This window comes from Rhea pennata, chromosome 26 (assembly GCF_028389875.1).
Source record: "Rhea pennata isolate bPtePen1 chromosome 26, bPtePen1.pri, whole genome shotgun sequence".
NCBI lineage: Eukaryota > Metazoa > Chordata > Aves > Rheiformes > Rheidae > Rhea > Rhea pennata.
Window position 1 is genome coordinate 2,784,142 of NC_084688.1, and position 54,803 is coordinate 2,838,944.

The 54,803-nt window shown below is 45.8% G+C and overlaps 5 protein-coding genes across 7 annotated transcripts; 2 read left to right on the forward strand and 3 right to left on the reverse strand.

Moving 5' to 3' along the window:
* Nucleotides 1-2,001: 2,001 nt before the first annotated feature.
* Nucleotides 2,002-14,791, reverse strand: CALCOCO2 (calcium binding and coiled-coil domain 2). Of its 2 annotated transcripts, XM_062595851.1 has the most exons (13): nt 14,704-14,791; nt 11,623-11,811; nt 10,905-11,007; nt 10,366-10,499; nt 9,522-9,647; nt 9,152-9,279; nt 8,549-8,639; nt 7,594-7,716; nt 6,779-6,862; nt 5,662-5,757; nt 4,843-4,984; nt 4,121-4,158; nt 2,002-3,622 (listed from the first exon to the last, which is right to left on the reverse strand). In XM_062595851.1, exons 2-13 carry the CDS (start codon nt 11,800-11,802, stop codon nt 3,446-3,448), a joined length of 1,422 nt encoding a protein of 473 aa, XP_062451835.1. In that variant the 5' UTR covers nt 11,803-11,811; nt 14,704-14,791; the 3' UTR covers nt 2,002-3,445. The 2 variants fall into 2 exon arrangements, with proteins under 2 accessions (XP_062451835.1, XP_062451836.1); XM_062595852.1 differs by lacking the exon at nt 6,779-6,862.
* Nucleotides 14,792-15,374: 583 nt separating this feature from the next.
* Nucleotides 15,375-17,811, forward strand: ATP5MC1 (ATP synthase membrane subunit c locus 1). 2 transcript variants are annotated; one of them, XM_062595676.1, is made up of 5 exons: nt 15,375-15,409; nt 15,788-15,836; nt 16,469-16,546; nt 16,825-17,000; nt 17,587-17,811. In XM_062595676.1, the coding sequence occupies exons 2-5, from the start codon at nt 15,798-15,800 to the stop codon at nt 17,699-17,701; spliced, it is 408 nt and encodes a 135-aa protein (XP_062451660.1). In that variant the 5' UTR covers nt 15,375-15,409; nt 15,788-15,797; the 3' UTR covers nt 17,702-17,811. The 2 variants fall into 2 exon arrangements, with proteins under 2 accessions (XP_062451660.1, XP_062451659.1); XM_062595675.1 differs by having other exon boundaries at nt 15,398-15,487.
* Nucleotides 17,812-20,285: 2,474 nt separating this feature from the next.
* Nucleotides 20,286-32,210, forward strand: UBE2Z (ubiquitin conjugating enzyme E2 Z). Its single transcript, XM_062595735.1, has 7 exons — nt 20,286-20,650; nt 22,326-22,398; nt 24,213-24,400; nt 26,329-26,440; nt 27,036-27,148; nt 27,675-27,765; nt 29,683-32,210. Exons 1-7 carry the CDS (start codon nt 20,286-20,288, stop codon nt 29,851-29,853), a joined length of 1,113 nt encoding a protein of 370 aa, XP_062451719.1. The 3' UTR covers nt 29,854-32,210.
* Nucleotides 32,211-32,490: 280 nt separating this feature from the next.
* Nucleotides 32,491-36,788, reverse strand: SNF8 (SNF8 subunit of ESCRT-II). Its single transcript, XM_062595736.1, has 8 exons — nt 36,695-36,788; nt 36,245-36,295; nt 35,497-35,635; nt 34,901-35,005; nt 34,113-34,185; nt 33,495-33,636; nt 33,208-33,282; nt 32,491-32,732 (listed from the first exon to the last, which is right to left on the reverse strand). Exons 1-8 carry the CDS (start codon nt 36,746-36,748, stop codon nt 32,595-32,597), a joined length of 777 nt encoding a protein of 258 aa, XP_062451720.1. The 5' UTR covers nt 36,749-36,788; the 3' UTR covers nt 32,491-32,594.
* Nucleotides 36,789-38,719: 1,931 nt separating this feature from the next.
* Nucleotides 38,720-43,538, reverse strand: GIP (gastric inhibitory polypeptide). The gene is made up of 4 exons (XM_062595357.1): nt 43,465-43,538; nt 42,274-42,420; nt 41,822-41,953; nt 38,720-38,816 (listed from the first exon to the last, which is right to left on the reverse strand). The coding sequence occupies exons 1-4, from the start codon at nt 43,536-43,538 to the stop codon at nt 38,720-38,722; spliced, it is 450 nt and encodes a 149-aa protein (XP_062451341.1).
* Nucleotides 43,539-54,803: the final 11,265 nt, after the last annotated feature.

The window sequence follows — 54,803 nt, forward strand, 5'->3', positions numbered from 1 at the left end:
CCGGGATTTGTAACTGCATCCTTCATGACCTGTGTCTTTCTTCTGCACTGAAAATAGCTTTTCCCAGGGAAAACAATGGTGGTTCTGTGGAAAGAACTGAGATCAGGCAATATATGATGCCCTCTGTGACCACAGTTAGGATTTGCAGCATGCCTTTGCAGCTAAGAGATATTACCTTCTATTTTGCATTTTACATATAAAGAGATATACCTGTTAATTGGAAAATGATTCCCTATGGACAAATTTACTCAGACTATTCTGTGTGTGAATGGCATAGAAAAAGCCCATGGGAAGAACCGACTTCTTGGGAAAGAAAGGTAAATGGTCTACCAAAAAGCAAAGAAAAATCAGGCAAAGAAAAGAGAGTTCTCTTAGGCTGAACAGGTTTGCTTGGATGGGGAAATAGAAAATGCAACACTGCATCAGAGCAGCATGGAAACCCAACAGGACCACTTCCTAACCTGGAATGAACTGATAAGCCCTGTAAAGGTTTAAAAAGATGGTGGACTTCTGTCTCCAGGCATTTGGCCCGCAAACTATAACATCCTCCTTTTAAATACATTTCTAATAGATGGCCATTCAGATTCTACATGGTTTCTGATATAAACTATGCCAAACCCCTTCAAAATTTTCTTTCCCATTTCTTACCCAATACATACCGGATCTTATCCAAAGCATAGCTATATCTAATTATCAGCCATTTGAGCTACTTCTGTATTAAACCATAAACTTGAGATAGGATTGAAATCTCTTGTGATTCCAAGGGCTAAATGCAGCAGTAACATAAATAGTGCTGTAAATTACAGGCAAAATGAAAACTTTGTCAGAAAATATATGATGTAATTTGTGCTTAGGGATAAATTGGTCCCTGGCTGCCCACGACAGGGAAGATATGACCTGCATCAGGCCAGAGTATATGCCTGGGAGCCTGAATCTGTGTCATTATTACAGAACACAAATGATACAACTTAAAATACTTTAAAAAGTCAGCATCGTGATGAGATTTATTGTGGTCTAACCCCCCCTGCCGGTCACCCACTAGCTGCCTCTGTCACAGGGCCTGTGCCTCAAAATAGGCCTCAAAGAGATTTGTAGAAATGATGGGAGCAGGCAAGCGGAAAATGATAGGTGCCAGCGTAAAAGCGATGGTGAGGCAATTCCGGCGCACTGACACCAGGCACTCATAGCTCAAGGCATAGATGGGATCGTGACATAACTCTAACCCCAAGTGGCCGGGTTTGGGTTTATGATATGAGCTGTTGAAGCCAGTGCTAGTAACAGAGCAGAAAGGAAACAGGTCTATTAATTCTGATACTGGGTCAACTACCAGAGTTTTAAATAACATTGCTTGGGTGTCTTTCCACATTCGATCGGCTTCTGTAAAAAACACTTAAATTTTTCCTGAGGAAATGAATATTCAATTAAAAAAAAGAAAGCTTCATTTTGATGGAATCTTCAGTTGTGAAAATTGCAATAAAAACATTTCAGGAATGTCGAGCTATACCATGGTAATCAATAATGTCAAAACATTTTGATTGCACAATACCAAATATTTTTTAAAAAGTTTTAATGTCCAGGGTATTTTTTCAAGTGTTGAAAAACAGAATGTTCCTATGACAGAACAGAAATTCAAATGTTTTAGTCAGCCATAGGTTTTTGGATCAGTACTGCTTGGAACTGATAGGACAAATACGGCCCATACAGCTCATTTTACTTTCCTGGTTTGTTCTTGTTACTGCATACTATCCTTTGACCTTCTTGATATATTTCCATGCTGTGAGGAGCCATTAGCATCAAGCACTTAAATACGTGCTTTCTGTTAAACAGAAGTAGTCCCACTAACTATAGGAATACCATGTTACATGCTAAGTGTTCAGAGGTGTGCTTAAGGACTTTGTTGGACAGAAGCTTCAGAAAGTAATTGAAAGTTTGCAGATAGCTCCCTTATGACCCCATCAACTCTTTTGATTTATTTCTTTAAGAATGGACAGACAGACATACTGAACGATTTTCTCAGTATAGCTTTATTTTCGTTTGCTCTTATTTTCTGTTACAGATTTTTTAAAATAGTGCTTACCAGTATAGTACAGAAATAGTCTATTTAAACCTAGATTGATAAAAAAGTTTATGCATGTAAAATCAAAACAGTAAACATTTTGAAGTCTCTGTTATTCTTGATACTAAAACTCTATAGAAACTTGTTAGGATTCCCTATTCCTTTGGCTATTCAGCAGTAAACACACAGCTTAATACAGGTAGATAATAAAACTATACCCTTTCATGTTTGTCATAAATTGCAAGCCCCAAAGCAGAAATAAAAATAGCAACTGAATGATCTGTGAACAAAGCACTGTAATATCCCAAGGCACTTAATAGATTGAATCAAAATGTTTTGTTTTGAGAAAAGGTTCTTCTTGTTAAATCAAGAAGGCTTAGAAAAATAAAAGAGAAATAATCCAGATTCATCATGTCCTCTAAAGGAAGATGTCCAGTTTCTGATCAAGAGGCCTTACACGCTCTGCTCTGTCAGGACAATTCAGCTCCTGCTTTCCTATGGGCTCCATACCATAGTGGCCTTCCCAGTTGCAGACATTTCACTGGGTTTCCTCATTATGAGATGGATGTTCTCTAATGAGTCTAACAAGTGTTAGACTGACTGCACAAGCACAGATTGACTGTTCACTGTACTGTTACTATTCACTGTAAATCTGGTCATATGGAGAAGAGAAACAACAATTTATGTGCCATGCTCTACAACAAGCTATGCTGCCTGCTTTGCTAGAAGGATGGGCACTGCTAGACCTTTACCTCTGCAAACAGATAATGAGTCTTGTTACAAATATACAACTTTCACTTCTTTCAGGACTGAGGGTGAAAGAAGAGAGGAAAATTGATTTTTATTTAGTTATTTTTATTCATTAGCAATTAATTCTGCATTCCAGAAGATGAGCAGACTGAAAATCTGATCTTAAAGGATTATACAATGTTTCTGGTCTTTGGTTAGTAATCACAGTGCTATATCAAAGAATAAAACCGTTATAATAGAGGTGTATCAACCAAGTACAGAAAACCGCTGCACTACATCTCTTTCCTTGGCCCAACCTGGATGAACGGTTACACGGACTGTTCTGAAGTACTGATACCACATTCAGCTAAATTAATAATTACAGGAATTGTAACCAATTAACAAGTACATATACTTGATTCAAGACAGAAGACTTAAGTTGATGATGCTGATTCAATTTCAGGATATGGATGTCTGACCCAATTTAAGTGTTGGGTCACGTGCTGCATGGAACAGAAAGCTCAGAATTACAGTACTAGTGGCATATTCAGTCTTGTCTGGGTGATTCTATTAGCACGAATCAAGCCTATAGAATGATTCTGGTCTATTTTATACTGCGGACTTTGCCACCTATTCTACACAGCAGATGAGAATTCAGAATTATTCCAGGACATGGCAATAAATATGATCTTCAAACACCTGCTTATTGGACTTTTCAAAAGTCTCATTGCAGAGTGGACACTCCAGAAGGTGGCTCTGCACATGCGCCTCATACTGACTTGTATCAATATCTTCAGGAAATACCTCGTCACACATGGGGCATTTCCTTATAGAAGCCTGAATGCAAATAAGGACAGTTAAAACATTACATTAGTATTCAAAAAAGGAAGAAAAAGAAAGGTTTAATAGTCAGAAATCATCAGTTCTACTCAAGTCTTTCTGATTTCTAATACTCTGAAGTTTCAAATGTCTCCAGGCTTCTTTGACTATCACTTTCAAGTCAAGAACTTCTGAGATGCACTCTTAACTTTCCATCCTACATAGCACATGTTCACGTCTCCAGTATGAAATAAGGTATCTAGCAGCTGCCTGCTGCATGGTCTGACATTAGATGCTGCCAAAGGTTGGTACTTGAAGATTAAGGTTAACAATTTCCTTTCTCTTCATTAATAGAAATAACTGTTATTAATTTTACAGGTTAGGTATACATGGCTCCGTTTTGTTGTCCACTGTTGTACCAGGACTAGAATAGTATGTGGACAATTGGCTACAGAGCTTAACTTGGAGCTTCTCATTTCAAACCACAAATTCCTGTCCATAAAGTACATTACTTACTACATCTGCAGCTCTTGCCTCTAGGTTTGCTCCTGAAGCTGGAAAAAAAGAGAAATTAATGTGCTGGTGACTGAAAAACAATGTAATGTGCTGATAACTAGTAATTCTTGAAACATGAGGATGTGGCTCTTGATCTAGACCTCTATATTTAGGACTATGGAAACTGGACATAAGCCACAGAACTAGCTGTCTCACAGCTGAATAAACTAGCTAATAGGTGTGTCTCTTGGCAGAAAATGAGCAGACAGCTGATCACTCAAGTCAACTTTAACACCTGGCAGTATTTTGCAGCTGTCAAGTCATTTGCACATATACAAAGCTGCACTGAGGTGCTGCTAAGAATTTATTTTCTACAAGCATTCAATCTGAGAGGGAAGATAAGTTGATGAGACTCTTATTGCCACGTACTTGTGGTCCCTCTGATGACAAGAGAGGACAAAGTTCCTCCTCTTAGAAGTTATGCAAAAGCATAGAAGTATTTTCCTGCACATACAAACTCTATTGTGGTAGCCAGAAGAAGGTCAAAACAGTAGAGAAAAAAACGTATCATCAGTATGTGCAGGTGGAAATTATTTTTGTAAGTCCAAATCCATTAATTCTTCAGTTACTTCTGATTCTAACCCAGTTCTCCCACTAAGGTTCACTTTCTTAGAGGTAAGGATAGGAGTAGATTTGATTTTAGATGGACTTGTACTTTCGGACAGAATGCCAAGTAACCTTACCATAGTAGGGATTTCCAAACACAAGACTTCCCATTGCAGGAGGTGAAATTTGGTGTTGAGATGTTGAAACAGCAGAGGAGGAAGAAACGTCTGCAGTCTGTGAGAGACGTCTCAAGAGGGCATAATTCTCTTCCTTTAGTTCCTGCACAGAGACAGAAAGTCAGAAAGAATTTCCAGAAGCTCTGGGGCCCATTTCAGACAGAAGTCATAATCTGCACTAATATAGATCCTCTTGTACCAGAATCAGAATAGCTCTATAGCTCCTTTTAGGTAGATCAGTATTTGTCCTGTCTGGTGGAATAAGAAGGTGAGGTAAGGAAGTGAAAAGATCTATACTGTGGCCTGTTGGGAAGGCAGACAAGATAAGCACAATAGAGTAATGTATTTTAAAAGATAAAACACGATCCTGAAGTCCTGTAGAAAATAGCAGAGTAAGGAACAAAAATGAGAATCACTGTTTAGATTGAATGAAAAGACTATATTCATTTAAACAAATAAGTCCATTCACTTCAGAGGTGTCAGAGTTAACATAAGGAGTTTTTGAAAAACTTGCTAATATGGACTGGAAAAAAGGTGCAAGTTTTTGGACTCTTCCTTTTAGGCTGTGCAGGGGTAGTAGCAACAATACACTGAGTCTAAGCACAGTCATTTGTACATGCACATGAACAGCAGAGCAGCCTGGGTTTAGGTGATGGTCCATGTGCAGGCACAATTAGTGATCCATCTGGTAGCAGGGTTAATGGAACCGAATAACAGACTGAGAGATTTATATCATATTCAATTCAGGAGAAGGACAAGGGAGCTGTGCCAAATTCTCACCTGATTTTCCTTATCAGTTTCATTCTTTTTTGCCTGCAAAATCTGAAACAAATGTTTCTTCTCCTCAAGTTCTTTCATTAAGTCGTGGTTTTGGTGCTGTGAAGGAACAGTGTTATTTGGTGAATAGTGGGAAATCAGCAAACAAAAAACTATGAGAGCTTTCAGCACGGTTGACATATATTAGCTGCCCTGCTGCATTCATTACCAACAAATAAACCTTCACTTTCAATATGAGTCTTATCATTTCATAATTTGTAGCCTGGGATATCTCCGTATCAACATTCACTTAAGTTCTGTATTTTCATTACGGTATGAGAGATGATATGTGACCCCTAAAGGAGATGGTCGTACAAATGGAGATATTGAAGGAAAGGAACAATTAAAGCTGAAAAATGCACCCGGACAGGTGAGAGCTCTCAGACTGCCGGGTTTCCTGGGACTGTGAGACTTGCATTGACTGTGGATTGCTAGTACATCCTTAGGAATTAATCTTGTAGTTGACTCTTGAATTAAATCAGTAAATTAGATAAGCTAGAATACTTAAGGATTCTGCAGTCAAAGTATCACTCTAGGAATCCCAAACATTTGGCATCACAGCAGAGGTAATCACATCATCTATTTTAGGCATCTGATTTTCAATGCCAGAGCCAGAGCATTGCCTCCAACAGCTTCCTGAATAGCACATACAGACAGAAGCACCTTTAGAAGGTGACTCAGGGCAGCAGACTAAAGATGATGTGAATGGCCTCAGCCACTGCAAATCATGGTTCCTTCAGCAGAAAGAAATGCTACTCTTTTGTTCTTTTATATCCTTCACATTCCTTCAGTGAGTGATTTTCAACACTGGAGTTGTGGATTACTTATAAGAGGTCTGCAGAAGTTACTTAAGAAAAGTAAACCTCCTGTCCATAAGCTTAAGTTTCTGATATAGTCACCTGCAACATCACTGGGAAACTAGGAAGCTTCTGCAAATTGTAAAAGGTTGGCTGTCAGTGCTTTAAGCAAATGTTAACTCTCCTGCACTGGTAATGGCAGTTTATGTACAACACAGCAGAGCTTTGTGCTCAATGCCTTTGGGCCCGTCTTCCCCAGCTGCAGCCACAGAAATGCCAGGCACCTGCTCATTCTGTAGAAAATGTGACAGGCTGGCCTCTGTCTCCTTCAAGTTCTCCAGGGCACGTTCAAGCTCCTTGCGCTCCCTCTGCACAGAATCCCAGATTTGCACAGGCAGAGATGCAAAGGTAATATCAAAGAAAAGAGGTATCAGAAATGTGGGTCAGGGCACCAGACTGTAGAACAGAAACTTCGAACTGTTTATAGCTTGTTTTGGTCAGAACATTTTTTATTGGTCTGATTTTTTTACTGATTAATAAATGCCAAATCTTAGATATTAAAGATGAGAAAGGGACAGAAACGTAAATAGAGAGAAGACTAAGAAGCCTGCTATCTCACACCTGTTACAAGTCAGCTTCCTGTTGGAGGTAAAATTAATGGCATATGGACTGGGGCAGATTTAGAATAACTTATTGGATTTACACATAAGTTCCAGTCTTGGAACAATTTTGGTAGTGACTGCACTAATTTGCAGTCAACTAAATACCTGAGCTATTTTGTATCACTCCAGGGATGAACATCCCTGGAATTGATTCTAGAGAGATGAAGGCAGAAATTGAATTTTCTTGCTTCAGAGAATCAGAATTACAAAATCTAGTAATACAGGTGTTTCTTCCAAACCTAAAACGTATTTGTGTACTATAAGAACCTGTCAGGCTGTGTGTCCACACAATCATACACCAACGTCACCATGGAGAGTCCTCTTTCTCTGTGTGACCTTCCATAAGGTTGAGCAATATTTATACCTGCTCATTGCCAAGGACACCTCTAAGTGTCGCTGCCCTGGCTTCCCCAAGCACCAAGACACTCGGGCTTTACCTGTTCAGCTACAGTGATGTGCAACTGGCGATTCTCTTCCTTCAAACTTTCAAGCTGCTCGGTCTTGTCAAGGTCCAGGCGAGCCAAGTTTTCCACTTCTTTCTCGTAATTCAACACCTGAGACTAAGGAGAAAGAAGAATGTACAGAAAGTTTATTTTTTTTAAAAAAAGTGATGAGTGAGAATAACAGGTGCTTTTTTGCTGCACAAAACACAGCATAGCAAAGCTCCATGAGCCATGGCTGCTCTTTTTTTTTTTTTTTTTTTGCTAACTTTTTTCCATCAAAAACATTGTAGAAACTTGGACTAGTTACAGGGGGATATACTGAATCTGACATATTCATCAGAACACAGTATTCATTCATATATTCTTTGAAGAGCTTTCTGAATTTCAAAATGACACTTCTAATCTGGGAAGTCAGAGAAAGAAGAGGAGAATAAAGACTCTATGGGCAGATAGATACCATACTGTTCTGGGTCTCCCAGGTCCCAGGCCTAGCAACCAAGCTATTTTCAGTCTACCTTCTCCCTTCAGATACCTTCCCGCAAGACGTCTTGTTTTCACCCAAGTATTTTACATGATTTTAGAACGTTTTTCAAAACAGAACTGTTTTCTGACCCATCGTTTTATGTACCTGTTCCTTAGCTAGCAGGAGGTAAACAACAGTCTTATCTTGGTGAGTTTAACCTTTATGCAACAGGGATGTGTTTAGGGAATAAACAAAAGAATCCTTATAATTTCTCTTGGCACATCCCTCCCTACCTTCCCTTCTAAGATAAGCTTTCTTGAGGTTTCCTGGTTTCATGTGAACCTCTTCCTAAAGGCCCTAAGTAACCAGGACAAGAATTCAGACACTACATATTTGTTTGAGACTGTTCAGTTCTCTATCAGAGACAAACTGAGACCCTCAGATACAATTCACAAAAGCAGAGGCAGGCAACCGTATGTTTTCTACCTGCAGCTGATCCAGGTGATCCAGGGCTGTTTTCAGTCTGGTTTCCAGGCGTTCCTTTTCAGAGGTCACATTCTGAATTTGCTCTTTGAGTCTACTCAGAACAAATCAAAATAACCGTATTTTTAACAACCCATGTTCCCAATATCACACTTTGGTAGGCAAAACTAGCAGTCTACATTTCCAGACCTAATAAAAAGCTCAGGTTATCCTCACTGAGACTGAAATGAAGTAAACCTTATTTGTGTGAATGCTGGGGGGCTTCCAAAGTCTTGTTTGCTTGTGCAAAATTAACTGAGGCCTTGTGAATCCTGGAAGAGCTCCACAGCCTAGGGTCGCCTACGCAAGCTTACAGAGAAACCCAAGCACCTGCAACTCTTGGATTCATTCCAAGAGTCAGTTTTGTTCAGTTGTTGCCACTTTTTCTGAGGTTTGGTTCATCTGAATGTAAATCCAAGCCCTAGAGAGTTGCTCACACTCTTGCTCGGGAGCTTAGCGCTAGCACACCCGTAGACACACAGCCCCTGGCTTTCGTGAACACTAAACATACAAAGGCAAGGTGCTTACACAAACTCCTGTTTTGAGGTATGCTGTAAATACACTTACTGGTGCAGTTCTGTCTCTCTGCAGCTATCCTTCTCCTTGAGATGTTTGTTTTCTTTTTTCAGGGAATTCAGCTCCAGCTCCAATTTCTCTGTGTTGCTCTTTAGAGACTCAAAACCATTCTGCAGCTCCTGAAAATCAAAATCAGATCAATGAGAGTTAAGTGGAACCCAAGCAAACATCCTGCTCTGGAACTGCAAAACCTCTCTGATGCAAGACTTCTAGGCAGCCCATCTGAAGGAGGAAAATCTCTCCTTTGCATCTCTCCCTTTAATTTTCACCTGGAAATGTACAATGGAGCAAGGCCTGACTCAGTCTGTTTTTGTCTTTCAGACTTAAAGCCTCTGACTTAATATATTAAACTTTTTTGTACCTTTTTCTTCTTGAGTTGTTCCTGCAGATCCATATTCTGCTTCTGGAGACTTGTATAGCTTGCTTTCAGCTCCTCATTTTCTTTAAGCAAATTTTTGTTTTGTAGTTCAATCTCTTCTACTTCTCCCTGGCAAGCAACAGAGTTGTTCAGTCATAATGGAAGCGGTGAAAAGCTACGTTCCAAATAGCCCAGCATGAAGAGCTTGCAAAAGACAACACCTTGTACCTGCCCATGCTTTACTACCATCAGGGACCAGACTGCTTCTTCATTCTACCTCCTGTCTGTCCAAACCTGACCATGAACCCAGTCCTTGAATCCTGAACACACAGCACACCTGGTCTTTTCAGGTGCGCAAGACCTTCTGTGTCCACAGAAGTCAGTGGAAGCAGAGGGCTGGGTATTTTTGCAGTTTGTAAGATTAGGCCCATGGAAGAAGTGTTTGCATAGTCATTAACAAAGGATAAGGCTACATACAAGAATGCAAAGTAAGAGTCTTCACGTCATGTCAGTTATTGCCAGTGTGCATGCTTTTACTCCCATCTAATGGAAGACTGCTTCCATGAAAACTGTATTTTCATTTTAAAATATTTAAAATGCCCCAGAACAATACATACTAAGGCACTCCCCAACGCAAAGTGCTCTCAGGCTGAGTATACTAGTCTGACAAATGGCAAGTAGAGAAACAGAAAGTGCTGAATTTGTGCAGCAGATCAGTATCAAAGTCAAGAACAGAATCCAAGTCTGCTTGGTTCCAGCTCCACATCCTATTTACTGGATCGTTCCATATTAGCAATGAGCATGTGCTAATAAAAGACAAAAGCAGGAAAGAACAGAGAAGGCATACCTGTGTGGTAACCACCAGAATATCATCCTCAGTCTCTGCTCTGAACTGGAAAGGTACGCTGGCTCCACGAACCACTCCATCCTGGTCAACGTAGCAGAACTGGTAGTATTCATCATCTTTGGGTAGGTAGTAAGCTTCAAACAAACACAACCACCCCATCAAATGGGTCTTTATTTATACAGGCTTCTCAGATACGTAACACAGAAAATCTGAATCTAAGAAAACTGAGAAATCCTAGTTCAATATTGTTCCAGCACCATGAGTAATTCTTTGTGCCAGTGACAAGAACACAAACAATATCACTCAATTGAGATAGTAGAACTTTACAGATTGGACATTTTGCGGCTATTATAATAGGAGTGATTTATCACTCCAGTTCTTTGAAATAAGTTTACCTAAGCACAGTACTGCAGATGTTCTGTAACTCTGCATGCAGTGCTCATTAACAGTATCCAGAGTGATCTGGGTAAGGACTCTGCGTGTGTGGCTGTTGTGCATGTGCACACACGTTCCCCGGGCAGCCCAGTTTCCCCACTGACCTTTGAATTGGATCTGTTGCTGTGCTGCAGTATCACCGCTGACACCACTGGGCAGAGGAGCCCACATGAACGTGTAGTATTCCTGGGTTGTTTTCCATCCCACCTACAACAGCAAACTTGTTACACAGCATCACAAAGTTCACATTTATCCTACGGGGACAGGTGGAATATGGAGATATTCTAGAGGACAGGTGATAACAGGCAGTATATTTCCACCTAGTTAATGGCAGGACTTTTGCATTGCTCTCCTAACATAGAGTTGTTGCCTATGCATAAAAGGACAATCAGAGCTGTTTGCCAGTTTATTCCATGAGTGTATACGGGTCAGGGGAGCACTGAAGTAAGAAATATGTTGGAAAGCATGGTGTCAGAATGGTCTACGATGTAGTTATTCTCCACTGGTTCTAGGAATCAGTCTGTTTGATCAGCCTTGAAGCTGTGCTAATTGCAAAGTGAAGTTGGGATAGCCTTTCATGTGGCATGAAAATGAAGAACTCTGCTTTCCCCAAGGTAACAACAGGTCTGGTACTTCGTCCCTAGGTGCAATAAAGATGTTCCATTACACAAGCATATTGAAAAAAATCCCTTACCTGCTCTACCAAAGTCCTAAATCTTTTCTTAGGGATCAAGTGTGAAATAAGCAGATGCCAAGCTACTTGTCTCTGCTGGCTCCTACCTTCTCATACTAGATACGTTTGGTTTCACAGAATTCACTTACCCGGAAAATGCCCACCCAGTCCTTCCTGCGAGGAGCAATGTTGTTTGTGAGTGTATAATAACAGGTTAAGTCTCCTCCGGGAACATAGAACTTCTCCACATTATTAAAGATGACCTGGGAGAAATGACAGTTGTCTAAGAGGACACCAGAAGTGGGAGGTTCATCTGAGGTCTCATCCATTATGGAGGTCTGCAAGAGGAAAGAGTAAGGAGATTATCTAATCTTCAGAGGCTGCCAACACAGTTGTATCACTGAAGGGTATGAGGATGGAAAGCTTGTGAATGACGTAGCTGTAATGTCTGAAAGCCCCTGCATGCACACAGAAGGCTCGTGAACTTGCTGGAGTCCAACTGTGGTGTTCAGGCAGCTCACGACATCCACGGCAGCTTGCACAGTCTGCAGGGTAGGCATCCTCTATCAGACCCAGCTGTCAAGCTTCATGCATTATGTGTGAATCTCATACATTTGACCACTGCTTCCCAGCTGCAGCACCTGGAGCTCTCACGCTGCTGGCGTGGCATCGCAACCTCTCCCCTGTGCGGGACAGCATGGACCAGCCACCGCTGACTGTCCTGCTGCTGTGCTCCATGGGAGAGAGGCAGCAGAGCCTGGGAGCAGCTGGAGCATGTATGCCTCCTGGTGAGATCCTGTGCTTGCAGCTCTGCTGAAAAGCCTGCTGTCCCCACAGGCAGCCTTGTGCTGTGGTTGTAATATGATTTGACACTCCAGGCACACCCCCACTAGGAAGCTACTGCAGTGGTGCATCACCTGTTCTAAAATCTAGAAACTAACATATTGCTTGAGAGGAGCAGAGGTTTATTGCATCAATGAAATGCTCCTGCAGAAAGTAATACAAGGCCAAAGTAACAGCTTGCAATCACTCACAGTGGAATCTCTGAGAACCCTGCAGTCTCACCCCCAGCGTGCTCTACCTTCACTTGCAGACTGTTGCAAGACACACCAGCCACACTCATGCTGATAATAAACAAACTCAGCAGCCTCCCAGTTTTCTGCATTCAAAGCCAATGCTCTGTCTTGACCTCCAAATACAGCATCTTTCATCTTCATCTTTCTGGCTCCAAGTGAAGAGAGGTACCTGGCTAAGCTCAGCTCCCATGGAAGACCACAGAGAAGATCCTGTTAGGCAGGCAGTCGCAGTTCTGTCTTACAAACCTGTGTCGGGAGGCTATTATAGCCTTGCTACTCGTGACTGCTACGGTGAAACTGCAAGGCAGTTCTCAGTATTGAAATGAATATGTTGGCAGCAGGGTCAACAAATAGCATTAAAGGTTTTGCCTGAGTTATCTATACAGAAAACTTTTCACTGTGTAGTGACATTGCGATCACATAAATCTACGTGGAAGGTATCTATTAAGAAAACAGTATGCAAATTTCCAAGAGCCTAGGCAAGACTGGAAACAGAAAACTAAATTTCACTCTTCCGTAGTATGTCTTGCAGGCAGCCAGACTTCAATGCTGGCAACCTGACAAGAGGCAGATCACTGCTGAGAAAATCCTGCCACCAATCCTAGACAATTCAATTCCAGGAATCCAAAGCAGAACCTCAGCTGATCTCAGTGACAGCAACAGAGAGCGAGTCTTGACCTCAGAAAGAAGGAAAAAGTTCATCTGAAACAATCAGCCCTTTGGCTTTTAAGGTCATCTTAAATCCAGGAGTTTCACATGGAAATGAACTGGAACCTTTTTTTTAATTGTCACTGAGAAGGACGTCACCTGCATTCTGCGACAAAGAATGGCCTGAAAACCAGGTAAAAACACAGACGGGTATTGTGGGGCTGCATTCAGATATGAAAAGTTACCACACAGCTGGAAAAAACAGCAATAACAGAGCATTGTAAGCATGTTGCCTAGGGAGGTTGGAGAATTATTCTTGCTGGAAGCAGAAGGCAAGTCAACCCTAGGCAGGCTGGACATGGCTCAATACCCCAGGAAATCCAGACGCACAGTTTCAATTTTAGCTATCTCACTAAAGCATAGGAAATTACATCTGATTAATCTAAGCCACAATCTTCATCTGGCTGATGTCAATCTTTCCTACCCTGATGTGCCTTATGAATGTGTATGGACCTCTGTCAGCCATCAGATAGAAAAAAAAAATCAAAGGATAGCACCTTAATCATGTTACTGCATAGTTTCAGAACAAGACACGAGCTCAAGTTGCCACAAGGCTTAAAAGTAACTTGGAAAGAAAACGAAATGTCAATGCCTGGATGTAGCAAAATTGCATTGTGCTGTAAAAAAATGCTGGCTTTGGAGAAAATAATTGCAATCTTGAAGAAAAGTAAACCTGATGCCCAGGCAGAGAACTGATTGGTGTGCCAGTTCACTCCCGGGGGGGGGGGGGGGGGGGGGGGGAGGAGAAAAGACAAGAAGTAGAGGGAGAGCACATTTTAATAACGTTCAAATTTTGCAACTTGTTATGCGAACAGCTCTTAAGACTTCAGCAAGGGAAGGAGGAGAGGAGGCTGCCGCTGCCCGGGGAGCTGGTGACAGCCGCCCCTCTGCGGGCAGCCCCGGCCCGGCGCTGAGCTAACGGGATATTCTTACACCGGGCACAGAGAGCAGGGCAGAATAAATAACCCATCGGACTTCCTCCCACCTCGGCTGCCCAGCCCCTCTCCGAAAGTGCTGCTAGGATGTTGGGTTTTCTTCCCCCCACCCCTTTGCTTCCCCCCCCCCCCCTTTTCTTGCTTTTTTTCCTTTCGTTTTCTGTCCCGAAACTATAGGAAACGGTCCCGAAAACGCAGAGAAAAGTGAGTTTCCTTTTCCCGAACGAGACCAAGGTGCGGCCACAGCCCCAGCGCGGGGGGGGGGGGCGTCCCGGCCCCGCTCCCCGGCGGCAGCGGCAGCAGCGGGGAGGGCTCCGGGCCGCCCGCCGGTCCGGGGACCCCGGCAGCGCTGCGGAAGGCCCCGGGCTCCGGCAGGAAGCGAAAGCGGCGCCGCCGCTGCGCAGCGGGGCGGCCCCGCTCCCCCCCCCCAGTGCCCTTCCTTTCCTGCCCCCCGTGCCGTGAGGCTCCGGTGGGGACGGGACCCCCCCCCCCCTTCACCGGCTCAACTCACCCAGAGGCACCGCTGCAAACGCGCGGGGCGGCGACAGGAGGCGGGGGGGGGGGGGCAGGAAAAGGCGGAGCCCCCCCGGCCCGGCGCTGATGGGACTTGTAGTTCGCTCTGCCCCCCCCCCCCCCGCCCCGATACCGCCGTTACCGGCGCCCCCCACCCCCTCCCAAGGAGAACAGCTCGGGGGGGGGGGGGGAAGCGGCGACGGGGCCTTCCCGCGGGCTTTCTCTGGGCGCTTTAATAGACCCAACAAACCGGAGACGCGTAAAAAATATATAATAATAATAATAACGAAGGACCCCCTCAGGCGGCCTCCAACTGCTGCCGCTGCGTGTCGAGCAAAGCACGAGCCGCCCGAGCACGCGGTAGACGCCTCGGCGGGCCGGGCCGGGCCGCCCCCGCCGCCCCGGTTCCGCCCCGCGCGGTAGTCTCTATGATCAGAAGCGGAGCGAGGAGCGGCTCCACACGCCTCACGGTCCTTTGGAGGACCTCCATGCCGCCAGCCAACCAGCGGGCAGGGAGTTAAAGCAGGCGCCCAATGGCAGCGCGGCGCGGCGCGGCGGTACTGCCTTCCCCTCGCCCCGGCCCCGCGTCCCGGATCCTGCCGCTCGGCGGCAGCCAATGGCGAGCGCGGACGTTGCCCCAGGGTGCAGCGCGGCGCGCGCGGCCGCAGCCAATGGGCGTGGAGGACGCGGGGGGACACGGCAAGGTGAGCGGTGCTGGGGGAGGGGGGGGCCGCGTCCTGTCAGAGCCGCCGCCGCCGCCGCCGCCGCCGCCGCGCGCACAGGTGGGGCCCGCGGCGCGGCCGCAGCCGCAGCCCCTCGGGGCCGGGATCGTGACCGGGATCGGAGCCGGGATCGGGGCCGGGGGTGGAGCTCCGCCGGGCCCGGGCGGCGTGGCGCCCTTCGCCCCGTCGCGGTGAGGGGCGGCCGCCCCGCGGGGAGGATGTGTGTGTGTGAATCCGGGCCCGCGGCGGCCCCGGGCCGGTCTCAGGGCCTGCGTGCCCGTGGCTGCAGCTCCAGGGTTCCTACTTCCTGCTTTTCTTATTCCTACACCCCCCCCCCCTTTTTTTTTCATTTTCTAATAGACTAACCAAAATGCAGACTCCTGTGGCTCTCCTCGGCTCTCCAGCTCTGGTAAGTGACCTTTTATCGGAGTGGCAGGCAATGGCGATGTGGGGTGGGCTTGGGAAGTCTTTTTTTTCTTTTCTTTTCTCTCTCTCTCTTTTTTTTTTTTTTTTTTTCTTGGTGCTTTGTTCAAAATGCTGTCCCGGGCACCCTTAAACCGTGGTGGGGTCATGTGGGTTTGTTTTGCTATGGCTTTAATAAGGAGGGGAAGCAAGGTCACCTCTGGTGACCTGAGGGCAGTCCCGACCATTTTAGTTGGCGTGCTTGGTAGTGTAAGCCCAAGGGCTCCTGCAGAGATATGCTAACCTATATGTCAGAGGTACTCAATCACCTTCCTCTCTCAAAGTGTGGAATTAGCAATAAAATGCATGGAGTTGTAATAATGACTAAATTCTGGTACAGTAGACATGATCCTTGTGGTGCTGCAGTGTGTGGTCTGCTGCAAAATTGTCTGGAGATTTAGTCCAACTAGCTAAACTAGAAGTATCCTAAATTTGCATGTACTTTTTGTTTTCTAATGCTGTTTCACTCTTGAGATGTTTTCAAAAATTTCTAAGACTTGTTCCTATGACAACTGCTCTTTTTTGAGGGATTGTATAGAGGCTTCTAACTGACAGTTAATTGCCTGTGCTCTGCTGCAGTTCCGGTGCTGTTCCAGGGCTCTGGCCAGGCCAGTTTCGGTGTCTGTTTTCAGCAGGCCTGAGATTCAGACTGTACAGGTAAGAGTCTGGTGTAATAAATGTGGTCCAGTATTTCTGTGTTTACTCTCTGTGATATTTCATGGTTTATACTGAGATGGAAAAGTAAGTCTGTATTTCAAGAGGCTGTTTGGTAAAGGGGCATAGCTTCTAGCCCGAATCAGTGATGGTTTAGCAGGTTTGGTTGATCTTGTTCTGCCTTGATTAGAGGAGAAATAGTGATTTTTATTTTTTATTGATTATTTTTTAAATAAAACACAAGTGTGTCATTACCATGTCTTTTCTCCTGTATCCCACAGCTAGCTGGTGTTTCCCATCCACAGCTGAGCCGCCGGGAATTCCAGACCAGTGCTGTTTCCAGGGATATTGACACTGCTGCAAAGTTCATTGGTGCTGGTGCTGCCACGGTTGGGGTGGCTGGTTCAGGAGCAGGTATTGGGACAGTGTTTGGCAGCTTGATCATTGGCTATGCCAGGTAAGCAAGATGTCAAGCTGGCTTGATTTCCCCCTCCCCTTCCAGCAGTCAGTTTGGTAGATTAGTAGATCCTTTTCTGGGGTATATTTTCAATTTTGCATTAGTATGTATATGCAACCATTGTGTCTAACTCAAGCAGTGCTCTCTGGAAAATAAAAGGATTTTTATACTCAGTGATCCTATTAAAATGCAAAAGAAAGTGCCTGGATTGTTTTAAACTCCCTTTACTTATTTCTGAATGATGCAGCAGCTCTGTGGAGCTTTGCCTGCCTCTAGAAGAAATGAAGCAGTAGTGATTAGCAGGAACTGTTGCTTGGTACTGGCAGGTCAGGTAAAACAAGCCTTCAGGGTTTGACATGTCCACTGGCAATCATTAAAACCAGAGGGAAAAAATGGGTTCCCCATTCCAACTGATGGCTTCCTGCCATAAATCTGGTCTGTGCTACAAAATAAATTACCTGTATGGGATAATCCTGGTTTTATGTGATACCGGATGTGGGTTTTTTGTTTGGTTGTTTTGTTTTTTTCCCTCACTGTGAATCCATTTCTCTCTCTCTTTCTCCCCAACCCCTTGTATTATATACAGGAATCCATCCCTCAAGCAGCAGCTTTTCTCTTATGCCATCCTGGGCTTTGCCCTGTCTGAGGCTATGGGTCTCTTCTGTTTGATGGTGGCATTCCTTATCCTCTTTGCTATGTGACAGCTTCTGGCCCTGGCTGTGGCTTCCATCGCTCTGTCCTCTGTGGTTTGAGTCTGCTTCCATCAGAACGTTCCAGACTGACAATTAAAGAAAAGATTTCTCTAAATGAACTGGTGGCTTTATTTTTTTTTCCTTATATTCTAGTCCAGTGTGGGGAAATCCTTGGGGCAGCTGGTGTACTGATTCAAGAGAGGCATATCATAGGTATATGGGCACCCATACGTAAAGTAGAAGGGGGAATATGAAACAGTGGTGGGGAGGAGAGGGCAACTAATGTAAAGTCAGCTAGATGAGAGAGGAGGGGTGTCTGAACAACTCAAACTGCAGCTCTATGAATACAATAATCTGTGTCAAATCTATCCAAAATCTCAAAAATCCCAACAAGCATTGCCTTAGTAAAGCAAATACTTCTGTGTGAGTGGACAAAGCATTGTTTTCTCCCTGTAGCACTATTGAAAATACTGTGTTTCTCTTGCAGCTGAAAGACTATGCTGAAAAGGTGATGGGTGCAAGTGAATGCCTTAAGATTGGAGTGTATTAATAGCATTTGGATACTAAATTACCACTAGATATGCAAGGGTATGTACTGCCATATCCTCTCTTCTTTCACAAAGAAGAGCTGGCTTCAAGGTCACATTTGTGAGCCTCTTCCAAGCACAAAGAGTCAACACAGAGGTCCTCAGCTCAGTTGTATTTCTTCCCCAAGAGTTACATACTTCACTTATCTTAAAGATGAGAGCATGCTGTGAAGAAATTCGAAAATCCAGTGTGAATCTTGGTCTTTGTGGTAAAACTGCTATACCTTTAAGAAAGGTAGGAAGGTGACCATTTTGGAAGCTTGTCTGGTTATCTGCTTTAGGTAATTGAATTAATGCAGCTCTTGTGTGTTAAAGCCTCTGCAGCATAGTTGCAACCTCCTTTGAGATATAAACGGGGTACTGTAACTACTCTTTCTTCATTCTTAATAGCTGTTTGCACCCTGTTGAGGGGACTAGGAATATTAGCACCTGAGAAGAATTTTGACTTGTGCTAAAAACGGTCAATGAGACTGTTTGGAGAAATGTGGTTTTGAAACCAGAAAGAACCCAGGGCAAGACTTATTCGCAGAACAAGAAAGGAAAAATCCTACGTCTTCAGCCAGGCTGACTTGGGAACATGTAACCATGCAATGGGAAGGACTGGAGCCACTTTGTCTGTTGCTACTGTAGTGAGGGCTCAGCTGTCGACCTAGATGCCAGCTGTGCCAAGCTGCATCCTAGACAGCAGGTTACATGTAGCAGAAAATTCTTGCCTTGGCAGAGGAGATGATGCACAAGGCGTGCTTATTTCCTGTTTAATTTAAAGAGAATTCTGTATAGTGTTACAGACAGCTACCACCTCTGAGGCTATCTGGTCTTGGGAGGGGTTCCTACAAAAAGAGCTCTGAACATCTGGGAAAGCTTATTTGTGCTTCCTGTAAAGTGAGGGGAAATGGCAGAGCAATTAACCCATAAAAAAATAAAATGAACTGGATAGCCAGGTCAGTAATACTTCACTGTGCTTTGGGAATCTTAAGTCTAAAACTGGTGTGTTAATAGCTACTGCCTGCTATCAGCCTCATTTGTTTCATCGCACATCAGATGCTCACATTTATTGCCTCGGGAGCACAGTGCTGCATTACGTGGCCTTTTTCAGCATCTGAGCAAGCTACACTTAATTGTCCAATACAGTGATCTTTTGTTTATGAAACTGTGGCTAAATAAGACTTTATCCTTGATAAAGGAAAAGTGACCTTGGAATTAAATAGCTCAGTCACAGTTGCACTATGGTCCTGTAAATGGAAAAGTAACCAAGTGCTTCCAGGTGGCGTTGCAAGGTGTTGTACACGTGAGAGATCGTCCTCCTCCCTCTCTGAGGAAGGTAACCGCTACTTTCCCACAAGCCTGCAGTAACGGGCCTCTCCTGTCTGCCACTTTGTGCGGCCCCAGGCAGGCTATTTTACCTTCTGTCCGTTTTGCTGTGTTTGCAAACGCAGGATGAGCGGGTGGAGGAGCTCGGAGCTGTCAGCAGTGGCTGAGGGGAGCTGTTAAGGCCCCGGGACGGGATGGGGGCTGCTGCCAGGGTCGCAACGGTGCTGCCCCAGCGTGCGACATACACCCGTGTGGGGCACGGAGGCCGAGCAGGCAGCGCCCGTCCTGCCCTGCCCTTCTCTCTGCACCTTTTCCCGGGGGAAGGGGGAAAAATTAAAGCCACGTTTCTGCACCTGCCGGTGCCAGCGCCCCTTGCCTGGCCCCGGGGGCTGCGGGAGCCCCCCGCTGCGGCAGGGGGCGCGGCGGCTCCCCGGCAGAAGGGTACTCTCTATCGTGCCGCGTCTCTGTGGAAGGGGCGCTCTGGCAGTAGAGGCGGACTCTATAGTGGCTGGGGGGAGTTTGCGGCCGTAGTGGGCGGGCTGGTCTCGCCCTCGACGCGCACCGAGGGAGGGAAGCGGTGGAGGCGACGCTCTGGCCGGCAATCGGTGGTGTCGGCGCGCGGCGGGGGCCGCTCTGCCCGGCGGACTCGCTGGTGCGGAGTCCCGGAAGCGGAGCTCCCCGAGGCCGGGCGCAGAATGGCGGAGAGTCCGGCCGCCGAGGAGGCGGCCCCGGCCGCGGTGCTGGCGGCGGCGGCGGCGGCGGGCGGCGGCGCCGCGGCCGGCCCGGGCGGCGGCGGCGGAGGCGGCGGCGCGGGAAGCCCCGGCGTCTTCATCCCCGCCGAGCTGTGGGCGGCGGCGGGCTTCGGCGCGGCGCCGCCGGGCGGCGGTGGCGGCGGCGGCGCCCCGGGCAGCGGCGCGGCCCCTATGGCCGGGCTGCCGGCGGCGGCGGCGGCGGCGGCCGGGGCCGCGCTCCTCACGCACTCCGCCTTCTGGGACCCCACCGTCAGCGGCGACTGGGACAGCGAGCGGCCCAGCCCCGCCTGCCTGCTGCGGATCAAACGGTGAGAGACGGCAGCGCCCCGGCTAACGGCCCCGCTGCTCGCCCGCGGGCCCCCCCGGCGTGCGGCCGGCCCGGCGGTGCGGTGCCCGGGCGCGGAGCCGAGCCCCGTAACGCGGCGGAGCCCCTCGCCTCCTCCCCGGCGCCCTCCAGGCAGCGGCTGTCCCCTGGGCACCGCCGCGGGCGCAGGCCTGGGGCTCCCAGGGGTCGCGCCTGGGCACAGGCCCCAGCCCTGCCCCAGGGCTCCCCTCCGCCAGGTGCCGGGGTGAGGATGGGCCGCACGTGTCGCCCCACCCCGTTTCCCCGTCCGTCCATCCGGGGTTTCTTCCTCCGTCCGTTACCGCCGCGATCTTGTCTTTGGCTGTGTTGTTCCGATCCTGCCCTCGGGATCGTTGGTGCTTCCTTGCCGTTGCTAAACGGAGAGGGCAGCAGGCTTCTCTCCTGGTTCCTGTCCGCGGGTGGCTTGAGGTTTATACCATGCCCATCGCAAACCTGCCCATAACGCTCCTCTTCGCTTTCCTGCTGGTGCAGACCCCTGGCTTTGCCTGTTCCGACTCTCAGAAGGATCATCTGAGTTAAACCGGGCATCGTGTCGGTAGCCAGCACTACAACGAGCAATATGGTCTCGCGTTGTTAGAAATGCTGGCAGCGTTTCAACAAGTTCTTCCTCTTCCTTCACAGCATGTATCGCTGCCATCTAGTCTCTTGTTCATCCTTGTTCTGTTGCCTGTTCTAGACCTTGTATAATGTCTTTCCAGAGATGGCACCAAATATTTGGGTGGTTTCCAACCCAAATGGCCAGAAGCACTAACTTCCTAACATTAGGCAGGAAGGCGAGGATCTCCTGTTGCTCTTGCATTTGTTCTTGTGCTAAAACCTCTCTGAACTTCATTTCTTCCCAAGCAGGAAGGCTTAGCAGTAGCTTGTCCTGGAGCTCAGCACAGCTCTGATTATGGGAAGGAGCTTTTTGGTGATAGGTATCATTCAGTACATCTGCAAACTGGACTGAGTCGCAGGTCATTCATTATTTTTCATTTCATTTAGTCTGAGTTCCTAAGGAAACAAGGCTTTGAGATTAGGTTATATGTGTCTGTTTGTGTCCTAGTAACTCTTGAACCCAGGAGCTGACTAAGAGCAAATTCAACAGAGTGACAGAGTTCTCAAAGAAAGTTAAGACAGTTTGGGGAGAACAAATGGCTGTGTATAAGAAAGAGATTCTTTAAATGCTCTGAGAGTGGAGAGGAAAAACAGTTGCCTTCCATGGGAAGGGAAGATTGCCCATTTGACAACAGAGAATTCACCTAAGAACTTTTACATGCTCACCTATAGAAGAAGTTGTGGTTGAAGTCTTAGATGCTGAAGCTGATCTGCCATAGACTACCATGCAAGACTGTAGGTAATCAGGTTTCACTTGGTCTGCTGCCTCACTTACTGATTCGTTGAATGCTTGTGCTCTTCGACTGCCTCAGCTATTGTTTAGGATAAGCTGGAAGAGCTCAGTCAGAAGACAGTGAGACAGAGGAAAAAGAAAAACATCTAACTCTTTCATTTGCAAGTTTCTATCTTAAAAATCTGTCCCTTTGTGTACGTGTGCAGATTTGTCATCTAGAACGTTCTGTGCCTCGAGGGCTGATGAATGCCAAGGGAGATCTTGACTAATTCCTGTTTCCTTTGTTCAGGGATATCATGTCCATTTATAAGGAACCACCCCCGGGAATGTTTGTCGTGCCTGATCCACACGACATGACCAAGGTAAGAGAAGATTTGGAGCAGATTCAACTTTCTGTTTCTCTGTATTTTGCTGTTGCTAGCTGCTTTAAGCATTTGCCCCGATGGCATATTCCCTAAATGTTTTGAGAGGCGTCAGGGTGAATCTTCAAGAGAATAATGTGGCTCCAGTTTTCTGGGTTACACTGAAATGGGCTGCATTTAAAATGGGAGGAGGCTGTCAAGGAAATTGGCTTGGTGGAGAGATATTATTGCAGGGATCTGAGCAGCTTCCACAGATAAACCCAGCACTGCCTCGATGGCTCTGTGTATGAATAAACCACTGCTTGAGCTGGTTTTATCCTCCTGATGCTTGGAAGTGATCAACAGAACAGCTTGAGGAAGAACCAGCTTTGGAAAGCTGTTCGCTGTGGGAGCTTCTCAAAGGGGCTGAAAAAGAGAAATATCCATCAGCCACAAGCAGTGTCGGAGCATCTATGGAAGCCAAAGATGTTTAATTCTCGTGAATTGGTGGTGGGATGTGTCACCAGGCCTGCACCCTGTCCTCCTGCGGAGCTGCTGGTTTTCACTGGTACCAGGGTCGTATGCAGGTCTGACTTACACAGCCGCTCCCGGCACGTGGCCTGGAGTAGATGTACTCCCTGGGGATCGGTATGACTGCGACCTCCTCCTGCCCCGGTACTTCCTCTCCTGGCTGCCTGGGTCTAGGGGTTTTCCAGGACTGGGAACTTCCAATTATATTCCAGATAGTGCAGTGAACTGGCAGACAGAGGCTGCTCAAATGTTTTTGATCCAGTGTATTTCTTGTCCTGTCTGGTGCTGCCCTTTCTCCAGCCTATGTCACCTACTCTGGCTGTGCTATTTTCTGAGAAAGTAGGATGTGTGACTGGGTTGCTTTGGTTTCTCCTCTGCTGCATACTTCTACCTGCCTGACAAACTTGGCATCCCCCAGACTCCACCAGTGTAAGCACCTGCCTAGCTCAAGGCCTCTGCGTTTTTGGAGATAGCACAAAGGGACTATCTCGGTGCAGGCAACTCCTGCTTTGAGCATTTAGCTGTAGCTCTGGCTTCCCTTCATGCTGGGAGCTGAAAGTGCAAAAATGCCCTTCAAGGAAAATGTGGATTTGTAAAACACCAGCCTTGAGGTTTGTAACTAAAATCTGAGGTAGATAAGAGAACATTAAAGGAGATTGCTTGGATCACTTCAGGAGGATGGAAAAGGAGTAAGCTTCCTTAAGAGCCCAATGGGAGTAGATTTCCTGGTATACAATTGAGATCTTTGAGGGTAATTAGCATGGAGGGAATAGGTTCTTAATTTCAGATCCTGGCAGAGAATATTGAGTGATTGGTTTCAATAAAGCCAAATCAGCACAAGACCATAAAACTGAGGAACGTTCTAGTTCTGGCAGAAAATCTTTTTTTTTGTTGTTTGTTTGTTTGTTTTAATTTGAAATCTTACTTTTTTTTCCTCCTCTCTTTTCTTTTTTCTTATTTTTTAAGCAGAGCTTACTAGCTGAACTGTGATTCAGTCTGGTCTGGACTGTGTAGAGATGTATGTATGGGAGGCAGCTGTTGTGGACTCTGGCCAAACCTCGCATTGGAAGCCTGCTTTGCACACTGAGCATGGCAGAGGGGGAAGAAGTGCGCAGCAGTGGCTCAGGCTAAAGAGGGAAGGCGGGAGGGTAATGTGTGGCCTGCACATGTCCCGTGCTTATGGAAGATGGTGCATCCATACTGCTGCCTGGGTGGAGATTTCTTGCCTTTGGTTGGCTTTGTTGAGGATTTGACGGTGCTGCACAATTTTGAAGTGGTGCGCAAGATGGGCTTTTGTTTTCCAGATTCATGCATTGATCACAGGCCCATTTGACACGCCTTATGAAGGGGGTTTCTTCTTGTTCCTGTTTCGCTGTCCTCCAGATTATCCCATCCACCCACCAAGGGTCAAACTGATGACAACGGGAAATAACACAGTGAGGTTTAACCCCAACTTCTACCGCAATGGGAAAGTCTGCCTGAGTATTCTAGGGTAAGAGGAGACTGGCTATTTTCAGGGGAAATCAGGAGGTGGCTGCAGGTTGTCTTCTGCCTTATGCATCCTTCTCCATACATTGTGCCCTGATCTTGCCCCAGACATTTGCTTGGATGCACTTTTATGCTTCTGTGAAGTTATGCGCAGAATCAGAGCCTTAAAGCAGCAAAAAAGAAATAAGAGTCTGGCTTGTCTTTAAAAGCACCTGAGAATGGAGCAGGGGAAGCATGAAGTTCAGCGGATGCTGCCGCTTTCCTCCTGTTTTCCCCTGCAAAGACTTGGCCCAAGCATTGCATTTCTTCTGCTTTTGCGCTTCACAGCCTGATCCTTAATGTTGTTTGAATATAGGTTTTTGTGGTTTTAATTTCCTTTCTCTGTGTGGGTTTAAAAATAAATAAATAAAATTAAAAGCCGCTAAGAACTTCCTTGAGAGCCATTTGACTGCTCTGGGCTTCCACCTACACGTAGTATGTGGGGCTGAATGGTGGGTGTGATGATTTACAAGTCACCGCTCCCATGCTGCCTGTTGAAACAGGCTGCACTGCTGGAAATGCTTGTAATTCACCTGCTTGATTTTTAAGCATGTGAAAGTCATGGTTGATTCAATGACTGTTAGGGCTCTACTAGAGGAACCTTGGCCATGGTAGGATGTTTTCAGCTCCAGCTGTGAATAAAGCCAATAAAGGAAGATTTTCTCTGAGTCCCTGGACCGTTGCAGCTGAGGTATTCGTACCTGTTCCCTTCTGTTGCAGGCAGGTAGTAAGAGGCAGCTGAGTGGAAAAGGGGTGGCGATGGCTTGAATTGCTGTGGGGGTTTGGTCAGCCAGGAGGAGTCTGGGTCTTGATACGATTAGAAGACTGCCTTTGCCAGGCTGGTTTCAACAGCGCTGTGCACATGTCACTTGCACCAAAGCTGGTCCAAGGAGCTGATACTCATCTTGTCCAGGATTTGACCCAAGGCTGGGTGGGAGGGATGCAATCTGGATGGGGAATGTCTTCCTCTAGCATATGAGTCTTCCTGATTCATTGGGCTGGATGCCAACACCTGCAAAGCACTGAGACCTGTAGGCACATCCACATTTTGGAGGTCTGAATACCTAGCAGTTTCCACACAAACTGCATTGTTGCTTACATAGTGTAGCCCTGTGGTGAAAGCTAAATTATTGAAGAGTGACTCAAGGGCCTTGGCCTTAGCAGAAGTGGGAAGCACAGAGGCAGCTGTGAGTGAAAGGATTTAGGAAAAGCACATGTGGGTCAGTGCATTTGTTCAGCTCACAGGGGGACAGATTTGTATCTAGTACTAGGATATTAAGGGCAGGCAGCAGAACAGCTTTCCCTGATTATGCCAGTCTGTACAAAGGTTTTTGCTCCTTGGTGTATGAAACCAGTACCTCGTTCCTATAGCAGAATATCCGTTAGTATTTTTTATGTTAATCCTTGTGCTGAGTGTCTGCCTTGCAAACTGCACAAGCAATGATCTCGTTTGAATCTTGAAATTCAGATTTCAATTCTCACGAGTTGACGGTTTTGACTTGTAGCGTTGGTAGCTTGTGTTGCTCCAGGGTTCTGTGCAAGATGACAGCCCAAGCTTTAACGTGCCTTGCAAGAAGCTTGGAATTTTTACTTTTCCCCAGCTCTTCCATGTGCGAGGCCTTGTGCATGCTGGCCACTGCCAGGCTTACCAGGGTCTTGCCTGGCTCAGGTTAACGTGCCTAGCTGGGTGAGAAAGAATAGTCTGGCCGTACCCTTAAAACCTTCTCAATGTTGAATGCTTTGTATACCTGTAACAATTGTTTCTTTTCTTGTTGTATTTCTGTAAGGTATAGATGTCTCCCAAGCTTTCTGATCTTTTGGTAGTCGAAGGGATGGCAGTCACTGGGCTTGTCTAGTGTTGTTAATTAATGCTTTTCTGTTTTGATGCCTCAGCACTTGGACCGGGCCTGCATGGAGCCCAGCACAGAGTATCTCTTCAGTCCTTATCTCCATCCAGTCTCTGATGACTGAGAACCCCTATCACAATGAACCTGGCTTTGAGCAGGTGAGTTTGGGGTGGATCATCTCTAATTCTGTAGCTGTTTGTCTCTTCTCTCCACACTTTGCTTCTGGCAGTAAGTCTCATTCTGGAAATGGGGACAAAAGTAGGTTGTATCACTTGGCTTTTCTCCAGCTTGTTCTGCCTCTACTCAGGGCTTGAGGGGGAGAACTGGAGGGTGCTTAGTTCACACCTGCGAAGGTAACAGAAACAAGAGGCATTTGAGAAGTTGCTGGGGAAATGAGTGCTCCTCATTTCTTTGCTCTAGAGCTCCTGAAATGGCTTCCTTGTGATATATTATTCTGTCATGCAGGAACCAAACTGCTCAGGTTTTCCAGGTCTCCAGTATCCCAGGGGTAGATGAGGAGAGAGGCAGGTTTCTGTGCTGACTTCATCAGTTGACCTGCCTCCACAGTTGTGCGAGTCTAGGGCTCTGGAGGCATGTGAAATCTTGCTAGCTTTTCAGTTGCAGCATAAATTAGCTCAGCATACACTGAACACACAAAACCATAGTGGGTTCATGCACTAGTGAAATTCGTCGGGCCCAAGACTAAGAGCCGTTCCAGTTGCGTGGACTCACTGGCCCAAATTCTATTTCCAGGAGAGGCACCCCGGGGACAGCAAGAATTATAATGAGTGCATTCGGCATGAGACCATCCGAGTAGCAGTGTGCGACATGCTGGAAGGAAAGTGTCCCTGTCCTGAGCCTTTACGGTATGGAAAAGAATGTGGAGGGAGTGTAAGAAAATGGATGTGGGAGGAAGCAGGATTGACTTCTGACTGCCCTTCCTGACGTACTGAGAGATGTTCCAGAGAAGAGCAAGCCTTTAACTCTTCCAGATCCAGCAAAGAGTGATTGTTTGGGGTAGTTGGATTTATATGGTGCCAAGGGGCTGTGCACTGATAAAGGCTGTGTTAATGTGCACAATGGCTGCATCCTCTGACTAGCATTTGGGAATAGATGTGCCTTGTCTTATGGCAAAAAAAAAAAAGAAAATCTTGGAGCGGGAGGGAGACCACAGCTGTTGTGCAAGCACATGCAGATTCTGTTCAGCTGCAGTGGTGCTGTAGCTCATTTTGCTGTGTCTTGCCTAGCTGTACCCAGTTGTCTGGAACACCGTGTACAGGCAGTTAATTTGCTCAGCTGGAGATCAGTAGGATGGTTGTGAGCCTGGAAGAGGCGACCATTCTTGTAATGCTGTCATCCTGTGTTGACTGTGTCTCCTTTCATTGCCTTCAGGGGAGTAATGGAGAAATCCTTCATGGAATACTACGACTTCTATGAAGGGGTGTGCAAAGAAAGACTTTATCTCCAAGGACAGACAATGCAGGTGGGTGGGCAACAAGCTTCCTGTTGATCACACGCTGCCTTAGCGAGGGGCATGTAGTTGGATAGCTTAGTGAGAAGCAACTGTGCTGTGATTTGCGGTACCTAAAGGTACGTAGGATGAATCTGGACCTTTTCTATCAAGTGTATGTTCCAACTTTGCTTCAACTTTGACACTGAGACCCTGAGACGTTCCTGTGGATAAAACTGCTTTCCCCAAGCTCAGAAAATACAGACAGCGCTTTCAAAGCTGTTATATTTCCCTGAATGCTGGACCTGAGCCACTCTCCAGGAAAGCAGGTACTTCTGAGCAGTGAAACCAATATAGATTGCTTTCATGTGAATTTGGTGTTAAGGGGGGGAGGGCAACATGTAGGTTGTCCAGTGCTGGTGGGGATTGAACTCTATTGCAGGGCTTTCCTATTGGGATACCAGTAGGATTTTTTTCTTTGAGGTTCCTTTACTCCTGCAGACAGGAATTCCTCTCTCTGACTCCTTGTTCTGTCAGATTGTGTTGAAAGTGGCTGACTGAGCCAAAAGTTACTAGAGGAAGGAGGAGTGGAGGAACAGAGATAATATGGCAGACACATTTAGACAAGTTGAATACAGGAGCTTTGTTTCTGTAGGAAAGTACACTTCAAAGAATAGATTGCCAAGCTATTTGTGTACGAACAGACATGTCTTTTCTCATCAGCCATCTCTTGTCTGACTCGTTGAGAAATTTCACTGTTAAGAAAAGATGGAAGTGGTTGATTTAATGATCTATAGTTAAGCATTTTTTTCCTGTCAGTGCTGTCACTGGCTATGTAATTCATAAAATGAAAGCATTCCCAAAGCAGGAGAGCTCTTGTATGGCATGAGAAATTCCCCCAAGGCAGATCTGTGCCTGACTTGCATCTGCAGAGAGTACTGGACTGTATAGTAAAGTTTGGTAATGTTAGAGGGTTGTCAGGTGTGGCCCACTCTTGTTTCTTCTGCAAGGAACCAACGCTTAGTTGCTTTCACCATGGGTTTGTGAAGAACACTGGACTGGTACCGCGTTGTGCTCAGTTCCCAGAGGTAGTGACTACCATGTTCCATTTTCTGCTCATTTGTAAATGATCGTGTAGGAAGGCATCAACACAATGTACTGGAGAGATGCCATTGTTGTCTCTGCTATTCTGTATTTAAAATGAAACTGCTCCAGGGCCAGTGTCAGTTGAGCATTTGCCGTATGTGCTGTCTTGTTAATTTTGTAGCCACATGTTGGCTTGTACTAAAGATCAACATCAGATGGGACAGTGTACACTCCCGCTGTCTTACATGACCCTGGCAATGTATCTTCAACTTGGAATTGGCATAAAAGTAGCAAGTGTTAAAAGTGCGAAGACTTCTTGTCTTTAGCCCAGCTACATCTCCGCTGAGGGACTTGATTTGCCACAAGAATAGTGTTACTTTTGTTTGGAAGGAGACTATAGCACTAATAAAAAGTGTGATCAAATCTTTGGCCTCTGTTTATAGAGGCTTTAATTTGTGATATTTGTTTTCTTTGCCTCCTTGGTATGGGCCCTGAGACCAGATCTTTGAAATAGCTTACTTCCTCAGAGCTACCAGCAGAAATTCAACCCATGTTTACCTGGCCTTTCATCTGTCTGTGAAGTTTGCTTGGGTTTATAAGGCTTCCCAAAAGTGACTCGAAACAGAAAATAATTTTCAGTCTTCAACCTCTGCCTTGACACTGAAAAATTCAGGGGCCTCTTGGTAACAAGCTGGGATTTATCCCTTGAAGTCTTTGATCATTCTTTACCCAGTTATTGTGCAGCTGCTTTCTTTGTCTCTTGCCCTGGTAAATATTCCACACACTGAGTCTAGTTTGATGTGATGCTTCACTGTAGAAGGATAATGGTCTTTATTAATAGATTTATCCATGCTTCCCTTCCAGGATCCTTTTGGTGAGAAACGAGGCCACTTTGACTATCAGTCCCTACTAATCCGTTTGCAAGGAATTCGGCAGAAGGTGCAAGAGAAACACCAGCAGGAGAATACAGAAATAGACTCTGAGAGCAGCTCCTCTGAGACAGAGACAGACACTCAAGGTTGTTCCAAAGCTTAGAGCTGTGTAAGGAGTGGAGAGGCCAAGCCATGGGGATGTTCTGTCTTCACACTCTAGAGTACCCCTGACAGACTCGACAACCAAACCAGTGCCAGAGCGGAGAAGACTGTGGGATATCTTCTGTCTCCTTTTATTGCTCTGGTGGATAATGCTGAATGAGAAGACTTCATGCTAGACAAAGCCAAGCTTGTGACAGGCTACTATTAAAAGGTACTTACTATGCTAGAAAGCTGGAGCATGTGGCATCAGCTTATTTTTTTGGAAACACCTACACTGGGTTCTTTTTTTTTTTTCTTCTCATTTGATTAAAGAATGAGATCTAGACTGCGACTCCTCTTTACAGCTTTTCTGTTCCTAGACAGTGAGCCCTTCCCTGGGGCCATGCTGAACATGGAGCTGTAGCTATAGGAGAGCTTTGAGTCCAGAGTATGACAGGGCCCATGAACTGTGTGCCCAGGTGAAACCTTATTGTGCAGGTTGGGAGGGATGGAGCCCCTCTGCTCCGTGGGAGCCCGCCTACCTGATATCTTTCTTCTAGACACTGTTCTAGACAGACCAAAGATAAAGAGCAGTGGTGGAATCTGGGCTCCTTTCTGAAAGCTTTATTCAAGCCCTGGGTGACTTCATCCACTGGGACTTCAGGTGCAAAAGGGAGAATGAAAAGTGGAAACCGCAAGAACTTATAAATCGAGAGCAGGTGTGTTCACCTTGGCATTTGGGGGGGGTGAGAAAATAATTGGTTCAGAGATGGGGGCGCACTTAAAAAGAAGTCCAGTTTGTGTATTTCTTTTATTTTAAGGTGTTGATTTGAAATTAGTGTTCTAGAAATGTTTTATCTGGCTGCTCTGAATGGAGCTGTTTTGTTTCATTAACTGAAGTACTCTTTGCTTTCCACTCCTCTAGTCAGTGAAATATTTTATTTTTCTCCCCTCTTTCTCCTGCCCCCTCGACTGTTACTTTGATCCATCGGATTGAAACGCTAGAATAAGGGGCATTTCTAGCTAAGGAAGCCACCGTTTCTGGGTGGAGTTCTTCAGAGGTGTATGCCTCATTACTGACTGAAAATTCCTTTGCCAAACTTGGCCGAGTGCAAGCTAGCTGTGTCATAAAGTCTAACACTTTGATGCTTTGAATCAAATGTTCAAACAGCAGCTTTTTACTGTGAGCAAAGACAAGCCTCTTGGAGAGGTGTCTGCTGGCTGCGAGTGCCATTACATCAAAGATGTATTCAGTGTAACTTAGGTGGAGGTGAAATGCCCAGTTTTTCCAGGTAAATGAGCCTGGTGATGATTGATTGGAGCAGTAAAATGTTTTGTTGATGAAGAGCTTAATCTACTTTTTGTTTTTTACAGGAGCTTTGATAGAAAGCTAAGCACAGAGTTGCACATTGTCTCAGGCCCTCTCCCACTTCCCTTAAACACTTTCCACCAGCTCAGCCCTGTTTCAGACTCGTAGTGGTAGTGAGGGAACTTCCAACCCAGTCATCTTTAAGAAAGCGCATAGAGAGGGGCCAAAAGACCCCTGCAGTGTGATGTACAGAAAGGCAATGTCCCATGTGTCACTGAATTATCTGGAGTCTCTGTGATTTGACCATCAATTATTGCAGAACTCAGAAGCCTGCACATTGCTGCTTAAGCAGCTCTGAAAAACTGAAAGGTGGAAACATTTCTGAATTAGAAAGGTGCCATCTAAGAACTTGGGAACTTTTTTCCCTTTAGCAAGCAAACTTCCCTGGGTCTGTCATTGGTATGATTTAGACTTAAGCTCTGTCTTCCCTTGAGGGGAAACCTAAACTTACATAGGACTCACTCAACACTTACGCCAGATGAAAGTAAATAAAGCTGTGTCCACCTTGAAATAAGGTCTCAGGGAGGCAGTGGGGTCTCCTGAGAAGTCATGAGCTATGTGCTACTTTAATGTCTCTTTAATCCCATTGTAAATGTCATGTCGTTTTTCACCATTCAGTAGCATTGTGGGTAGAGCTGTGACTCTGCTGCCTTCCCAAGGCAGAGCTGGTTCTGAAATCTGTTTGTGATGCATGTGGTGTAACCATCCACCGATACAATGAAACAAGAAAATGCCTTATTGTGGACACTATTCACATAACTAGCATGTGGCTGTAAAAGAGAAGTATTAGTTTTATAGCTCTAATGTTGTCTGTCCTACCATTTCTGAATGTTTCCATTTCAAAGTGACAATCCTCAAATGACTGCTCTAGGCAGAGATGTTTTAGCAACAGATTTTTAGACCTAACTGAGTTGAAAATATATGCACAAGAGTCACTCTAAGATACCTTGTTTATATACTATTGTACATAAGATTTTTTTGTGCAATAAAGTTTGTTTTGGCAGAATCTAGACTGTGGTGGTACTTGGTGGAACAACAACGCATTCACATAGCAAAGAGGACTACAGAACAATTTCTCAACTGCTTTAGAAGTGTCTCTGCTGGCTCTGAAATTCTTTAGACAGTCACATTTACATCGTTTGACTGCAGTTGAGATAGCAAAAGGAAAAATTTCTAAGCTGCTATGACAAGGTAATTAGTGTCTGTAATCATAGGGGGTATTTCCACCCACAACACAGGAGAACATTCAAAGCAAGTATGAATTAGTCCTATTAAACTCTTCAAGCTAGACACTTTTTAGAAAACTTTATTTAAAGTCCACTGTCGCTATGTTTCAGGTGATATGCAAATAACTTCACAAGAAGAATTATGCACAGGCACAGAATACTTATCAGTCAAGGTATTGCCTCCTTGGCTTCCTCTGGAGTGATTTCCTGAGAGTACAGCTCTGTAAAGAGAGCAGGCAGCCAGTACTGAGGGTCTCCTGCTGCCTGCGTATCCAGCCAGGCCATTCCTTCCTTCAGCAAGTGTTCCTGTACAGAGTGGAAGCTGTGAGTGAAACTTAACCAAATGGTTGACAAGCCATTCATAATACAGATCTGACCTCACATTTATCCTACGGTAAGGAAGTATTGTAGAACTTGGGCAACAATTCTTCTTATTCATCTTGAGCTCAGGGAATGTATTTCAGGATCCCAAACAGGCCCATCCTGCTACAGCAGTATGTTTATGCAGGACATGAGCTAACAAGATTGAGACTTTTAACTGAGTTAATCAGTGAAGCCACAGGGGTGTCGTCTGCAGCTGCTGAGTTTGTACCCAAGATTTTGGCTTCTTTAACCTATGCTGAAGCAGCATGTATGCTGCCTTTGGTCTACCAGCTTAGCTTAGGACCGTCTATGCATGCTGTGATCACATTCCCACCAAAGCATCTGCAGCAGGGCTGCAGGAGTAGCCACTCTACGCTGTCAGTTAACCCCACAGTTCACAAAAGACCTTCATACGTACCAGCACCTGCTTTGCTCGTTCTGTCTCCCACTTTAGACTGGATCTGATCTCACTGACTGTTACATATCCCTTTTTCTGAAACGAGAGGAAGAATACTAACAGTCAAGACTTAAGTTCATAGTTTAGAAAAACGTGAACAGTTGTGCCTACAGGCCTGATCTACTCTCAGCTCAAGTTCTAAATTCATATTCATGCTGGAATTTGTTTTCTACACTATGTGTTTCCTGTCATGGAAGCAATAAGGTTCTTTCCAAGTAGTTGTATTTTAAAATCTTCTAACTCAATACCTCTGCTAGCTGCAAGATGACTGTGTGATCCATGTTCAGTTCAGCTGGTACAGACTGGATCAGATATGTTCCACCAACAGGAATAATCCCAAAGCCATTCCCCAAGACCTTCAGCTTCTTGATTGCACGAAGGAGATCATCCCTGAGAAGCAGAGGGCAATGGAAGGCTTTAAAGCAACAGCCTCTGTTGAACTACACACTACATTCTGAAAATAAGGAAGATTTGAATTGCAAAAGCTAGGAGCAATAGGTCCTTTGAGCTTGCTGCAACTTTAAGTAATGAAAGCTGAAAAAATGTTTTATAAAGCAATTTAGAATTAGTCTAGGTGTCTCTGCCACTCTTCAGAAGTGTAGATCTGCATTATGCAGAGACAGTCCTTAACACCTAAAGGCTTACAGAGAAAGCATACTTCTGCTTTCTGAACTGAAATGGTTAACAGAATTATAATAGCACACTTGAAGTCATTAATTGTGGATCACATGCAAGTGGTTCCTTTGTTAGAAATCAATTTAGAATCCAGTAAATAACAACATCTTCAAATGCTGCTGTGATCAACCACCACCTTTTTCTTCCCTGGATGCTACTTGACTCCCCTTTCCTGTAAAGCAGATACTCACTGGCTGACATCCTGAGCAAACTTCCCCCTTCCCTTCAGCACTTGCTGATGGAGTTCTTCCAGTGTTATCAGACCTGAGTCAACAAGAACGGAGAGGAAAGCATTACTGCACATCAAAGAAAAAAAGAAAAAAAAAGTAGTCAAGTCTACTTTGTGTGTTTGCCACTGGCTCACCTCTGCCTTAACATTTTACAAGTGGCTGTTCATTGTTCCCAGTTTCAAGGCTCGGGTGAGATAAGTGTCTCGTAGTTTCTGTTTGTGCAATTAACATGCAGCAGTCAGCTGTTGCCTTCCCCCACAAAGGTATCACACAACTTTCAACTAGCTTTGATGTTGCCTATTTTTGGTCTCAGATTGTCCTTCTGGAGTGAAGAGCATCCAGTATCCTTATCAGGCACTTACTACTATTTTGATTCTTCTGGATATTGCTGTAATCCTCTAAAGACAATCTTACCCTCAGGCTGAAAGCAGTGACTTAGTCCTTCAAGACTGTCATTTATCACTACCGTTTCTTCAAAGTAATGGACATTGCAGTTTCATTACCTAGGTAGGGTAGAGCTACCCAATTTCTGCAGAACCAATCAACCTGAGTAATTACCAGTGACATAAATTTAACGTTATAAAAACAAGGAGGCTTTTCAGGGACAATGAAGACAAAAAACTGTCATCTCAGCATTTTCTGAACCTAGTAAAGAACACAACACTGAGCTAGGTAACTCATTTTCCAGAGGGAAAAGGTATTCTCCATTCTCTATAGCTTCTAGAAGCTAGACATAGCAGGATCCTCACCTCCATTCCTGTGCTTCAGAGCCAGACAAACTTCAATAATCTGCACACCCAATTCATAATAGAAGTCTCCAACTCCAAGCATCTCTGACCAGAATCCTTTACCAGCTGTAAAGTGAAAAGGGGGAAAGTGACCATTGGCAAAAATATCATTCCTTAATGGTTACTGGTGCCAAGCAGCCTGCTTACTCCTTGCAGAGTTGCAGGCTCTAATCTTGTGCAGCAACAGGACAGAAGAGGTTAAGGAATCTTTGACTATATCACTTAGACATGACATACACAGAACCAGAAGTCTGGTTCAGAGGACAGTGTTTTTTCCCCCTAAGGTAAGCAAAGACCTGTGAGCACTGTCAGATCCGTCAATTAATTGTCCTCATTTTGGGAATCTCCACTGCTTTTTTTCCTCTTTGAAATAAACAGTACCTCAAGATACTTGCTGCTTTTCCTTGACCTTTATACTAATTCACAAACCCCCAAAATCAAAACACCCTCCACTTTCCTTGAGGACAACTTCCATCAGATTCCCCAAGAAATGTTTACTCTACGACAACAGGGAGATGAACCCTTAGCTCATTAAACCCCCGGTTCCCGTTCCTCACACGCCAGAGGATCCACTCCTATTGTTGCACACATATCCTGGAACTGGACTCGAAACTGGGGATTTTTACGGATCTCTTGCTTGTGTTTGCTGGCAAACTCCTCTAAGTTGGTCTTAAACATTTCCAGCTGCTTAGACATCTGAAAGAGACAATTGCATAAAAGAAGTATGTCTTAACACTAATTTAATACATATTTTTGTAAGGGTATCATATACATACCCTCCATCCCCTCAGAAACTAAGTAAGCACAGTCCTCAAATAACATGAGGGTCTCTGACACGCTGCCTACTGAGTGCTGATGGCCCCAGTGGTCTTAAAGGAAGGAAACAAAGTTGCTGGATGAAATCAGAATTGTCCATTTTAACACCGAGTGCACATTCACACTGCGTACTCACACAGGGCAAAGTGCACATTTTAACAGGTTACAGTGGAAATAAAGCAAGGCAAAGGGTTACTCTGAACCAAGAGACAGGCTTAGAAGGGAGGCAGCAGTTACTTTGTGATGTACATGCGGGAGAAACTGCTCTACACAGCACAGATGTTGCTGAGGGTCCTGAGAAGGGAGGCAGAGAAAGATCTGTCACAAACATTACAGCCCTCTGATGGAAGAGCAGTCTAACGAGTGCCTTCGTTATCCACACTGCTCGGTACCCCCAGACACTGAGGCGGAGGGAGAAACGGACCCGGTTTAGGGGCTGGGCGCACTCTCACGGTCATCCCGCTGCTGGGGCAGGGGCAGATCTCTCACCTGGGCCAGCTGGTCTTCGGCCAGCACCGTCCCTCGTTCCTTGTACTTCGCCTGCAGGAGCAAAGGGAAGCGTGAGGAACCCACGCACCGGGGGGGACCGGCGGGGCTGCCGGCGAGCTGGGGGCACGGGCAGAGGGGGCAGGACCGGGGCAGGGGGCAGCCCGGGACCTGGCGCCTCCCTCCCCCCCCCCCCCAAGGGGCCGAGGGGACCTGGAACCCCTCAGGCGGTACCAGCAGGGCCTGGGCACCCCTCGCTCAGGACCGGGGAATCTGCTACCCCCAAAATGGGACCGGTGACTCCCCCCCCCAGCGTGGTGGGGCCTGGTCCCCCCTCCGCCCCGCAACGGGCCCAGCGGGACCCGACACCTCCCCGCCCTGCTCCGGCGGGACCTGCCAACCTCCCCGCGGCCCCGCTCGCCTCCCTGGTCCGGCCCCGCTCCCGCTCCGCACCTCCGCGAGCTTCTTCTTGGCGATGGCGCCCGCGCCCACCCCCCGCCGGTGCATCCCGGCCCCGGCGGCGCCTCCGCGCGCCGCCTGACGTCATCACCCCGCGACAGGAAGCGGTGACGCTCTGCGGGGGGCGGGGGGCAGGGGGAGGAGGAGGAGGAGGAGGAGCAGGAGGGGGGGGGCGGGAAGGCGCCCTCGCCCCCCTCCCCGGGGCACCGCAGCCGCGGAGGGGGCTGTTTGCTCCCCCTCCGCTAGCGGACCGCAGGGATCCCCCCCCTCGGCAGCCGCAGGGCGCGGGGGGAGCCCACCGAGGGCTTCAGGCCCCTCTGGGGGGGGGGGGAGGCCCTGTTGGTGCCCCCCCCAGGTGAATCCCTGGTTTTTTTTGGGGGGGGGGTTATCCCCCACCCGAGGGGTGGGGTGATTTCTTGTTTTTTGGGAGGGGTTGCCCCCCCCCCCCGCTGTGGGGGGATGGGGGGGGGTGAGTCTCCATCTGGAGAGGCTGGGGTGAGTCTCTGATGGGTGGGGGGTGAGTCTCTGTTTGGGGTGAGTCTCTATTTGGGGAGATTTCAGCCCCCCAGGGTGGAGTAAGTCCCTGTTTTGGGAGGGTTTGAGGTCCCCAGAGCTGGGCGAGCCCTTGTTTGGAGGGGGATAGGGCCCCCTGATTGGGGGTGAATCTCTCTTTGGGGAGGTTTTGGACGCCCTTGCAACTGCTTAGGGGACTGGCAGAAGGTTTCAGTGAGGCCAGCGGTTGGTCAGGGTTCGTTTCCAGGATGTGCAGCGTGGGGTGAACTTTTGTGAAAATCCACAGGTGATGCTCACGTCATTCTTTAAGCCAACACCCCCATGGCCGGTCCTAAACTCCTGAACACCTGTGATCTGGATATATTCAGTCATCTGTAGATCAAATCCGTTGACCCTCACAAGGTGTGTTATGAGAGCCTTGTTTGGAAGGACATTGACTTTTTTTAAGCAATGTTTTTTATAGTCTGTCCACAAAATGAGTCTAAATCAGTCTTACTTCAGCTTCAGACTAACTCTTTATTGCTTTCATTAGCAAATTGGACAATATGCACAGAACAGAGTGAACATGAAATATCTTCCTCTTTAACATATCTGTGGATAGGATCAAGAGATAGCTCCTCTGGAGGATCCTGGCATTAAAGAGTCCTAATGAAGCAGATGTGGGAGAAAAAAATATAAGTTCCTATAAGTACTGCATTACGCTGTTTTTATTTGGTTTCTACAGGAAAGAAGTGATACATTGTCACCCTCTCTATCCACCACCACCTTCTAATAGCTTGCAAACCCATTTGCTGGTTTTGATAGCAAGAGAAAAGTCTCAAAAGTTAGTAAGTACTTTCAAGTTTTGAGAAAATTAGAAACTGATAGAGATGCAAATAGACGTTTCAACCTACGTTTATTCATGGCCAATTCATCCCTTTTTGTTCTTGGCCAACTTTTTCTGTTAGTGTAAACAGCTCTTCTCTCTCTCTCTCTCTCTCTGGTGTTTATAGATGGTGACTTTGTCCTCAGCCTTCATTTTACTAGACTAAACATAAGATGTGCTCTCCATTCTCTTGAGCCTCTTGGTAGCCCTGTCCTGCACCTTTTGCATCCTGAGTGCCTTTTGTAGCAGTGTACAATGTGCAGAAAAAGTATTTCCTGTAAGTGATCTGGTATCACTATTTTTTTTTTTCATTTTATAAATGCTATCTTTTCTCATAAAACAAGGGGAAAGGGGGGTTTCTAATCTCCCTTCTCTAGATAGTCATTATTTGTAAACTGTTTTTCCCCACTTTGTTATAAAGATGACCAGAAAATGCCTTTGCAGAGCCAAACTCTGGCTAGAGCTCTTAACTTTCCCAACAAATCCAGCTGAACTGCACCGAGTGAACACTAAGTGGTTATCTATAGAAATTCTGAACCCATTGAGCACTGCAACAAGCATCTTTGTGGCAAGGCCTGTGTACAGTGCTGGGAAGGGTCCTGAGGGATGCTTTTAAGAACAGGAATAGGTAGGACAGCCACTCACGTTGGTCTGCAGAGATCAGCTGAAAGCAGCCATGTCAGAAACTCCTGGCTCAAAACATCCTTCAAATCTTCTGATCCTTCTGGAGAAGTAAAACTGCAAGAAATGTTCCATGGCATAAATACGAAGGAGAGGAAACAATCCAAATGCAGAATGTAACAGCCGCTTATTCCAATACCCCCAAGTTCACAGGAACATTTTATTTTCTTTCTGTTGTAATATCTTTGACTCAATGCATTGCTCAGCAGCCTGTCAGTCCTGGCAACTTTTTGTCTTTTTTTGCTGCTTACTGCCAGTTGCTTCCATCTTTCCTTCTGTGAAACTCTCATTTTTTTTTTCTAGAAAATCTGAGCATCTCACATTTGACTTTAGAGCTCCTGTCTGTCCCACAGAGCTTGAGAAATGAGACTGTTCTGCAGAGCTAGTGGTGCCAGTGTCAATAGGGAGGAACTGACAGGGATGAACTGCACTGAGAAAAGAAAGGCAGAAGGATTTCTCTCTCTTCCTGCTATGTTTGGGCCCCGGGTCTCAGCTGAGCCTGATTCAAATTAGACAGCTCAGGCCCTTGTCTCAGTTCATCTCTCTTCTGCCTTCACTGCTTCATATTTTCACAGCCAGAAGGCTGCATTTTCTTCTTTTCCTATTTCTCAGTACTCCCTGTTATTCTTAACTAAATTTATCACTTTATGCTTTTTTTTTTCTCTGCAGCCTTTCCTCCCTGTATATTCTGAAACATCCACATATAAAATCTCTGCTTCGCAGCCTAGATCAAGAATTAGTGCCACATGAATCCATATCCTTTTAGTTTTCCCTGTGCTCTTAGTTTTCTCTGTCCTCTTCCTCCAGGTGCCACTTAGGTGCTTGACAAAGTTAGTCATTTCCTACTTAACAGAAGTCCCTCTGCTACTGCCTGCACATCCCAGCAGAGCTGTAAACATAGAAAAACTGTTATTAAGAGCAAAATGTCCTTTAATTCAAATAGTTTCTCAATACTGTGAAATAGAAGTGCCAGTGGGGAAGAAAGAATAAAGGGAAATCTTGATGGTTAGGAGTTGCCCCAACCGTAGCCAAAAGAATTCACAAAAACTCTAACCCCTTTTTGACACGATGAGCTCCTCGCACACAACAGTGCTGTGGATTTAACAGCTTTGGGATGCCTAACAGCGTGTCTGTAGGGCTTGGGGTGCAAGAAGGAATTGTCCATCAACTCCGCAGTGCCCCATGTTCATTTGTATATGCAGAAGGCATCAAAGCAAAGGCAGAGCGTGGGTGAAGCAGCACCTATGCTCCAAACTCACAAAGGAAAGTCTTTGTTTCCAGGGTCTTTCCTTTGGAAATCACATTTTTTATTTACAATTAAGGAGATTAGGGGAGACACTAGGAAACAAAATTTTAAGATAGAGATTAATCAGCTTAATTAGCCTCAAGTATCAAAGGTTTTCTTTTTTTCTTTTTTCTTTCCTGTAATAGCAGGTTAGACAAACATCTGTCAGGAACAGTTTAGGTTGAGTTGATTCTGCCTTGGAGCAGAGGTCAGACTAAATGACCTGTTCAGATCCCTCAAAGCCCTGGTTACTTTGATTTTGTATTTTCAGTATGATTAGCAATTCTTAGTGTCTGATTTTCTGACTGCTCAGCCTGAAACATCTCTGTGAACCATAATTGCACTCCTTTCCCCCACCCAGGGTTGTTTCCTCCCTCCCCAACCCTTGTTTTTAAAGCAGTTGGCATTCAAAGGCTGCGAAAGGCTGCAAATGCCACCAGATACTTGTTCCAGATGACTGTCCCATGACACGTTTTAGATAGAGATTTAGTATTTTGCGAGGAGACACTAGAATTGCGCCTGAGGGAGGTGGGCTGCATGCAGTGAGTGCCTGTATTCCTCTGTGCCACCATTTTAGGACTTAGCAACAGCAACCTGTTAGGTTTTGTAAAATCCCCTTCATGTTAAAGAAAGGAAATGTTTCCCTCATTTGTGTCTGTGGATTTTTTTTTGTTTTGGGGGGGGGGGGTTTCTTTTTAAATACAGAGCTTATGTGAGAACAGATTTGTGCTTGGACTGAAGCATGCAGTTCGTTCTTGAACATTTGTGCCATAAGCTAAGACTGGGGGAGGTGAAACGGGCCATTGACAGGCTGTGGATATGCTGACACAGCACAAAGCGGCAGCGCTGAGATGCACAAGTGTGCTCTCGGCCAGATGGCTTGGGAAATGAAGGCGCTCTAGCTGCAGCAGCAGAGAGCTCCGTATGGACTCATTTACCTTGCCGAGGAGGTACCTGTTCAGAGCTAGCTCTTATCGCCGTCATTACTGCGAGCTGGGTAGACACGCTGGAAAAATCTGTCTAAATGTCTAGGTTGACTGAGTTGCAAAATAGCCGATAAAAGGCACAGATCAGAAACACACTGGGAAATTTATCTTAGGTCATTCAGGCTTCTCCCCTGTATGATTTCATGTTTAGATGACAGGCTTTTCATAACTCGAGCTTGTACCAGTGATACGGGGAAATAACTTTTTGTTGTTTTTAACTGGTTAACACATTCTCAGTGGAATAGTTTTTTTTTTCCTCATGGGTGGATATGATCAAATCAAAATGTCTGCTAGAAAATGTGTCAATCCCATCTCATTTTTTCCACTGGAAAGTTTTCTTCTGATAAGGTGAAAGGGCTTTGTTTTGATTGCATCAAAGTACTTCATTTTGACTTCACAGTTACGGTGATGTTAGAAGGTTATAGGAATGGATATACTTCAGCTTTGTCAAAAGACAGTGCTTTGACCTTATCAGAGTATGGAGTTGATGAGGCTATTCTGCCATTTCCAAAAAACCAAAACCCCCTCAATCCCCATGTTTTCCAAAATGTGCATTTTGTGAGACACCTCAAAATTTTTAGAAACTTTTTGTCTTTGTTTTTTCCTCCCTCATGAGATAAAATTTCAAATTTGAAATTTCATTTTGAAATTGAAATCTTTCTTTTTTTCTTCTTCTTCTTTCTATGCTGACACTGTTAGCGCTAATTCCTGCCCCAAAATGTCCCCAGGTAAACACTGAAGGACCTCTCCCTCCAGGTAACAGTTTCTCTCTTTCTGTTCTCTGATCTCACCTCTGATTTTTCGTGTTTTTCAGAAGCCAGGCAAAGAAGTCTTTGGCTTTCTCGGCACCCAGGTCCAGGCTCTGGCCGTTCGCAGCTGATACTTGGGGCTTAGCTTCCCGCTTGTATGGCTCAATGATGTTGCTGGAAAGGCAAAATTGGAAGATATCAGCCTGGAATGCCGCAAGAGGGTGCTAAAATGCTGCTTTTCCACAAAAGTCAGCTCCCTCCAATTCTATCTACTAGCAGCCAGAGAAGGTGATTTGGATGGGTAGAGGGATAGCTGGGCTGTCTACTGATAGAGGAGAAACATTTCTAGGGCTTAAAAGAAAGAAAAAAGTCCCCAGAGAATCACTGCTGCAGTCCAAGAAAAATGTCCTCAGCTCTACGTTCTTCTAGTCATCAGCTGGTTGATGACAGCTCAAAGTTTGGATCATAGGAGCACTGAAAGTCTACACACTTACTCGCTTTTCTTCTCTCGCCTGGCTAACAACCATTCCACAAAGTTCTTCTTCAGCATGTTATCCATCGTGCGGCTGTAATCGCTTGCCAGGGTGGCCTCGGAGTAGCGCCTCTGCATTGCTGTGGCACTGGGACTCCTTATACTTACACTAGGGAAGAGCACAGACACAAGCGAGTCCAGCACAGATGGGGAGCAAATGCTACACAGACTTGTGCTCTGAGTTCAACATGCAGCTCCTACAATCAGGAAGGTTTTGTAATCTGTTTTAATCCCTCTTGGTACTAGTGACTGTTCCTGCACTGTGAAGTGCAGAGATAGCTAGAGAAGGGGCTAGCTTGCCTCTCATCCGTTTTGCTGGCTGTGAACCCAGCTGCAGCTCAGATTCAGCTGCAGAGGAGGAGCTGGGTTTGGGATATTTACTGGTAGTTTGGACTTGGTGTAGTCTTCCCTGCCATTGCCTGATTCACATGGACTGGAAGTTTGGCTCAGTGCTAAGGTACCAAGTCTGCTCAGGCTCCCTTCTCTAGGGAGCTGCAGACCTAGGGCCAAGGGAACCTCTTGTTGTGTCCTTGAGAGCAGACAAGGTGGATGGCAGGAGACAAGATCTGACCTTCATATCAGTGCTGCTCTGACAGTGTAGACATAGTTGGTGACCACCTAAGTTAAAGGATGCCAGGACTGAATATTTTTCCATACTATTGTCTGGAGTTCCAGCAATTCCTACTCTAATAAGGATTCTTTTGGATCCTCTCAGAAATTTCATGGCAAGAGTCAAGAAGAGAGTGAAGGTCTTCATTATGTGCCTGCTTTATATTATCAGTCATATTTTCAAATGCCTCCACATACAGCATGCCACCTAGTTTCATTTGTATGAGACAAATGCATCTCACTTCTAGTTCCCAGCTAATCTTGTTCTCTTCCTGGTTGACTTCCAGCCTGTTCCTCCCAACCCCAAGCCATGAAGTTTGTAGAACTTGGGAGTTCTTGGCTCTGACTCAAAGGCTCAGGGCTTTAGTTTGATCTCTGTCTTATCATTTGCGCATCTCTGTACACTTGGCTGTCTGTCTGAGATCTACCTGAAGACTGATGTTCTCACCTGTTCACCAAGATGCCAAAGGAAAGAATCCATTTGCCTGCAGCAGGAAGCTGGAAAGGGCTCAAAATACATTGTGGGCTGTTCCTAAACACTTACCCCGAGACATTCTCTTCCATCAAAACAAGGCTCAGAGAGGCAAGAAGCAGAGAGAGAACTTTCAAAGACTTCATTTTCTTGGCTTAGTTCAAAAGTAGAAAGCAATTCAGGTGTCTGGCTCCTATAATGCATGGGGACAGATAAGTGACAGGAAAGTAAACCCAGAAAGATGTGCAGTGGTTAGGCACGTGTCTGTGCTTGTAAATGTGTTTCTGTGATCCCTGTGCTTGGAACAGCCTTCTCCATCCTACAAAACCCTCCTCCGCCATTCCCAGTTAAATTACTTTTTCAATGCCAATGCTCTTTCCTGCCCTGGTGTCTTTTAATGTTTGTTCCCTATACTTTTATTGTAACCATCAAATTCATTGTGGGTTGCACATTCCTTGGGGCAAGGACATTGTCTTCCTCCATGTTTACAAGCTGACCCTGTTGGAACCTCATTGTGCTTTAAGGGTTGATTCAACCTTAAGTATGTGAGAGGGAATGTACGTTTGGATCAGGCAGTTCAGCAGCAAGCAGCATCCCGATCCTCCCTCGCTACAGTTCTGCAGGATTTAGGGGGCTGATCTTATTTCTGGGAGATTTTGCTCTTGAGGGACGTAATGCCCTAAGTAGGGACTGGAGCCAAAACTGGTGAGTATCAGTTATGATAAATATCCCATGGACAGTGGCAGGATCGGATCCCGAGATTTATTAGTTTCAAGCTGTTCGTAGTCCTCACGTCCACAGTTCAACTCACTAGCCCTTGGACATTTGAGCTCTTTTAATTACTATCCCAGCTTTACAAACTCTGTACAAAACTGTTTTTTATCATGGCTCATAGATACATTTTATTGTTCTTTACTCTTCGTTATAGATATTTCTGGAAATTGCATTGCAATAGAGAGTTACTGTTAACAACAATACAGTAACAAAAAGAACAGGACTAGATCAGGACTCAGGTATCCCATCCTTCAAAAATTGGTTTATACATGAATGTAACTTTACTCATGTGTAGCTATTTGTACTCTTACAACAGCCTCTATTATTATTTTGCAGAAAGTTGGAGTTTGAATGTTGTTCGTAATTAAGGCACATTTTTACAAAATGTCATAGCTTTCTAGAAATAATGTTTTCAGCCCTTCTTATTAAGTGAAAAAATATTAAATACATTACATTATCTCAGATACATCAATATCAGATATCAGATAAATACTCTTAAAAGCAAAAGTGTAATATTCTGTGAACACTGGCAAAAATCCCTATAATACTTTTAGCTAAAACAATAAAAGATAAATAGTTACGGAGTGTGCTAACAGCAAAAGTAAATTCCATTATACAAAAAGCTGAGGAATATTTTAAATGAGAATTGAAAAAAGTGTCATGATTAAATAACTGATTAAATAACTTCTATTTGCTTTTCATTACACATATTGATGATATAATATAGCGATGGATATGGCAATGGATCTGAAAATAGCTAAGCTGTGGAAGAGTATTATTGTGCTTAAGGTAATTATTTATGAAGCTAGGAGAGGAAATGTGTGATAGCCTTAATTTTAAGAGGGCAATGCTCATTAAAACATTCTCTGATGATGATGAGTTTACTCAAACTGGGAAGAAAAGAGGTCCAAATTTTAAGAGATTATCGAAAAACAAGTTCTGAATTAATACCAGACCTTTTTGCCTGAGTGACACTGAAATGGAATAGTCAAGCTCTGCTGTCCCTGGCTGGCACAGAGTTTGCTGAGATACTTGCGCTCTTTTGATCCTCAAATTTGACAACTGCACTAAAGGTAGTTTGCTGACCTATTCCACAGCTAGCCTGGAGGAGCCTTATCTGCTATGGGGAGCTTTGCAACAGGAAGGTTTTCTAGCCCCCCCGGTGCAATCCTGTCTGCTTTGGAAAAAGCATTATCCCTATTTCATCCATACCTGGGAGGACACAAGAAAAAAAAATGAGAACCAATTTTGCCTTTTCCCCAACTCCCTGGGTAGCACATGTTTAAAGGCACAGATCCCAACCTGATATTTCCTACGTACTGAAGTCATCTCTGCAGTAATGGTTTCTCCCTTTACATCACATGTACACGGCTTCAAGTCTTTTCTGCCAAACCTAACAAGATAATTACTAGTCTTCTGCCACTTTGGAGAAAGCTTAGCCAAAGGTACAGGTTGTTCCTGCTCTACTACATCTACTGTTTGATGCTCTCAAACTCTATTCACTGCCACTGTTAGCTTAGCAGAAAGAATAAAAATTAAAGAAGAAAGAGACTTATGCAGAGCTTCTTACCTTCCTGCTCTTCTGAAGCTGCCCAGAGGATTTCAGCTGGTTCTGGTGCTCAGAGGAGACCCTTCAGAGCCTTTATATATATTAGCTGTGAAGGACCGAACCCACTTTCATGAAGTAAACAGGAAATCAAGCACCTAATCAAAGCAATTCAAACCCACTTAGATCTGCTTCATTAGGTCTGTTGACCTGCAGAGCAGGAAAATAACCTTTTAAAATATGTTTACATTAATGGCAATTAAACTTTACTATATCACAAAATCAAGAATTAATATGTATTGTGGGCATAATACATATGGCATTGGTCTCAAACGTAATTCCACATAGCACCTCTTTCCACTGGAAAAAAACTTTCTTGATCTCCATCTTTTCTTTTGCAAAGTGCAAATCTCATCTTAGCGAGATCCAGGCTGCTCCTCTTCTCTCTTTGATATGAAGTAGGAGTAGCTTTGCTAAAGCCAGGAACTCGCATCCTTGTTACGTGTGCTCAAGGACTGCGCTGGGAGAGCAGTTGGGGGGCAGCTGGGTTAGCTCAGAGCAGAGCACCCACTTCAACCGTGTGAATCGAGCTGCCTCTGTCGGGAGCGAGCGATGGAGAGCTTTCTCCGTGTGGCTCGGCCACGGGCTGGGGGACGCGTGTCGCTGAGGCCACCACCTCTCCTTCCCCTGGGCAGATGTGCCCCAGATGTTGATCATGGCAGAATTCAGCAAATACAAAGGGTAAAGGCACCTCCACCAGCTCTGCCGTGACTATGCGCCTGGTGAGGTCCTCCCCAGCATCTGACCTGTCTGGCTTCCCCCAGGACTGTCTGGGAAGAGCTCCAGGCCTGTTAAATTCCGATGCTGTTGGCTATTGTAATGGCAAACTAGCTACTCTGGTGATCTATGAATCCTGACTGCTCCTTGGTGTGGACCAGGTATGCCAGGACCCCCCCCAACACACACACAGGTTAATTCTACAGAAGGGGAAAGGGGGATTTTTTTAGGGGGGGGGATACCAGGTGACCCACAAGCTGAGCCCCGTGCACATTATTACCAAAATGAAGCAGTGCCCGTGGCTGATGGTGCTGATTTGCAAATACAGTCGCATCCATGGTTCAGTTCCCCAGGGCTGTCCGAGCTTTTGTGGGGGGTTATCCAAGTTACAGCTTTCCCCTCGGGTCTGCCAGCATTTGTTGGCATAGTTCAGACGAGCTGCTAGGAGCAGTAAGCCAGCACACCCGGGTGCAGGAGGGCTGTGTGTTCATAGCCTCCCAGACCGGCGCTGGCTCAGCTGCACCTCAGATCTGTCTGTGAATGAAGCAGGGTTTCTGGTTATCGGGACTGTGCGAGAAGCAGCCCATGGGGGAACTGCAGTAATAAGGACAAAATTGAAAGGTGTTGCAGGTTGTGCGGTGGGAGAGGGTTTCACTCCGCAGGCACAGTGCCCCGACGTGCCTTGCCCGTAGCACGTGCGGCAATCCAGCACCTCCAGCGCAGCGGGGTGTGTCTCCCCGTATAAAGGCTATCCATTTTGAAGCCCCTTTCTAAGAAGTGCTTTTCAGATGTTTTGAAAAGGGCTGCTGTGACACACTATCAGCTACAGACTTGGTTCAACCACTGCCAGGATTCCCACACCAGCAAAATGCAGAGCACAGAATTACACATGTAGCTTACTGCAGTGCCGGCAAAGGGAAGCTCTTGCTGCTCTCTAGTTATACAGCTGCCAGCATAACCCCCCTCTCAGACAGAAAGCATTGCATCGATATTGCGTTAAGCTAAAGCAGCAGAAGGACATTGTTGGGGCAGATTAAGAGTTTGGTGCTATCAGAGAGTAATTATTGCTTTCACAGGAACTACCTGACACGTAGCTCAGTCCTGTAACCAGCACCGCACAAGCACCCCAGCGTCTCCAAAGGCTTTCACCCGCTCAACAAGTGTTGTGCCTGCTGTAATAAATGATGCAATGTAATAGTTGCAAGTAGCCAATTTACACTCACAGCACAGTTGCTAATCAATAAAATGGAATAGTTTATCCTGGTTGCTTTATTATGTATATTCTGGGTACTTCACTCCTAGCCAACTCCGATATCTTGTTTCTCCAAAGTGCACCCTATTTGTTTCCCCCTCATTAAGTGCCTCTGTAGGATATAAAGTTAATAGAGTGAAATAAATATCCAGCAACATTAAATGTTGACCTACTGTTCACAGTTATGGTTGTTTCAGGACATCTGCTCACGATCCAATTTGGACTGCAGCATTGCTCTAAAATTTCTCACAATCTTTTAGACAAAAACAAAACAAAACAAAACAAAAAACCCCACAGATATACGGAAGTATTTCCAAAGAGATGCTGTACTGCTTTTTCAAACGTAACAGAGGGGCTAATTAGAGATGCAAATCTTGCCCTTCTCTAGCCTTCAACCATCAGAGCTACAAGAACATTTCCCCCATTGCGTTATTCGTGGTCTGCTGCGTTCCCTTGTAACAGGAGTCATTTCACAAGCTTCAGCTGGTCCCCAGCCTGGGACAGAGAACACTTCAGTTTAGGTTTCACCCAGCTGGAGCAGTTACTTTTGCCTCCCTGCAAACTAAGTAGAAGAGAGAGGAGAGCTGCGGGTGCCCTGTTTCACCCAAATCCGGCGCGGGCTGCTTGGAGAGCGAGTTCTGCGTTTCTCAGCGATAGACCCGACCTGAGCAGTCAGTGTTTCAGGAATTTGGAAATACTTTGGGAAGATCACAGCTGTGTTACTGAAACAGTCCTCCTGGTCTGCTTTGAGACACCAAAACATCTCAAGGGCAACTTTGATTTCAAAGCATTTCAAGTATTAGATGTCTTTGTAATCACGGAAAATCGGGCTGAAAGTGACTTTAGCAGGTCACCCGTTCATCCTCCTCCTTCCACATAGGATCAACTCTACTTAAATCCTACTGAACAGACAAGAGTCTAGTCCACTCCCAAAAGTGTGCTGCAAACTTCCCGAGAAATCTCCTCCAGCGTTTAGTTCTGACATCCCACCATCATCAGCACACCTCCTGCCGTCCTGTTCCCCCGTGGAGGTGGTGAACGACGTTTCCCCTTTCTCTCTGGAGCAGCCGTGGCACCTCCGTTCTGCCAGAGGACTCCAGCGGCGGAGCGTGCCAGCTGAAAGCACCGTGGGCTGCTCCAGGAGGTGTTTCAGGATGAGGGTGAGCCACGGTTCCTCCTCGTGTCCGGCTACGGCCACTCAGCGCCGGCATTTGTCCTGCTTCTCAGATCGTGGGCAGAGAGGAAGGAGGGGTCTCCGGGTTGTTCTCCGTCGCCATCCTCTCGCGGAGACGGCGAGCATTCGGGTGTCTTTCAAACTCTGATCCTGACTCGGCGCCGACTCTGTTCTCAATGCAGCTTTGCTGCTGTCCGAGCCTCAGGGCTTCCTTTGGGGCTATTTCTCTCCCTGAAATACCAGCAATGGCGTGTTGTAGAGGAGGTAAGGAACCCTCATGTGCTTTTTTTCTCATTTATCCTGTGGCATCTTGGCTGAGCGCTAGTTCTCTAAATACCAACACCTTTATCCCACTGCCTGGCTCCACAGCGCACGTCCAACCTTCTGCTCTCCTCGCAGGGCTGCCTGGCGCCTCGCTGTCCGCTCGCAGCCTCGGCTAACGCGGGTAGGTCCTTTCTACCTCAAGCACCAAGGGTTTGTGCTGCCGGGATGGGAACTCACACATCTGCTCCCAGTTGCCAGGACTCCGCCGAGAAGCTCAGACTTACCAAAAGGCTGTTGGGGCAGCTTTGGCTCTAGCCAAAGCAAGGATTTGTCTGGCTCCTGGTCGCAGCCCTTGTGCTTGAACCTGTCCAGCATTCAAATTTAGCTGCATGGGGGCATAAGTGACATTCTACCTAGGTTTATGGGAAAGCTTTTGAGTGGAGAACATCGCTTCAGCCTCTCTTCTGGATTCCAACCTGCCTTCCCTTCCAGTGCTTGCAGGGATGGAACAGGTTTTTCGCAGTGGCAAAATACCAGATATGTCTTTAAATGCCAATACTCCCTTTTAACTGCAAACGAACCCTAGGGCCTTTTGAGGCTCCAGCGGTTGTTCTTAACTAATTCAGCTCACTGGTGTGGCTGTTTCAGATCCTCCCTGGTTGCCACTGCTTTTGAAAAATAATAATAATAAAAAAAGGAACCACAAAACATAAAGAATATAGACTTCTGCATATTCCTCTCTTTCTCTCTCTCGCTCTCCTTTTTTAATGCATATCATATACCCCCAGGAGCAGGGACCTACAGCATATAACACAGTAACTGCCATAACAAAAGCCCCGTGGTAGCAGCTGTAACTTCGATGCGTAAAAGATTTATTTTGACCACAGAACCACGTTGAAGTAAAAATCTCACCATCACAACTTTCACCTCTACGTAGCTGAATGCCGTTGCTGCTTCGAAAGATGCAAAGATGATCTCGACTTGCTATAGCCTTAAAACTACCTGCGCTGTGTCCTTTTGGCACTTTACCTTGTGACCGCTATCTTGATGTGAAAAACACGCTTTATTCCCTCTTTGGGCAAAGATAGAGCCAAAACTAAACAGCTGGAGAGATTAGAGCGGTGGAGCTGCAGGCAAGGAGAGGAAATAATCAGTCCCGATAAATCCCAAGTATGTACCAGCAGGACGAGGAATTAGACAACACAGTCCACGGGAAGGCGTCTGCCCAAGTGGCCGGTTCAGTAACGCAAAATTATTTCCATCCCGTGCCCTTGCTGCTCTCCCACCACCACTTTCGCCGCGGCGCAGCCGTGCTGGTGCCACGGCACAGCCTGGGGGGTATGCCTCAAGCTTTACATTGTGAAATGACCTATATTTTTAAAGTGACCCACAGCAGCAAACTTGCTCCACAGTTTGCCGCCTCCCGGGATACAGTCATTTGAGGTATGATGAATTAGACAAAAATGGAAAGGCATTAATGACCGAGCCTCTCGCTGCCTCGCGCTACGGGCAGCTTAAAAAGGGAAGGGAAGAAGAGCGCTAAGTGGTGACGAACCCTCCGTTCAGTGGGGAATTTAAATGGTGGCTTGCAATTATAGGGCCCCCATGTTTGTGCTCATGTAGTATAAATCTGATATAAAAGCATCCATTTCAGCTGAAGGAAATCTGATACAAATACCCTGCAAGGAAAACATTTAACCTGCACTATGTAAGTGCGGAGAATGGTTGTAGGGGGGTTCAGAAGATCAGCTGCTATGTGAAACAAGGTCAGGAGGAGTTCAGCAATGGCAGAAGTCTTCCTCCAAGATGCTTTCTGAACCTCAATTTCGTTTGTCGTTGTAGCAAGACCAAAACTTTCCACCATCGTTCAAGCCACCCACGGGAAGGATGGCTGCTACCACTGACTGTCCAGCTCCTCACAAGTGATTTTGAGCAAGAAAAACTGTAAACTTTCTGGTTAGGAAGGTGTGCTGCAAGGAAGTTGTTACATATTCACTTGGGGAAAAATTGAAAATTAAAGGGACTATACCAACAACACAGTTATGGGGCTCTTTCCAATGAGCTTTTTTCTTTCTCTGCCTTTTGAGTTTCCCACTTGCCCAAAGCAGCTGGCTGCAGCCCCCCAGGTGAACAAGACCATTTTCATCATAAAAAGATGCAAATGCAAAGCAGCTTTGTTTTGTTTCAGTTCAAACAGTTCTTTGCCATGTGTACAAACCCAAACAGAGAATTCAGTTTGCTGGTCTAGGAGACCTGGAAAGTGCAACCAAGCAGAGGCAAACCCAAAGCTGACCACGCTGCGCTGCAGCCAGGGCAGCAATAGCAAACACACACAAGTGGAGAGAAGAAAACAGTTGTTTGCCTGTGGTTTTCTCCTGTTTTGGTTTTAAAGAAACTCTAACCTTTAGCACCACAGCTAAAGGATTTTTCAAGGTGTGAGTTGATTTCTTTTTTCTTTTCTTTTCTTTTTCTGTTCTTTTCTTTTCTTTCTTTTTCTTTTTCTTTTTCTTTTTCTTTTTCTTTTTCTTTTTCTTTTTCTTTTTCTTTTTCTTTTTCTTTTTCTTTTTCTTTTTCTTTCTTTTTTCCTTTTTTTTTTTTTTCCAGCCAGACTTCATTGGAGTATTTGCTTTGTTTTTAACTGAAGCACTAAAATGTTTGGGAAATAGCCACATCTTCAAGAAAGTTGCAGCTTTAACCATTTCCACTGTCAGCTCTGCTGCTTTGGAGCCTCCGGGCTGGTGCTGGCCAAGGTGCCCTGGCAGGGAGCAGAGGGGCATTTGCCAGCTCCCAGCGCCTTGCTGGGGCTGCGGGTGCCCCTGTCCGCCTCAGCTCCAGCAAAGCTGGATTTAAAAGCAGAGACAGCCTTGCAAATGCACAGAGAATCAGGGGAATTTCCAAAAATCTAGCCCAGACCTGAACCTGGTTTTAAGCAAATTGTTAATTTCCCAATCAGTTTGATTCTCAACAAATTTGTCAACACACTCTTTGATCAGCAGGACCTTCTTGGATTGGAGCTTCTTTTTTCCAGGCATGAATGTTTTCCATGTAATAAAAAGTGAACAAAAGGGGGTTTACACTGTGATTCCACTTAAGTAAAAGGAAATCTTACCCCACTGTAGTGGGGAATTCTGTTGAATTGTCACCTATGTTTGATACACAGGCTTGCTCTGAATTCAGATGATTTCTGCTAGCTGAGATAGAATTGAAACAGAGTCTGTGAAAATAAAATTATTTTTTGATTTAGGATCTATGTATTTTACTGAAAACTTTCAGCACATATTTAGTTGATAGTAATTAACACATATTTTCAAACTGTTGAAACTGAAGATTTTCCAAAGTTTCTAGGGTTTTTAAATACATCTTTAATTTTGTCAAAATTAAACATTAGTGCTATCACCAGAGATTAAAAAAAAAGAAAAGAAAAGAAAAAGAAAACAAATCAAAGAAAGATTCAAATGACAACTGGCAGAAAAATTACAGATTATAATCTGTTCTAGTTTATCAGTGATCTGTCATAAACATTATCTCTATTTTAGATATTTTCTGAGTCAAAGCAACAATATTTCAGACTGCAGGAATCACACCCTTTTGTAAGAAACCCACACTTGATGGAAATCGCAAATGCAGTATTTGCCACTCCCTTTCAACCTTGTACCTTAACAAATTTTTCTAAGCAGCTAAGTGGCAACAATTGTTTTTTGGACTTGTAGATAAATTGTCAAAACTCAATAAGAACATTTCTGCCTGCTTCAAGGATTTATATCTAAGGAAAAAAAATGCTCAAATCAGATTTTATGTATAAATCATAAACAAATTTATGTTGATGCACAAGTGGGATACTACCAGATTTGGAAAGGTTTGTAAGCTCAGATAAACAAATCGACTGCTCAGAGCAATTTCTAAAAGTGCAACCCTATTTCAGAAAATCCTGGGGGAGGAAAAAGGCCACACATGCTTTCAAAACCGACAGCATCTCGGTGCAAACTGTTGCTTAGCAGTGCCCTTACTGCAGCCCTCCTGATGCAGTTTGGCTCCGCCACCCCCCTAGGTTTGCAGGAGGAGAAACGTTTCCCCTCGCCGAGGGCTGTGCCGGGCTCGCCCGCCCCTGCCCCAGCCCCAGCCCCTGCCCCTGCCCCTGCCCCTGCCCAGCCGGGAGGGGCGGCTGCCGCCCCCCCCCCCCCGTGCCCCAGCAGCGAGCGAGCGAGCGAGCGAGGGCAGGTCTCTCCCCCCCAGCAGATCAATGATTGAGCCTCTGCTGTTTGCATTCTCTAAATACCTTGCATCTGGAATGCTCCACCGAGGGGCAGAAGCCTGACTGATCTTTCTCGTTTCAGATCTAAATTGAAGACTTCCCTCTTTGTTTGGCGTTTTTTTTCCTTTTCCTTTTCCTTTTTCCTTTTTTTTTTTTTTTTTAAGGTTGGTTTCCTTGATTTCATTATTGCAAAGGATTGTGTTACATGGGGAAGGTGCTTGTAAACCAATAAACAGCAACAACAAAAGTATTGTGGTCAAGATTAGAAATAGAGCCGAGGCAGATAGGGATCATTTATTTTAACTTGTTTGTCTGTGACACAGTGGAAGTAGGTGAATGTTCCAGCTTCCAGCCAGGGAGGACCTGAAGTGCACTTTGTGAGCTGCAGTACATTTATTTCCAAATTTCATTGCTCTCTTCTTTTCACCTGCGAGTTCTGAGTGTGGGTTACATGCTGAAAGCCTTAGAAACCTGCACATGGACACAGCAGTTCTCCTACAAAGCCTCCTCTGGCTGATTTAGTTTGGTACTTTTAGGAGAGCCAAATAATGCAGCTGGAAGGATGGAAACCAAACTTTCCCTGGTGAGCAGCATCCACACGTTTTGAAAGCAAAGATCACAGGATAACACAGAGAATAGATCAGATTCGGGAGGAAAAGCTGAATACTCTTTGCTTTCAGTTACCATCCTGCAGAATTTTTATCGCCCGTTTGAATGAGATGCCCGGGTAGCTGTAGCACCCAGCACATGCAGATGTCCTTGGGTGCGTGCATCTGCTCCTCAAGACTTGCACAACTTCTGATTTCCGAGGGAACATCAGATTTATTTACAAACAGATTCTCCGCGCAGCTCTTCCTCGGAGCTGAGCGAAAATAATGATACCAAAAAAAAAAAAAAAAAAAAAAAAAAAAAATCGAGGGGGGAAAAAAAAAAGATTCGGAAACGTAACATTTCAGGTCACGTTGATGCCGCACGGAGGGAGGAGGCGAGCGCGCCCGCGCCGCCGCCGGCCCCTCCGCGGGGAGCCTCCCCCGGGCGCGCAGCGCGGCGCGGAGCCACGGGCGCGCCCGCGCAGCCCTCCGCGGGGCTCTCCTATCACGGGCGGGTTATAGAAGCCCTGGGGGGGGCTTTATATTTTTTTTCGGGGGGGGAGGGAGGGTGGCGCCCCCCGCGCCGTCTGTGCCCCGTCGGGGGAGCCGAGCACGTGGGAGCGAGCTGCCTTTTGCGCGTTTTCATTCAAGGCGCGGAAGGGCCGGACGGTGCCTGCGCGGCGGCGGCGGGGAGGGGGGAGCCGGGGCCGCCCCCGCTCGCCGTCAGCACCCCGCTCGCGGGCCGCCCGCCCCATCGGGGGAGGCAGGAAGGAGGCTGGGGG

Excerpts from the sequence above, each read along its gene's own strand:
- UBE2Z (XM_062595735.1), top strand. The coding sequence starts at position 20,286 with ATGGCGGAGAGTCCGGCCGCCGAGGAGGCGGCCCCGGCCGCGGTGCTG. Across the intron at positions 22,399-24,212 it reads ATCCACACGACATGACCAAG|ATTCATGCATTGATCACAGG; the intron begins GTAAGAGAAGAT and ends TTTGTTTTCCAG. Across the intron at positions 24,401-26,328 it reads GTCTGCCTGAGTATTCTAGG|CACTTGGACCGGGCCTGCAT; the intron begins GTAAGAGGAGAC and ends TTGATGCCTCAG.
- CALCOCO2 (XM_062595851.1), bottom strand. The coding sequence starts at position 11,802 with ATGGATGAGACCTCAGATGAACCTCCCACTTCTGGTGTCCTCTTAGAC. Across the intron at positions 7,717-8,548 it reads ATCACCTGGATCAGCTGCAG|TCTCAGGTGTTGAATTACGA; the intron begins GTAGAAAACATA and ends CTTTCTCCTTAG. Across the intron at positions 3,623-4,120 it reads AGGCAAGAGCTGCAGATGTA|GCTTCTATAAGGAAATGCCC; the intron begins GTAAGTAATGTA and ends ATTTGCATTCAG.
- ATP5MC1 (XM_062595676.1), top strand. The coding sequence starts at position 15,798 with ATGCAGACTCCTGTGGCTCTCCTCGGCTCTCCAGCTCTG. Across the intron at positions 15,837-16,468 it reads TCCTCGGCTCTCCAGCTCTG|TTCCGGTGCTGTTCCAGGGC; the intron begins GTAAGTGACCTT and ends GCTCTGCTGCAG. Across the intron at positions 17,001-17,586 it reads TTGATCATTGGCTATGCCAG|GAATCCATCCCTCAAGCAGC; the intron begins GTAAGCAAGATG and ends TATTATATACAG.
- GIP (XM_062595357.1), bottom strand. The coding sequence starts at position 43,538 with ATGAAGTCTTTGAAAGTTCTCTCTCTGCTTCTTGCCTCTCTGAGCCTT. Across the intron at positions 42,421-43,464 it reads ATGGAAGAGAATGTCTCGGG|TGTAAGTATAAGGAGTCCCA; the intron begins GTAAGTGTTTAG and ends GCTCTTCCCTAG. Across the intron at positions 38,817-41,821 it reads AAAAACACGAAAAATCAGAG|TTTTACTTCTCCAGAAGGAT; the intron begins GTGAGATCAGAG and ends CATTTCTTGCAG.
- SNF8 (XM_062595736.1), bottom strand. The coding sequence starts at position 36,748 with ATGCACCGGCGGGGGGTGGGCGCGGGCGCCATCGCCAAGAAGAAGCTC. Across the intron at positions 33,283-33,494 it reads TCATCTTGCAGCTAGCAGAG|AAAAAGGGATATGTAACAGT; the intron begins GTATTGAGTTAG and ends CTCTCGTTTCAG. Across the intron at positions 32,733-33,207 it reads AACGAGCAAAGCAGGTGCTG|GAACACTTGCTGAAGGAAGG; the intron begins GTACGTATGAAG and ends CACTCTGTACAG.